At 42.6% G+C, this 70644-nt stretch overlaps 2 protein-coding genes across 2 annotated transcripts; both read left to right on the top strand.

The window, feature by feature from the left end:
- Positions 1-54476: 54476 nt before the first annotated feature.
- LOC125326218 (C-C motif chemokine 5-like) lies at positions 54477-55490 on the top strand. The gene is made up of 3 exons (XM_048304258.1): positions 54477-54691; positions 54929-55037; positions 55224-55490. Exons 1-3 carry the CDS (start codon positions 54583-54585, stop codon positions 55315-55317), a joined length of 312 nt encoding a protein of 103 aa, XP_048160215.1. The 5' UTR covers positions 54477-54582; the 3' UTR covers positions 55318-55490.
- Positions 55491-57864: 2374 nt separating this feature from the next.
- LRPAP1 (LDL receptor related protein associated protein 1) lies at positions 57865-70291 on the top strand. Its single transcript, XM_048303521.1, has 8 exons — positions 57865-58074; positions 62177-62321; positions 64920-65044; positions 66394-66514; positions 67422-67580; positions 68094-68176; positions 69075-69251; positions 69568-70291. Exons 1-8 carry the CDS (start codon positions 57895-57897, stop codon positions 69631-69633), a joined length of 1056 nt encoding a protein of 351 aa, XP_048159478.1. The 5' UTR covers positions 57865-57894; the 3' UTR covers positions 69634-70291.
- Positions 70292-70644: the final 353 nt, after the last annotated feature.

Below are 70644 nucleotides of genomic sequence, written 5' to 3'. Positions count from 1 at the left end.
GATATTGATACAAGTACAGAGCCATGGGTAGTTCACCCTAAAACAAGGTCCTCTTGAGGTAAGCATCGGGTCTCTCCATCCTTTTGCATCACCCACCAGGTGCAACCTGGTCCCTGAGCAAAAACAACCCCACGGATGGGTTTGTCTTTGCTCAAGGCAGACTTTACCCAAACAGTTTTTCCAAGCATACCTCTCATGTGCACCACTGGAACCTTATCTCCATCTGTTGTTTGTAGGGGTTCGGATTGGGCAGGGCCTGCTCGGCTGGTGGAACCTCGAGTGTTAACTAACCAGGTGGCTCTTGCTAAATGCACCTCCCAGTTTTTGAAAGTCCCCCCACCCAGTGCCTTCAAGGTGGTTTTAAGCAGTCCATTACACCGCTCAACCTTCCCAGCTGCTGGTGCATGGTAAGGGATGTGGTACACCCACTCTATGCCATGTTCTCTAGCCCAGGTGTTTATAAGGCTGTTCTTGAAATGAGTCCCATTGTCAGACTCGATTCTCTCAGGAGTGCCATGCCTCCAAAGGACTTGCTTTTCCAGGCCCAGGATGGTGTTCCGGGCAGTAGCATGAGGCACAGGGTAGGTCTCCAGCCACCCAGTGGTGGCTTCTACCATTGTGAGCACATAGCGCTTGCCTTGGCGGGTTTGAGGCAGTGTGATGTAATCAATCTGCCAGGCCTCCCCATACTTGTATTTGGACCATCGCCCACCATACCACAGAGGCTTCACCCGCTTGGCCTGCTTGATTGCAGCGCATGTCTCACAGTCATGGATAACCTGGGAGATACTGTCCATGGTTAGATCCACCCCTCGGTCTCGTGCCCACTTATAGGTGGCATCTCTGCCCTGATGGCCTGAGGCATCATGGGCCCATCGAGCTAGGAACAGTTCTCCTTTATGTTGCCAATCCAAGTCTATCTGGGACACCTCTATTTTCGCAGCCTGATCTACCTGTTTGTTGTTACGATGTTCTTCATTAGCCCGGCTCTTGGGGATGTGAGCATCTACATGACGGACCTTCACGGATAGCTTCTCTACCCGAGTGGCAATGTCTTTCCACTCTTCAGCAGCCCAGATTGGTTTTCCTCTGCGCTGCCAGTTTGCCTTCTTCCACCTTTCCAGCCAACCCCACAGAGCATTGGCTACCATCCATGAATCGGTGTAGAGGTAGAGCTTTGGCCACTTCTCTCTTTCAGCTATGTCCAGAGCTAATTGGACAGCTTTGAGCTCAGCAAATTGGCTCGATCCACCTTCTCCTTCAGTGGCCTGTGCAACTTGTCGTGTGGGGCTCCATACAGCGGCTTTCCATTTCCGGCTAGCGCCTACAATTCGGCAGGAACCATCAGTGAAGAGGGCGTATTGTCTTTCACTCTCTGGTAGCTCGTTATATGGTGGGGCTTCTTCGGCACGTGTCACCTGCTCCTCTTCTTCTTCAGAAGATAACCCAAAAGTCTCACCTTCTGGCCAGTTTGTAATTATTTCCAAGATCCCAGGGCGACTTGGGTTTCCAATTCGGGCGCGCTGCGTGATGAGGGCAATCCATTTGCTCCAAGTAGCGTCGGTGGCGTGATGTGTGGAGGGAACCTTTCCTTTGAACATCCACCCCAGCACCAGTAGTCGGGGTGCCAGGAGGAGTTGTGCCTCTGTGCCGATTACTTCTGAGGCAGCCTGGACTCCTTCATAAGCTGCCAGGATTTCCTTCTCAGTGGGAGTGTAGTTGGCTTCAGACCCTCTGTAGCTTCGGCTCCAGAATCCCAGTGGTCGGCCCCGAGTCTCACCAGGCACCTTCTGCCAGAGGCTCCAGGACAGACCATTGTTCCCGGCTGCAGAGTAGAGCACGTTCTTCACCTCTGGTCCTGTCCTGACTGGGCCAAGGGCTACGGCGTGAGCAATTTCCTGTTTGATCTGGGCGAAGGCTTGCTGCTGTTCAGGGCCCCAGTGGAAATCATTCTTCTTGCGGGTAACCAGGTAGAGAGGACTCACGATCTGGCTGTACTCGGGAATGTGCATCCTCCAGAAACCTATAGCACCTAGGAAAGCTTGTGTTTCCTTCTTGTTGGTCGGCGGAGACATTGCTGTGATCTTATTGATGACCTCAGTGGGAATCTGACGTCGTCCATCTTGCCACTTTACTCCCAGGAACTGGATCTCTCGGGCAGGTCCCTTGACCTTGCTCTTCTTGATGGCAAAACCAGCTTGCAGGAGAATTTGAATTATTCTCTCTCCTTTCTCAAACACTTCGGTTGCAGTGTTCCCCCACACAATGATGTCATCAATGTACTGCAGATGTTCTGGAGCCTCACTCTTTTCTAGTGCAGTCTGGATCAGTCCATGACAGATGGTGGGACTGTGCTTCCACCCCTGGGGCAGTCGGTTCCAGGTGTACTGCACGCCCCTCCAGGTGAAGGCAAACTGAGGCCTGCACTCTGCTGCCAGAGGAATGGAGAAGAATGCATTGGCAATGTCAATAGTGGCGTACCACTTTGCTGCTTTGGACTCCAGCTCGTACTGGAGCTCCAACATGTCTGGCACGGCAGCGCTCAACGGTGGAGTCACTTCATTCAGGGCACGATAGTCCACAGTCAATCTCCATTCCCCGTCAGACTTGCGCACAGGCCAGATGGGGCTGTTGAAGGGTGAGTGGGTCTTGTTGACCACCCCTTGACTCTCCAGCTCGCGGATCATCTTGTGGATGGGGATCACAGCATCTCGATTTGTCCGATACTGCCGGCGGTGCACTGTCGAGGTGGCAATTGGCACTCGTTGCTCTTCCACTTTCAGGAGCCCAACTGCAGAAAGATTCTCAGATAGTCCAGGCAGGGTGTTCAATTGCCTAATGCCCTCTGCCTCCACAGCAGCAATCCCAAATGCCCACCTGAGTCCTTTTGGGTCTTTGTAGTAGCCATTCCGGAGGAAGTCTATGCCCAGAATACACGGGGCCTCTGGGCCGGTCACAATCGGATGCTTTTGCCACTCCTTCCCAGTCAGGCTCACCTCAGCTTCCAAAAGGGTCAACTGCTGTGATCCCCCGGTCACCCCAGCGATGGATACAGGTTCTGCCCCCACATGTCCCGATGGCATTAAAGTACACTGTGCCCCAGTATCAACCAATGCATCATATTTTTGTGGCTCTGATGTGCCAGGCCATCGGATCCACACTGTCCAGAAAACTCGGTTCTCCCGTGCCTCTTCCTGGCTAGAGGCAGGGCCCCTCTAGCCCTGGTTATCATTCTTTCCCTGGGCGTACATGCTCGAGGTACCTTCAAGGGGATCCGACATATCATCCTCCCTTCTGTAATACCTGGCAGCTCGGTCACGGGAGGCTGAGGCTACCTTCACCTTAGCGGAACCCCCTCGGTTAGTGCCTCCCTCCTTGAGTTCACGCACCCGCGCTGCCAGGGCAGAGGTGGGTTTCCCATCCCACCTTCTCATGTCTTCCCCATGCTCACACAGGAAAAACCACAGCTCAGCTCGTGGGGTGTACCCTCTCTCTCTAGCAGGGGGACGACGGGCTCTGACTTGGGGGCCTGTGACTCGCACTGGTGCCACACTGACCCTCCTCATCTCCTCCCTCATCTCCTCCCTCATCTCCTCTCTCATTTCCTTCCTCATCTCCTTCATGTCCTCTTTGAGGTCCTGGACCACAGCAGAGACATGAGCTTTCAGCGGGCCATTGATCATGCTGTCATAATGCCTGAGCCTGTTGGCAACAGAGCCCACTGTTTCTCGGGTATTGTCAGCATCAATCGTTGCAATGAAGGTGGTGTATTGCGATGGCCCTAGCCTTGCCAGGTTCCACATCATCTGTCCTGTGCACCTGACCTTATCGGGGTCATTATCATGCTGTCCATCCTTCCCAAAGAGTACCTCTAATATTGCCACCTCTCTTAGCTGTTGGATCCCTTGCTCGAGTGTCTTCCACTGCATTCTATGATGATACTCCTGCATTCTTTCTTTGTGAATGAACCTTTCTCTCACACTCATTAAGAGCCGCTCCCAGAGAGAGAGAGGCCCTGGCTCCCTCACAAATATCTGGTCCACACCTGGGTCCTGGGTCAACGATCCCAGATACCTTGCCTCACCACTATCCAGTTGCACACTTGTGCCCATAAGGTCCCAAACCCGAAGCAGCCAGGTGGTATAAGGCTCACGCCCCCTTCGCACAATGTCGTTTCGCATAGCACGGAGACTGTCGTGCGACAGGGACTCAGTGATGACTTCTGGCTCTGGCTCTCCTGCTGGTTGTGAGGGCCCTGGTTGCCCATCATCATTAACTGGTCGTACTGATTTGGTCTTATACTTCCTCCTTTGCACAGGGGCGACTGCTGCTGGCTGTGGTTGTCCTTGTGGTTCAGCTGAAGCCTGGACGGTTGTAACATCCGTGGGTTCCACTGCTGCACCATCAGACTCACCCTCTTTGGGGCAGGGAGAGGGTTTTTCACTAGCTGAGGAGGTGTATTCCCTTAGCAATTGGCATATCTCCTGGCGCACCTGGCCCATCTCCTGGCACATCTCCTTGCGCACCTGGCCCATCTCCTGGCATATCTCCTGGCGCACCTGACCCATCTCCTGGCATATCCCCTGGCGCACCTGACCCATCTCTTGGCACATCTCCTGCATCCCTTTTGCCAGTACCCCCACCCAGTTTGGGTAGTCCATTTCTGAGGTGGACTGTTGGGCAGTATCAGTCTGTGGGGCGGGATCTCTAGTGTCTGGGGCTGTGGCAGGCTCTGGCTCTGGGGTAGGATCTCTAGTGTCTGGGGCCGTGTCAGGCTCTGGGGCAGGATCAGGCTCTGGGGTAGGAACTCTACTCTCTGGGGCCATGTCAGGTTCTGGGGCAGGATCTCTAGTCTCTGGGGCTGGTGTCCGGGTAGATATCCAAGCCAATCTCAACTTATCCTTGAATGCTAAATAGAGTAGGCCTATCAGCAGCAGATGGTTAGTATTCAGAGGGAATTTAAACCCTTCGAAAATTGATGGGGTGGGCCCAAAGAACTGGTTGAGGGGTTGGGAGAAAACTTCCCCTGGTGTCATTTCCTCACAGAAGGTACCATTGTTAACATAACCCCAAAAACATGTGCTCAGTGTGTGATAGCTGTTTATCCATGTGCCCACATTCCGGAGGAAGTTAAAAACCCATGAATTCCTCACCTTCTCGACCCATAACGCAAGCTGGATAACAGCAATAGTACCCTTAGTCAGAGGACCCATATTCAAGTAAGGAGCTGCAAAGGGGAAGAATATAGCCACGGCTACATGCCACCCAAACCAGGGTAAACTAGACCACATAGTGCTGCCTAACAAGGTTCCAATATCCAGCACACAAAATAAAGTTATCGAGGAACTGTTATTCCTTTTTCACCTCTATCTCTTAATGCCCTCAGGCCCCACGTTGGGTGCCAAGATCTGTCTCGGTTTTGAAAGACAGGTGTCTGCTAAGGAAGGCAGAGGCCTCCCTTGAAGTGGCAGATATAACCCCTTTTCCCTCCAAGTTATTATATTTTGAAATCAAGGGCCTTTAGGCAAGGATGTGGGAAATAGGAATAACAGTTCTTTACTATATATATATATATGTATATAACCAGTCAAACAAAACAACAACAACTATGGCAGTAACAGCAATCACAAACCCAGTGCCAGCCTTCTCGGCTGTCAGGCTATTTCCCCTCGGGTGCAGTTCCGCTCGCAGCCGGCAGGGGCGCTGGCGGCTCCCGGTGAGCAGGGCAGGTGCGATGGTTCCCCCGCGGCTGCAGGGGGCGCTCCGGAGCGAGCTCGGGAAACCCGCGGCTCTGGTGCCCTGGGATCCCGGGAAGGGATGGAACAAAGGCTTCACAAACCGCTGGGCAGCTGATCCCAGGCTCTCAGGAACAGCAGGCTGAAACGGCAGGCTGGAACGGCAGGGACGGACGCAAATCCTGGGTGGCGGGCGAGATGTATCCAGATGGGAAAACGGAGGCCCAGGCAGGCAGGGCGAGCAGGGCTACAGCGTAGCGAAAGCTCGAAGCAGCAGCGGAGCAGGACAGCCACAGCTCGGTCTCCAGCAGGGCAGGGAAAGCGGCTTTTGGGGTCCCGGCGTTGTTTCCAGCAGGAAGAAAGAACGGCCAAAAAGAAAGCAGCAGCAGCTCCTTTCTCTGCAGCTTCTCTCTCCGGACGCTCAGAGCGAACTGTCCCCACACCCAGGTGTAGACAAAAGAGTAGCCAGGCCCGCCCCACTCCCCTTTTTGTCTTTCTTAAGTACAGCTATTTGTCCCCTAGCAACATGCATATGGGAGAAAATTCCTTTAACAGGAAAACCTAAGACTAAACTAAAACCCCAACACAGAAGAAACTGAAAAAGCTGAATATAAAAACACAGCTAGACTGTGAGTCTCTGCTAAGAGGGCACTGCCTATGAAAGGTCCATAATTTTCAAGTCTTACAGCAATATAGGGGAAAGTTCATGTTGAAACAAAATAGCTTCCATATCCATATCCACACAGGTTTAGGAAGGTTGCCAGGATGCTCATGTGTTATAGAGTAGTAAAATTCTTTCTGAAGGAGGAAATGCAGCTGTTCTTAGAATATGTTAGACCTAAAGTTCCGGAAAAGAAATTACACTGTTACATCTCCATGGACACAAGAACAGAAGAAGATCACATCATTAAATTGTTGTTTAGTTTTTAAGTTGTTGGGCAGGAATGAAACCAGTGACATCCACTTTAAATTAAAAATTGAACTGAGTGCATTTAGACAAGCATATCTGAATCTCCTAGAAAAAGAAATTATAGGAAATTATATTAATGACTTGTAGATGACAGCTTTATGGTGTATCAGATATTTAGCAACATCACTGCTGCCTACCATAATCTTTTTCTGCATACAAGTCACGAGTGACTGTCAGGAATGATCCTCCGGTGAAAGAATGCTATTGCCCTATTCTGTGAAAAGAGGTTAATATTTCTGAACAGTAATTCCAAAAAGCACAATATGAAAATACTATGGCTATACATGGTGGGTTATGTAATATCTGCATTTCAGGGTTACCAGAGGGTTTCGTTCCTGGAAGTCAATGCCAAAGAAATTATTTTGCTACTTATTCATGGTGCACTGTCTACAACATAAGTAAGGTGAACATCAGTGTTAGGGAAATAATACTCTGTTGTTTACCAGGGGGAAGGCCTCCTTGTCTTAGAGGAAATTGGAATTGTATAATCTTTTGCAGTCCTCATTGAACACAATTTTGGCTTCAGACCTTTCTGACTTCACAATACTAATCTACGTTAGCATATTAATCACCAATTTCTACATATGAAGCAATACCTCAACACACCATTTGTTCTTGTAATTCAATCATAAGAAAATTGTACATTCAAATATGTAAACTAACAGATATAAAATGTAAGCTAACATTTTGAAACTCACTTCTACATTACAAAAGACCAAGTCCCAGGTTTAGGTGGTGCCCAGGCCACATGTTATCCCCTCAGGTCTCCTGATGCTGTGGGTCTCCAGATAATTTGAAAATGCAGCCTCACTTGTTCAAATATGCAGCCAAACTGAGTGGAATAAATAGCAACAGTTTATTGTCCAGTGAGTTTCAGACACAAGGTCAGGTCTCAGGAACTGATAACTCCTCAAACTGAGTATGTACATTTCTAGCACCTCCCCAGCTGATGGTTACACAAGAGAATAGATATTTGCACTTGTTCAGCTCCCCAGCACAGTATGTCAACAGGGATTATACCTGTAGATGGTACAATCCTATAGTAACCATATTTGAAATAAATAAATAAGATCTTTATCCACCAATTAATCATTTGAAGACTCCAATGTAAAACAAGTCTCAGATGGCCTCTCTTACGTCTTACAGGATTGTCTGTGAATGGACACATCAAAGCAATGACCCAAAGCAGTTAATCATTAATGTCATTGCCTTGCTAGAACACAGTGCACCTGCCAAGCTGCACTGTTCATTTTGGTCTTAATGTCTTGTGAGAAAAAGCCTTTTGCCCTGTCAGAGGCAGATACATATTCTTACATATCCAACTCTATCAACTGCTTTACTTAGAGGCACATTACTAATCCAAAACCTGAAAGCTGTAATAGAACGACATTTAGAGAATGGTATCTGAAAGAGAAAATCATTCACACTTGATTATTTTGCTCAAAAGACCACAGGTTTAGAGGATGATCCTAACTGTGTTGTAAATTAAACAGCTGCTGTGATCTGATTGAAATGGCTCAAGTGATTTAACCAATCACTAAAGCTGTTTATTAGAATTACAAAACAACAAAGAAAATCTTTGGATGGTGACATGCCATCATATTTTAAAATATTCAGCATGGCCAAGAGGCCAGGACGCTGTGTATGCTGTCCCTCTCCTAAGGTATCAGGCATACATGTTGGTATTGTAGAACACCTATTCAGAAAACATCTAATTTGTTTGAATCAGCCATGAAGACCCCCTCTTGTTTCACAAATGAGTTTTTCAGTTCAGTCAAATAAAAAGCATTTGTGAAATGTTCATTTAAAAGAACAATATTCCTCTTCCCATCACAGTGACAAGTAGAGGAATTAGAAATGAACAAGAGATTACTTGGTAAAACATCCCCAATTTGTGAAGCCCCCCAAGATACTTCAAATATGATTTAGTACTCGCCTATAAAATGTGCTCATTTTAACACCTTTCTTCATTTTGCAGTATAATTTATTATTCTGTTCACATTTGAACTAACACATGAAATATTTTACAGTTTTTTATTCTTCCTACAAGGCACAAGGACTGCTTTTTCTATCACTTCCTCATAGGTGACTCTACTGGTAGCTAAGGAGACACTCCTGATTTTTGTCCAGCAATACAAAAATATGTCAGAATCAGACTCATAATTTCCTCAGTATTATTAGATTTATGCTCTCCTTGGTTTTATGAATATTTCTACTAGGCTTATATCCATTATTGCTTTATATCTATTATTGCTACAATATCATCTTTGAAGGAAGACAAATAGAAAGGAATTGAGCAATGCCCTGTTTGGCCATTCACATAAAGCTTTAATAACTTTTCCAGGTTTTTGCTTAATAATTCCATTAAGAGCATAGTTTCTTGGATGCAGGCTGCTTCTAGAAAACAAAGTTAAAGTTTATTACAACATGAAATAAAGATGTACTTTCTGCTGTTATACAGGGAACATAAAATATTTAACATTTTTTTCCACTCTAAGTTGTAAGGCATTTTGCTAATCTGCTGCAATTTTGTGGTAATTTTAAAAGGTCAGAGACCTCCTTATAAACTAGATAATATGGTGCACTGCAACCCTTCCACCAAACAATGCAATGCAGGGCTCTCTGAAGTCAAGTGGATCAATTCTTGGTTCTACAAAACATTTGGGGCTCTCCATAATGAGCACTACTTTTCTTTATCACTTTGATTTTCTTATTTCCTACTCCATTTTAATGGCACAGCCAGGGAGATAGATAGTCAATGCAGAATCTCTCTCTAATACTAAATAGAAAGAATTTGTCATTTCAGTGAACAGTTGCACCTTGTTATTTCTGTGCTGAGGGAGAAACAACAACTTCTCCATATGGCCAGAGTAGCTCTTATATAGAGATTTCCTAAGAGAGCTTTGTCTTTATTACTGGGATTGCATTGCCTATGAGGTTTTTTTTGTCTGCTGGTTTCATGCCAAGAGCTTTAAAGCCAGAGTGAAATATCACACAGGAAAAAAAAATGTATCTAACATCCCTTCGTCTGTACAATACGGGTATTTTGATTAAATAATAAGGTAATTTAGAGGTGTATGATAAAATATAAAGTGAGGCCTAATAGGTGAGTTATTAGGCCACTTTTACAATGTCCTTGTACCATGTGCTGTGCATCTGCAGAGTTGCTCTGAAATCCTGACTGCAAATGCTACATGAGCAGGTACTGATGCCATGATGATTTTTTGGTTTTCTTTTATACCCCTTCTATACCTTTTTACAGCTTTTGTATTCTTAATGGTTTTTAGCCTACATTCTTAGATGTATTTTGTCAAGCTAGGAGACTAAACATCTTAGAAAGCTCATAGTTAGGGATCAGAAATCCCCAGACACCAAGGTCCTCTCCAGAACACATTCTGTAAACTAAGATAAAGCCATCCAGGGGAAGGTTCCTTGGGGAAGGGGTCTCACTCAAGCCTCTCATTGGGGAATCTTTGACAGATATGTTAATTAGTAAGACCTATAATGTTATACCAGATCTTTGGTGGGTGTGCATTGCGGTGTGCATTTAGGCGCATTCCACCTGGATGTGTGCACCTAAAGATCCTTAAAATAAACAGAGGTAAAATCCCTTTTTCCCTTCTAACTGTGTTTGATTCTTGATTTTAAGACCAGGAAAAGGCATCAGTACCAGGCCACACGACAACCAGAGCTGCAGCTTCCTCACCAGCACTTCTTTGGGCAGACCAAAAGAGAGGCTTTCTGGAAGCTAGAGCTCTCTCCTTGCAAACCTGACACCCCCTCTGATCTGTCAGGAATCCCCTTGCGGCTCACTTGGCTATAGCATGGGGCATTGGATGGTGCAATCAGTTCCCAATCTTGGCACCACCAAGGTATTGCACAGGTGCCCCTCATCTGATGCAAGGCTGGGTTTATCCAGGTCTTCTGAAAGAGAGGGAACATGTGGGACAGAAACTGGGGCCCCTTAAAAAAAGGCACTCGGAGAAGGGTTGTGGGCCTGGTGAGCAAAAAATTCTGGGCACTTTCCAGACCAAGTCCTGCTCCTGCTGAGAACAGGAATGACAGCAAGAACAGCCCTTGGGAATCACACTGATCCTGCTTTGCTAAACCAACACTTTAACTTCCCAGCCCTACTTGTGTCATTAACACTGTCTGAACAGGATAAATGTTAATTGAAACAATTCTGTTCCATTATGGATCTTTCTTTGTCTATTACTCATTTAATTCAATTCAGAAATTTTTCTACATTATTTAAAGGGCACCTGTCTACAGCTTAAGAGTGAATAATGCAGTTAGACAACTGTAGAACAATCTGAATTGATTGGAAAATGGATGAAAGCTGTTATATTTAATAGAAATCATTTTCTTTCTGATCTGGCATGTATATGTCACTACGCAATTGATTAATATTTACAGTAAATCATCTTGCACCTGGTAGCTGTGGCGATGTGTTGGGATTCTTCTTTTCTAGATCTTCAATGAAAAAGGGAAAGATGGTCACAGCTGCAGTAACATAGAGCCAAAATGTTAGATGAGGAATGAGAGATGCAAACACCTCTGCTACAGATGGATGGAGCCAACAGGGTCATCAGGAGAGATGGCAGCCTCTATCTACCAGTGGTGCTAACTTCAGTGGGTTTCAGGAATAAAGAGTTGAGGGGTATTCATGAAAGTTCCCTTGGAATCACTTAATTAGGAGAGGTTTAAATTACTTAAATCACCAGCAAGTAATTGCAAGTGATGAGTGGAGCACCATGTTAGAAATGCAGCTGGGGAAACTACTGGGATGGCAAACATATGACAAGCCTTTGCAAAAAAATTTTATATGGGTAAGAAAAGCCTCTGTGAAAAAAACCTTATGTTTTCTGCAAATAGAGCTGCAAGTAACTTATAGGGGATGGACAAACCAAAGCAAGGCTGTCACCACACTGTTGTTCACCACAGATAATTTTCCAAGGTCCAGGAAGGATCATAAGGTTTGGTTTGCTGGAAAGAAATGAGTTTGTAGATTATGTTAATGTAAATTAATGTAAGTTATAAATTAATTTGTGGGCACTTCTCTGAAATGGCAGAAAGAAATGCAGTGGCTGCATTTCATCAACAAAAAATTGCTTAACCTTATTAACTAGCAGATAAGAGAGGCAATGAGCCACACAAAAAAATAAGTTTAGGGATTACATGCTTTTACAGTCAAACATCTTGCTAATTGAAAGAAAAAACGTGGTTCATGCAGAAAGAGCAAACTCGCCTACATCAGTGGCATGAAAGCAAGAATGTGGGGGAATTCACATACCTATTTCCTGACATTTTGCTTACTGCAAAATTCTTGGTGCCACAGAAGGTAATGACATTTTAAAATACCTCAAATTCAACAACAAAGCTGAAAGCAAATGCTATTCAGCAGCTTCTAGAAACAGCTGAATGAGACGTTTTGTGGGTGATGTGGAACTTCTGTCCCTCTGGATCTGTTTATTAATCTGAAATAGAAATTGCAGAACTGAATGAATGCTACAGAAATAAGTTCCTGGTCAAGGTGGATATAAAAGACTGCCATTTCCTTTAGCAGCCTTGCCACAAGGCACTAAATGAATTTTCTCTGGATGCCTGTTTCTGCATTTATCTGCCCCAAATTTTCTAGGTATTCTAGGACTGAGAAATGAAGTTAGTACTGAAAAAAAGTGAACACTGAGTCTATGCTCTTATAGGCTCTAGAGACATAAAACTTTTATACTAAACTTTTATACTAAAAAATGTATTTCTTTTAACTAGGAACAGGGGAGAAAAAGATTTAGATATTGTTGATAATCTCAAACATACAGTAAGAAAATCAGAAACCACTTACTAGCTGCCTCTGGGGAGAGTCCAATATGCAGCAAACCATTTGGTATTGAAATCAAGGCAAATGATATGTTCATATTCAATCCATAAACAGAAAATTAGTTCCTGCTTACTGTGACTTACTTTGCTTCTTTTTATAATGATTTGACCTGGCCAGTTAGGAGACTTAAGTCTCTAGATTTTAGTTGGTCCAGTATGACTCACGTTAAATTTTCATTATTAGAGCAAGTTTACATGTTGATACTGACAATTCTGGCCCACCAGGCCAAGCATTTTCAACTTAAGACCTTCTTGCTGAAGGCATTGCTGCAGCAAAAAAATAAGTATCACACAATGATTATGAACTTGAAGAAAAATATGTGTCATGATATTCCCTTGTGAAAATGGGAGATTTTAAAAATATAGATTAATAAGAAAAAAATAAGTGATGCTGGAATCTGATATTTCATTGCTTTTCTCCAACCAATCCACATGGCAGTGGAAGGTCATTTTGAGTGTCACATGGTCTTCCACTGACTGTAGGGCTTCACAAACTGCTGTGTTAACATATAGTCAGTAGATGCAGTAGATACCTTCCAGAACAGTGATAGCATTTATCCCTGTGGGAAATATGTTCCCAAATGCAAACAGCAATTTTCTCAGCTGGTAAGAAAAAGCAGGTTAACATCTCCACTCTCGTCTTACTGTGTAGCTGAGGAATGAAGTTTTGATCTGTGTTTGCATTTGCAACCTAGCTAACTTCCATAGTAAAAAGCACACATGCACTATTACATAATTCCAGAAGCCCACAGTTTGTGGAACAGTTGTATATATAGAAATAATATAACTTAAATACACAGCAAATGCTTCAGCACCACTCACTAGCCACTATATTATTTTAGGGTGTCTCAATATCTTACTGGCAACATCATAACTTACTTAATTGGAGTCCTGGAAATAATTTTGCCTTGAGTACATTAGGAAGAACACAAGGCTCATGAAGAAGATGAGGGTCCCTGTTAGATGAGCATACAGAGAATTCCCAATCAATGCTGGAAAAAACCCAAAGACAAGATCATGAGGTTTCATTAAAAGAATTGCTCTAAGAGGTTCTGTTCCAACTCTTGTCCTAGATTATATCAGCATATGTAAGTGTAAAATACCGCAGCTATAAAAATTTTACACTGAATTTGGTGTAAATAATACCATAATCTAATAACATCATGTAGTGAGTTTTTTGCTATAGTATGTGAAATATCCTAAGTTATCAGTACTAGAATCTCACAACCCTCCTCTCTTCTGATGGTCTTGATGCCCTCCCTGTTACATTTGCCAGTTTTCCTGCTGGGAATATATTTGATGTCTAAGTTTTATGACTTTCTTGATACCATTTTATACTTACGTTTACTAATTGTTTAAGAACTGACCTATGAAAAGCAAATAATATTTTGCTCCATTAGTGATTAGTTCCAACAATCAGGTAGCAGCAGACTCACCTCTACTGTTTCAAGTCCCTGATTTCTGTATTTCAAAATTATTTTTATTAGCACTAATGCTTATGATGAAAAAGACAGCCAGGCTCCAAGTCAGGTTTTTTAAAAAGAGCAGGTCCTTACAGTAGTGTTTGAAGTCATTCACTATATATTTAGATCACAATGTACAATACCCCTCATGCAAATGACAGACCATGACCAGGTTAGACATAATAAGCCTATTCTTGGAACACTTTATCAGAAGTGAATTTCTATGTAGATGTCCTTGGAAAAGGTTACTATTGCTAACAAAAGATAGGCTTCAAGAGGCTTTTGCTTACCTCTTGGACCTCAGCCTATTTACAGCTGTGGAGAACCAGAACTACAGCACTTTATTACCATCATTAGGAAAGAATTCTGCTTCTTGTTTGCTGTACCTGCCCCTCCTTCCCAGGAAATTATGCCTTACATACATACACACTTTGATGCTATTTTTGCATCTTTCCTCTTCTCTGCAGATCTCTTTCCCTAAACTGCGATCCTACTTCAGATGTGAGTTATCTTTGTCATCATATCCAAGCCCCCCAGCCATCGTTTTCATTCTGGATGCAATAATTAAAAAGAAATATAATCAATCAGGCTCAGTAGCAAGTTTATTAAAAAAAACAGTACACAATTTTACATGTCATCAAGCTCTGCTCAACACTTTCCAAAATCTCTGCTGTGTAAAGTCTTCCCTGTCTGAGAACCTTTGTATTCTTAGTAACAGCACAATGACATGCTCCAGGGAAAACAGCCTCTGGTGCTCAAAGGAAAGTAACTGCTAAAGGAAGAAGTCATTGATGGATGGGGCTTTTCTCCCATGTTTCAATTACCCAGAGAATTGGAACAGGCCTAGATTAACCTGCACACCTATAATAACACTGCAGCTAATGATCCAAGCCCAGGGAGATGGCAAATTCCATGCTTCATTGACTTAAGCACTCACAGCAGCAGCTTCCTATTCTGCAGAAGAGGAATAAAGTCCTAGATAGTCCCTCCCCCTCCCCTGGCTCCCTCTGATCCTGTCTCATAAAATAAGTTGTTGCTTTGTAGAAACCTTTGTGCAACAGTGAAGGCACCTGAAAAGAAACTTGACAGTGAGGTCTGTGGAGACTCCCTCTCTCTGATAATTGCCACAGCGCAATGTGTGTTGGAAGAGGATTTTCCAGACCACAGGGAAGGATGCTGAGCATTGTTCATGTGCTGTTCCTCCCCCAGCCTATGGTACAGACACTGCTGACTGCACCCCTTTGCACACCAGGATCAAAGGAAGGATCATCCTTGTTCACACTCACCTTGAAGTAATGAAGATAAAAACATGAAATAGGAGGGTAATTTAACACCTGGAAGCAAAATCTGCTAAAAAAAAAATTGATGCTCTACATTTAACAAAATTTTGTCATCATTGGAAGTCTCAGAAAAGACATGAAGAGTCAGTGACTCTGCACTACCTCTGAGACTGCTGGAAGCAACGAATGACATTGCAAAAGAAATCTTATGTGAACTAAAACAGGAATAAAAATGTATCACAGACCATGCATGCAAATATATTTTAATTTTGCAATGTTTTATCTAGGAGAAAGGCAGTGGGGAGTATCATCTACAAAACAAAAGCAGAAAAATAATTATAATAAAAGCCAACCAGGAGAAATTTATCTTCTGAAATGTTTTCTCTTTCACTTCGATGAAAGCTTTCTCCTGGTGAAAAGGTCCCACAGCGTGGAGTGTGACTATTTTAAGTACCTGCAGTGTTAGGAGTTGAAACTTGTGACATTTGGGGGGATGGCGGGGAAAGGGAAAGGAGGAAGGGAAAGAGAGGAAGGACAGGAAGAAAGCGACCTTACTCTTCTTGCACCTAAAGTTTTGTTCCAAATGAAATGCAGCCACTTTGCTGCAGGGAGTGACCTCAAAGGACAGGAGTAGCTGAACTGCACCATCAGTAGTTTCCTGGGTGGACAAGTCACTGAGGCAAAGAGTGGCTGCAGTTCCTGTCACAGTTTTTCTAATCACCTTTGCGAAGTGCTTTGCACTCAAAAAACACTGGATAAAATATGTCTTTGCTATTATTTTTAGTTAGCTGCCTGAGGCTGAGTGCAAATGTGGCCTAAGCTCAGCAGCCATGACTTTAAACCCTCATCATGTCTTCAATTGCTTATCCCTACCTTAGTATACATTAGAGAGCCCACCTGAAGATTTCTATTCCCACATTAGACAGCTTCCATGAACATAGGACTGAAGGTAGGAAGGAACAGCAGCACATGAGATATACAGTACATCACAGGCACAGACACAGATCTGCATAACAAAGAGCTTTGTGCCTCTTATGAAAGGGAATTATATGAAGCTCACACAATTTTAACCATCCCAGCTCTAACATTTCTTTTAAAGCCTACATGTCAGTTTGGATAAATGGCTTTGGAGAAGTAGGAATCTTGTGAGTCTCAGCACTTCTTTCTGGGGGTGGTAGGCTGTGAGACATTGCTATGCTACAACACAGTAAAGAATGTGCACTTCTTCACAGCTATGAAACAGAAAATATATTGCATTCAAATATGATTTTCCTACAAGATTAGCAGACTTACTTATTAGACAATGGGACGCTTCAGTGTGCATTTCAATAGGATAAGAATCTAATATTGGTGAGTGTTGGGGAGAAAAGATTTATTTGCAAAAGAATTTTAAAAAGGAGAATTTAGAAATTGTCAGACCATTAGTCAATCTTTTCCAGCATCGTTGGCCTGAAAGGAGCTCATTTCTGAGCCTTCAGATTAAATACCAGAATATATCTACAGCATGATATACCTAGATGTTATACCCTGATGATATACATAGTATTTTCTCTCCCAATGTCCTCTGAGCACAGTTTTCTAATTAAAGCCACTTCACCCTCTCAACTATGTATTTACTCAAAGAACTGTGTTCTATGGCTTCTATCTTACCTATCCATATCCCAGAGCATGCTTACCAGTACGTCTACTTGGCAGCTGTGTGTACATTTCAAAATTAATATCAAAAACCAAATAGCTAAGGCAGGAGAATGTGTGTGTAAAACTAAATAAGAAGAATTAAGAACCAACAGGACATTGTGACAGACTTTAAATTTTGCTATAATATATTTTATAGTACAAAAACCACCTAGAATCAAATCCAAGAAGACAATGGAGACTTAATCTGTTTAGCTACCAGACCTAAGTATCAAAGCCAATAATTTTAAGGCTAAAGAAAATACTTTTACTTACATGAATTGTTCTAGGACCACTTTGTTCACTAGTTAAAATAAATAAATAAAGATAGACAAATAAAAAACATACTCTATTTCTTGCTTGAAATCCTCTGGTTTCAGCCTGGATCTTGCTATACTTTGCAAGATTGAAGAGCTAGCTACAATTGGAGCACTGCTCATGCTAATTAAGGCTTTAGCCTTCTGGACAAAATGAGAAGTCTGAACTTCTGGGTCCTTTCACAGGCAGCTGTTGCGAACCAATATATTGTGAAGGGATAAGGTGAAGTTAGAATCATAAAATCATATAATATCCTGAGCTGGAAGGGACCCACAAGGATTAACCAAGTTCAACTCCCTACCCTGCTCAGGACACCCCAAGGATCACATCATGTGCCTGAGAGCATTGTTGAAATGCTTCCTGAACTCAGACAGGCTTGGGGCTGTGACCACTGCCCTGGGCAGCCTGTTCCAGTGCCCAGACACAATGTAGACAGCTGATTTCTGACGATCATTATTGAGAGGTTTTCTAAGGAAACAACAGCTGCTCCTTTCATCACTCTTCCTGTACCGTGTGTGGTACAGCACACACAGACCCAGTTCACTGATGTGGCTGTGGCTGCAGAGCTCTGTTCTGTCCCATTCCCACTAAAGCTGGCTCTGACCTGTTTCCTAACTGAGGCTGATGGGCCCTTGCTCCCCCATAAACTGCTGACGCATCACTACAGCAAAACCCTTGCTTGACAAGGGTGTGATATAATCATACCAGACAAGTCAAGCACATCAACCCAATGTTCAGAAGCACCTGAAAAAAAAGCCCCAGGAATGTCAGTCTTTGTCACCTCTGTGCATAACACACATCACAGGAAAGGGGCACCTTGATTTCTTAGCAGCCATAGAACCATGCATCACACCACTTCTTCCAGCTTATACACAAAGCACACCTTTATTGAAAATATATATCAGTGTGCCACATTAGACCCTGATTCATCTCTCACTGACATCAACAGAAAGAGTGTTTTGGGTCTGATAGAACACACAAAAGTATTCAGGTTTGTGCACTTTGACGTGGAGTCACATTCATTTGAGTGATATTCATCCAAGCTAACATTGCACTTGGTCACTTTGCCAAAAACTAAAATCTGGAACAAGAACTTCTGTGAGGAGCTGAAAGCCATAACAAATGTAAAGGAAAGCAATCTATAATAGGAAGTAGAATTCTGAAGCCTCATAACAAAAACAGTGCTAAGCCATTTAAGATGGTTTTTCCTTCTAGCAGTATTTCCATTCCTTTCAAAACTGTTCAGCTGTAAATAAATGAAACTTTTTTTAAGTGATGTTTCCATCTACTTTTAAAAGGCGTGCTAAATTTCTAGATATAAAAATTTATTTTTAAATAACTTCTGGAATACACAGTTTTTCAAACAGGCAACTTCCCTGATACTTGTGTATGCAGTGATTCTCATACATCAGGCTCTGCCCTGAACTGGATTACTGAGCACTGTTATAGAACAAATAAATAAGAACAGCAGCTTACTTCACATATCTCTGTACGTGTTTTCACTTTAGATACATAACTATATAAATCATGGCTTTATGGCTCTTGTAGAGAGAGGATTAACTGGAAAATTGAAATCCTACTCTGGGCACTAGAACACTCACACATTTTCTTTTGGTGTCCGAGCCCCTTCTGGGAACTGATGCAATCTCATTACAATTCCATAAAGCTTCAGAGTTTTTATAAAGCATCAAAATTGCTGTTAAGCAATTCCAGCACTTCCTTGTATTTCACACCATTTGTGACACTTCACAGAGTATCTGGTCCCCAATAATGCATCCACAGGAGAGGAGCGGCAGTGTTTGTGCCACAGGCTTGTACAAATATTTTGCATCTTCCTTAGAGGGAAAAACGTGGTTACATCTCTGCAGGGGATCAGAGCCAAAACTGCAGTGATCAATGTCACAATCAGAACAAACATATGAGGCTGTCACACCTCAGGCACAGAGAAAGCACTTTTAGATCAGAATAAAGTTAAACTTCCCATTTTCTCCATATATAACACCGTATCTCCTACAGTAAAGTCATTAACAGGGCAGCAGTGCCGACTCTATGAAAATAATTTCTAAAATCAACCACCATTTTCTGCCCTGACACTTCCACTTTTGACTAGAATCTTCTGAGTCTCTCAATTGCTCTAATTCAAAAGAGGAATGAGACAATTTTACCTTGTTATGGTCACAGTAATTTTATTTTCAGAAAACTGTTGTTTCTGGAATAATGTTTCTGAGGTCTTGCGAGAAAGCATAACATCTCAAAGTTTAAATATTTATATATCAAAATATTTTTCTGGTTATGTTTGTCTCTGACAGTTGCCATTCAGTACATTTGTTCTGTGCATTTGGGATAATGAATATTGTGCTACTCCTTGAATTTTGCACTATTATCTCAGAAACTCCAGCATCATGAAGTGTTTCTCTGTTGCAGTGGGGATCCTGCAACACGCATATATCAAACCAGGAGTCCCGTGGAAAGGAAATATATATGGACAGACAGATTCTTGATAGCTGTTTCAGAGAGATGTTTATTTCTCCAGCCGCATGGCCGGGGCTCTGCTGAGGAACTGTCCCAGTCACGGGACCAAGGGTCCTTCTGCCCGCGCAGGGAACACAAACCAACCAATGGGAACGAGGCTGAGCAGGGACAGGGGAACCCCGTGCCTGTGCCCTCAGGGCCCCTCTCCCAGGGCTACACGGCAGGGGAGGGACCCCAACACCTCACCCGTTTTATTTTAATAAAAGGAGAATGAAAACAACTGGATAAACATAACAAGAACAGTTTCAAAACAAAACAAGCCACCCTCCTGAGTCTTTAAATGTCCAAACAGATTCTCTGGAACATCTTAGGGCTGACAGAAGGGAGACAGAATTCTCTGAGCATGCTTTGTGGGGAAACTGAGGCAGGAGAGGGTTTAACTTCTTCCCTCCCCCTTTTCATCCCCCACTCGGCATTGGAAAGGGATTTTTGGGGAAACAATTGGCAAAAGCATGGTTTTGTGAGGGAAACCATGGATGAAAAAACGGATTGGGAATACACTGGGGGTAATAGGACGTAGGGTAAAAGGGAAAGGTGGGATTAGGAAAGGGAGACTGTAGGGGGGGCTTACAATGGAGATACTGTCTAACATGACTACGATTTTTTGCATATATACTGCCTTTTACAGGAACACCATCAGGCCCAGTGACCTGCGATGCTTGTAACCCTTTTCTCCCTAGTACAATATTAAATTCCACCACCTCTCCATCTCCCAAGCTTGGGATGCATTTTTCAGGGTTATTCTTTTTAATAGCAGTTCTATGCACGAATATGTCTTGCTGGTTGTCACACCTTGTTATAAAACCATAATTTTGCTTAACATTATACCATTTTACTATCCCTAAGGTCTTAGTTGCTATGATCTTTTCCTTTTTCCGAGTGGCTGCTGTTTTCTGTCTCGCTGCGTCTTTGCTCTCTCCTTCGGTCGCTCCCGTGTTGGAATTGTCGGGGCTGCTGGTGCCTGCGCGCTCTTCCCGGGGTCGCGTTCGGGGCTGCGCGGGCCGGGCCGGGCCGTGCCGCTCAGTTCTCCGTGCGTCGCCTCCTCTGGTCGCAGCTTCGCTGCCGATGTCGGGCGCTGCACCCACGTCTCGGCCGGGCCCCCGAGCGATGACTCCCCCGCGCCCCGCTCCAGCGCGTGTCTCGGCTGGGCGCGGCTCCGCTCCATCGCCATCGCCGCCAGCCGCTGCCCGCGCGCCGCCCCTCTCGGTCGGGCGTTCCCGGGGCTCGCTCCACCACGCACTGCACAGGACCGGGTGGGCACCGCCGGGTCCCGCCGCTCCCGCCGCTCCTCGCTCCGCCACCGACACTGCGGCTCGCGTGGCTCCGCCCGCGCGCGGGAACTGCCTCGCTGCTGCTCGCAGGGCGCTCGGTGCACGTGGCCTGGGCCGCACGGTCCCTGCGCCACGCTTCCCTTCACCAGGACACAGCTGACATTGCTCAACAGTCTCAGTAACTAAATAATATTCACGAAAATATTCTTCCATCGGCATATATTTTGACTCCAGTATTAACTGTGTCCAAACGGTTTTCCAAAAGCCCTTGGTAAGAATTAAATCCCAAGAAACATAGAAAAAGTTCTTAAACAACCATGCCAGGAAGTGTTTCAGTTCTTTTTGAGCTTGAATCAAGCTAAAATTTACAAATCGTTGTTCAAGAATCATTTTAAGTTTAAGATAAATGTCCATATGCGGCTCTGAGAGCCAAGAGTCTTCCCACGGTTCCTCCATAGTTTAGATATGGAATAGCAAAGCAAAACCAAGAAGAGGAATCCAAAGTTTCCAGGGTTTACTCACACAAATCAGTCGCTTAGGGATCGGGGATCGTTCTGCTCACAAATCTCCACCATTTGTTGCAGTGGGGATCCTGCAACACGCATATATCAAACCAGGAGTCCCGTGGAAAGGAAATATATATGGACAGACAGATTCTTGATAGCTGTTTCAGAGAGATGTTTATTTCTCCAGCCGCATGGCCGGGGCTCTGCTGAGGAACTGTCCCAGTCACGGGACCAAGGGTCCTTCTGCCCGCGCAGGGAACACAAACCAACCAATGGGAACGAGGCTGAGCAGGGACAGGAAACCCCGTGCCTGTGCCCTCAGGGCCCCTCTCCCAGGGCTACACGGCAGGGGAGGGACCCCAACATTTCTCAGTTCCAGTGCTTGCTTCCAGGACAATTTATTGTGGGCAAAGTTCCTGGAATGAAGTGCCCATCTCTTTATGTCAATGAGAAAGTTGACATTGTCTTCAACAAGCCCAGAATTTCATTCTTATCTCCTCTGAAGAAAAAATATTGGTTGCACCTCGCAAAAATTCAGTGCACTGGTCTGACTTTAGGAACCAATGTGGCATTGGGTGACATCAAAGATCCATGTGGCCTAATATTCTTCACAAAACACTAGAACCAAAATTCAGTACAGGAATGCTTTATCCTGATTTTCTGTCATCTAACATTGTCCTCTTCGGGAAATTCCCGGGGTCTATGTTCTTTTCTGCGTATTTAGTTACTCTAAGCTCTTTTCCATTAAATTGTCTGTTACAGTGGCTACTGTAACACACGTATCAAACAAGGAGGCCCATGGAAAAGAAATATATATGGACCAATTCTTGATAGATGTTTCAGAGAGATGTTTATTTCTCCAGCCGCATGGCCGGGATCTGCCGAGGAACTGCTGCAATCACGGGACCCGAGGGTCCTTGCAACCAATGGGGAACGAGGCTGACCAGGGGCTAGGGAAACCCCGTGTCTCCCCCCAGGGCCCCTCTCCCAGGACTACGTGATGCCTTTTCCTGGTCTTAAAATCAAGAACCAAACACGGTTGGAAAGGGAAAAGGGATTTTACCTTGGTATTTATTTTAAGGATCCTTAGGTGCACATGTCCAGGTCATATGCATCGAAATGCGCCCCACCAAATGCACCCCCCAAAAGATCGGGTATAACATTATAGGTTTTACTAATTAGCATATCAAAGATTCCCCAATGAGAGGCTCGAGTGAGCCCCCCTCCCCAAGGAGCCTTCCCCTGGATGGTTCTATCTTAGTTTACAGAATGTGTTCTGGAGAGGACCTTGGGGTCTCGGGCACACTGATCCCTAGCTACAAAGCTTCTAAAATGTTTAGTCTCTTAGTTTGACAAACAAGTCCAAGAACGTAGGCAAAAAGCACTAAGAATAAAGAAGTTGTAAAAAAGGTATAACAGGGGTATAAAAGAAAAGGCAAAAAATCTTCATGGCATCAATGGCAGGGGGGAAGGGACCCCAACATTTCACCCGTTTATTTTTAACAAAAAGAGATTTAAAACTTAACATTGAAAACAAGGACAGTTTCAAAACAAAACAAGCCACCCTCCTGAATCTTTGAATGTCCAAACAGATTCTCCAGAACATCTTAAGGCTGACAGAAGGGAGACAGGACTCTCCAGGCATGCTTTGTGGGGAAACTGAGGCAGGAGAGGGTTTAATTTCTTCCCTCCCCCTTTTCATCCCCCCCTCGGCATCAGAGAGGAGTTGTAGGGAAAGGGAATTGTATGGGGAAGCCATGGGGTGAAAAACGGATTAGGAATAAACTGGGGATGGGGTAAATTTAGGAAAGGGTTCATATTGGGTATAGGGTAAAAGAGGAAAGTAGGTTGTGGGTAGGGAAGTTGCTGGGATGGATATTGTTTATAATTTTGTGCATAACGGCTGCCTTTGACTGGAATACCCCCAGGCCCAGTAACATTTGCTGCTTGTAAACCCTTCTTTCCTTGCACTATACCAAATTGTACAACTTCCCCATCTCCTACACTTTGCAGGTAATTTTTAGGGTTATTCCTTTTAATGGCAGTTCTATGGATGACTAAATCTTCCCCTGTATCATCTCGTGTTATAAATCCATAGTTGTTTTTTGCATTGTACCATTTCACAGTTCCTGTGATTTTCGTTGCTACAACTTCTCCTATCACGTGCTTGCGTGTCTGTCGTGGCTGCTTGTCCCAAGTAGTTGCTGCCTTGCCAACTCCAATGTTTCAGCTGGGGCCTCGCATTGCGGCTGCTCCGCGCCTTCCGAGCGGTGCTGCTCCGGGCTCTGCGCGACCCCACGTCCACATCTCGGCTGAGCCCCTGAGCGGCGGCCCCCCCGCACCCTGCTCCAGCGTGTGTTTTGGCTGGGCGCGGCTCTGCTCCGCCGCCACCGCCGCCAGCTGACGCCCACACTCCACCCCTCTCGGTCAGGCGTTCACAGGGCTCGCTCCACCATGCACTGCGCGGGGCCGGGCAGGCACCGCCGGGTCGCCTCGCTCCCACCGCGCCTCGCTCCGCCACCGACACTGCAGCTCGCGTGGCTCCACCCGCGCGCAGGAACTGTCTCGCTGCTGCTCGGAGAGGGCTCGGTCCACGTGGCCTGGGTCTCACGGACTCTGAGGCACTCTTCCCTTCATCAAGACACAGCTGACATTGTTCAACAGTCTCGGTAATTAAATAATATTCACGAAAATATTCTTCCATCGGCATATATTTTGACTCAAAAATTAACTGTGTCCAAACGGTCTTCCAAAAGTCTTTGGTAAGAATTAAATCCCAAGAAATATAGAAAAAGTTCTTAAACAACCATGCCAGGAAGTGTTTCAGTTCTTTTTGAGCTTGAATTAAGCTAAAATTTACAAATCGTTGTTCAAGAATCTTTTCAAGTTTAAGATAAATGTCCATATGCAGATCTGAGAGCCAAGAGTCTTCCACGGTTCCTCCATGATCCAGAGAGAATATCCAAACCAGGGCGAGAAGAGAGAGATCTAGAGTGGTTTTTACTCACGAATTTTCTGTCCTTAGGGATCAGTGTCTTGCCAGCATTTCCCCACCATTCGTTACAGGGCAGATACTGCAACACGCATATCAATCAACGAGGCCCATGGAAAAGAAATATATATGGACCGACTCTTGATAGATGTTTCAGAGAGATGTTTATTTCTCCAGCCGCATGGCTGGAGCTTTCTCTAGCCCCTGGTCAGCCTCGTTCCCCATTGGTTGTTTTGTGTTCCCCTGCACGGGCAAGGACCCTCGGGTCCCATGACTGCCACAGTTCCTTGGCAGAGCTCCAGCCATGCAGCTGGAGAAATAAACATCTCTCTGAAACATCTATCAAGAGTCGGTCCATATATATTTCTTTTCCACGGGCCTCGTTGATTGATATGCGTGTTGCAGTATCTGCACTGTACCAATTGTCCAGTCTCTCTCTGAGCCCATGATAAATTCCCTTGAATCCAGCAGCCACAATGTCCTGACAAGTGTGTTTCCAAGTCTACAATCAAACATGCAATGTACTGCTTCCTTCTGTCTGAACTGTGGTTCCCATAATTTTTTTCAACACTCCTACCTCTTTATTTATATAGAGAGACAGGGAGAAGTCCCTATCTTTTTCTCCAAGCTTGCTGTAATTTTGTGGCTCTCACCCCAAGGGTTTCTGGTCTCTTCCAGGCAGAAGATTTACCAGTTACACAACTCTTCCATGTATAGAAGCCATTTCACATTTTTGATCCCTGGTTGCCTTCCCTGAACCTTATTATGCCAAACCCTGACCTTCCCACCAAGTGGTGACACCAATTTGGGGTCCATTAGGGGAATTTCACACAACTTTTTCCTACACTCCTCAACTCATCTACCCTGAATTCTATCTGACACTCTGTTGACTGATCATTCAGACCTGTTCCTTCCACCATGGCTCCCAGACAGGTGTCACTTTTACTACCATGAATAACCTACTCCCTCTGCACACTTTGTATTGCTCATGTCCTTGTACGGATGACATGAAAAAGAATCCCCAGTAGCAACCCGGTGGGAATGCATCAAGGACAAAGTTTGCTTTGGCTATGGGTTTTAATATATACTGTGAACATCAAAAGGCAAGATTTCCCCTAGTAATTCCATGCACTTGACTCTGTTTGCCTCCTTCCACCATAAAGGCAAACATGCCATTGGGTAAATGCCAGAGAGGAGTGTTATATATAACATATGAAACAAGAAAACATGAAAGGACTGGGCTGATTGTGCATAGAGAAGACAAGAGAGAAAATTTAATGGTCTTCCAGCTTGTCAAAGATTGGAATGAAAATGAAGACAACAGACCATTATTCATGTCCACTGAGGATAGGACAGAGAGTAATGAGCACAAATTGCTGTAAAGAAGAAAATGCTTAATTATCCAGGATAATTAAAAATCTGAAAAGACTTCCTGGAAAACTGGGCTTGACACTACTGAGGGTTCTTAAAAAAAAGCTCAAGTATCTGCTAGAAAATACTGCAGCTGTATTTTTCGTCTCAGCTTAGGGCAGTAGATGGAATGGGGTTAAATAAGCAGGTTTGTCTGAGCTCATCATCTTGCCAGTGAGGAAACAAGACAATTTAAATTTAAAAGCATTTAAATTTCCATGCTTAAGAGAAGGATTTAGGCCACCTGTGAACATGATCTGATTTTCAGAAGGGCTGAACTTCTTCAACTCTTACTAGATACAAACAACATGTAGATACTCAGAGTCTTTGACACATTGGACTTTTCTCTTGCTTTGACAACTAGCTAAACTGGACTCTACCTTCAGCTACACAGGAATTAACCATTTCTTCACTAATAATGTTCAAACAGGCAATTAATTTTACCTGTGAGATGGAAACATAGGAATATTTCATTTTTTGGCTTATGTGGTTGTCTTGGGGTGATTTTATGATAATACTGTATTCCTCTATCATCTGCTTTATGTCCAGAAATGGGTCCCATAGCTTTAAGCTGGGTCTGAGAGATGGGGGGAATCCGGGGGAATCCTTCAGCATGCGGTTTGTGTTCACTCCCCCAGGCTGCTCAGCCTTGCAGCAGGGAGAGAGCAGGGAGAGAGCTACTTTCTTTGCTTTTAGCTAGCTTGTTAGCTGATGCAAGAAGTTTTCCCAAGACTGCATACAGCAGTTCTCTGGCGATTTCTATGGCTTCTTCTGGAACTGTTCGGCTTAGCTTCAGTCTGAGAACCAGATCATCAGACCCTGTGGACAGGTGGGGAGGCCGCGGGACACCACATCCCAACCTCGGACCTCAGGAGAAAGCTGAGCCAGCTATAGACAGAACTCTGAATCCACCAGCTTTCTCCACAGCAAGGAGGTTTAATATCTAACATTATTCATTTTTTCCCGTGCCCTGCAGACACTCTGTTAAATAAACAGGGTTTTACATTTTCATCCAAGAAATACCTTTTGTATTAGTGAAGGAGGGAGTAACAAAGCCTGTCTTCTTTAGAGGAGATGTTCATTCCAGAGCGTTTTCCTCCAAAACTTGTCTCAAACCAAGACAGTGGTGTCTGGGGCTAAGGAAAAAAGAGTGTTTTACACACCTTAGCTTCTGAGTCTGAAGGGGGTTGTGATGACTATGTTTTGTAGAGGTGTTTTTGTTACTTTTCTCATTCTGCTTGAACTCTAGAGCTTAAAGTCCCTTAAGAAGAGAAGATAGCCTTCTTTTTTATTGATCGGTAGCTTCTGTGGTGTGGGGAAGCAGACGGAAAGGATATCTCTGCCTTTGTGGGTGTATGACATAAGTGATGCCAAATGGAAAACACAGAGATCATGCTGAATGCTAACTAAAAAAGGACTGAAAACTCTGTACCTCCCAAGCACTTGTCAGTACAAAGACAGGAAAATACAATTATTTCTGTTTTGAATATCCTAGACAAATGCAGACACTCGACCTGGATATTTGTATGTTTATGGGATAGTGATGAGTGAAAAAATAGCTGCAAATTTTAGACATTGCAGAGTATCTCTCCAATATGCACAGGATACCACAAGATGCATGTGGTTCCTCTCAGAGATTGGGATTCAATGCAAGGAAGCAAATAGTTGGAAGTTTTTAACACCTGCATTTGAACACCTGCAGTTTCAGGGGTGAGGTAGACCTTTTAGATGAGAAGTTCTGATGAGGAGGGAGGAAAAAACGTGCAGTCACAAGCAGAGTCAAATATCCAGACCGTGCAAACTGGAACAATGCCACTGAAGTCAATCAAGCTCTGACAACTTGCAAAAGCCAAAGTGCTACTCTAGAATATTGTCTGAGCACAATCGTTATGTATTGTGCTGTCTCCCTTTATCAAAGCAGAAATTGCTCACAGATGCAGAAAATTTATTACCTCTGAAACAAACACACTTCCATCAGCTTTGAGAAGATTTTGGACAAATGTATGTTCTAAAGCTGTGAGAATCCATCAGGCTGTTTCTGAATCAGTACTATTTTTTGGTAAATTAAAACTTCTGACAGGTATTAATGAAAGTCTGCAACATTCCTCTGCTTCAGCAAGCAACTGGATGGTCCGAGAGCTATAATACAATTAAAGCATGTGAAATGAAACCTGTCTTCCAGTTCATCTGTCAGTTACTGAAGCAGAATAAAAAAGGTCTAAGCTCCTGAAAATGAACATGCCATAGATACAGTTATGCAAATGAAAGTCTACCTTTTGGGAAAGACAGGTTAATCCTTCTGTTGACTTCAACCGTTAAACTGAAAAGCTATCTTGAATTTTTTCCCCCTTTCACTACAGCTGGAAGTTGTGGATATGATAGAAGGCAGGGTCCCTGACAAGATTTTAATCTCTCTCATAAATGTAATTGTGTTGACATAATATGTTCAGATTTCTGCAAAGCATTTCACTGGATGCCATTCAACAGGCTGATTTTAAAATTTTGGCACTATCTACAAATTAATGTTGTCTTTATCAAACTGATTAAAAACATCCAAATTATGGTTAATGAAGTCACCAACATATAAGAATATTTGCAGGATGGAGAAAAAAAAATTTAAAAATAATCCTGGACAACATTATTGCACATTGTTACAAAATGTTACAAGTGGAAAATTGGTATTATGTTTGGAAGTGGCAGATTTTTGTCAGACACTAAGCCAAAGCAATTAACAATTATAAAAAAATAACTCACTATTGATGCCGAAATGGCTTTTATTTAATGACAAGAAAAAGGTACTCCTCCTCTGAAAGACCAGAAAAGACCTTTGAGAAATCAACTTCTAAATTTCTGCATAAGGCAGGCTGACAAAATTCTCTGGTTTCAATTATTACTGATACAAGGTGCTTCAGAAAAACTGCATTGCCTTGCAATTGCCAGTGATTGCTCCATACACTTCATAAATTGATCTACTGACTAGTTGTCCTCAGTTGTTTTAGTAAAAAAAACCCCGTACTCCCTCAAAATGCAGCAACGATCCTCATATCTAGACTAAATGGAATTACATCCAAACCTCCAGCCTCCAGTCTGGCAGCATTATTTGCCTGCTCAACAGGGGAGCCCTGGATCGGTCAGTGGTGTCAAGCAGAGGTGTGGAATAAGCACGAGGCCGTGCAGAGCAGCCTCTGTGACTTTCAGAACAGGAGTTCCTTGCACTCTTGCTGCCCTCTGCAAGGCAAAATAAATGGGAAGGGATGACTCCTATGCTGTGGAACTACTGCACATTGTTTCTTGAGAGGATGGAGTCACATTACAGGGAAAAATCCTTCATTTTACCTTCCCCTAGCGGCAGAACCCAGAACACATGGCCAGGAAGTACAGAGCTCTCGTGGTAATAATTTGTTTTGCCACTTACACAGGCATGCTTTTTTCTTTGCTTGTTGCACAGGCAGAAGAACTAAAGGACTGAGGATATGACAGTCAAAATATATGCCTGCTCTTAACAGAGGAACATGTGCCAAAACAGTATAAGTTTTTTACTTCTCTAAATGATATTAATAACTCCTCTAAAAGCATTGTGTAACCCACTAAAATCCAAAATCTGAACACTCATCTCAGAGAAGAAATGCCTGTTGTAAGACATCCTTTTAGGATAAGGAAATAACAAATACCTGATAATTAAATACATTAACAGTAGAGAAATGCTCACTGAGAACTTATTGACTGAGCCTCAAGATGGCAAAACCAGCATACAAAAGTGAAAGGCTCAAAAGCCTAGGAGAGAGACCAAACATAGTTAGGTTAATAACTATTGACGGGGTGAAGAATTCGGTATTGAACAGAGATTTTCTAGGTTTTTAACCCAGCTTGTCAGAACTGACAACAATTATATTACTAGACAGCATTATCTCATGAAATGTCTGTTGTTGTGTTTGAACTTCACTCATCTGACTTTTCTCTTCTACATTGACACTGTACCGTGCCGTAAATCAAGTCCCTCCTGATGGGAGAGAATTTGCTGAAAGTCCTTGCAAGGAGTTTCAAAGATAAACCGAGACTTTTCCTTGAGTTTCAATGCTTCCAGATAGTTGTTTATTAAATCTTACCAGAGGAACAGAGCCACTAGCATGACCCAGGTACAGCATAAAGCACAGAAAAGCAGGAGTGAGCTTAATTATCAAGATTTACACAGCCTTTTAAAGACATTTTAACCAATAGTTACTAAAAACGTACATTATTTTCACTTTCCTACCAATTATTCAGTAATATGACTAGGAACTGCGGAATTTACTATTCAATCATTCCAAACTACTTTTACTGCAGAATATGGAGTAGTAGAAGAAGGAGAAGAAGGTTTAGAGAACAACAACAATCCTCCATTTTGGTATTTTTTACTCTTATTTCTTTATTACAAAGAGAAGCCCAAAACCTCTAAATTTTTCACCCTGTGACAATCTTACATAGTAGTCTATCACCTAATTCACACCACTGTATTTTCTAGTTCTTGTCTGACTGTTGGTAATTTTTTCCAAGGTTTGAAGCTAAAACAGTGCTGTTCAGGGGGGTAAGAACCCTTAAAAACAGGCAGAGAAATATTCCGTGGCAACCCAGGCACTCTGGGTTCCTACATACATAACAACAAAAAGGGATATTTATTTAAAACTCCAAATAAAATTTTGTTCTTTGTGATACCAAGTTAGAAGAAATAAATTACATTCTTTTAAACTATCATATTTGCATAATTATTAATGGACATACGTAAACACTCTGCATTTTTTTAAATGGCTAAAAGCAGCCATAAAACAATGTACATGCATTAAAGCATAATACTGAAAATTACATTTAACATTTCAACCATAAAATAATCCTTGAACTCAATGCAGAAGATCTACAGTGATCTAATGTGCCAACATTGTGAATTTTCTCTTTTGAAATCTTTAAACATTCTCCAGAGGTCAAAGTCTTTAGCATGAATCGTGAGTATATTTACATCAATAAAGCTGGTTATCTACAAGACAGTACAGTCTAAAGCCTTATGAGGAGTTCAGATATTCCAGAGACCTCATTTATTGACTGGTTAAATAGCAATAAAAATTATGTAATGCTTGTTGCCTCTCTGCAATTGTGATGTACTTAGACTTGCACAGGTTGGTTTCCAAAGCTCTTATGAATTTCACAGGCCCCATTTCTGTGAGTTGTAAACTACTGCCTGAGCTCATTTTTGGCATGTTGTTCTGAAATGCTGATAATTTGGCTGGGACAGATACAATGAATGGTAAAATGGATGAATTACCAGAAAGGCAATTGCTTTTAACAGATTAATGGGCATGCCTAATATTTTTGTAAACTTAATGCTTCTCAATGCATATAAAGTGTCAGCAACCTATTTTTGCCAAAAATTTTTTCAGTTTTCCCTGAAACCCATTATGGTAGTCGATTCAGCCTTGCTGTTGAAACTTTTTTGTAAGAACAGGAGATATTAACACACACTCAAGTCTCTCCTTAGGGGTCTTGTTTCAGACATAGAAAGGCAGAGGTGATAAAACAGCAGAGAGAAAAACATGCCACAAAATGTTTGCAATTGCCCATTTGGTCAGTAGCTCACACAGCTATTAGACACTATCTTGAAACCTTTAAGGCCTTTTGTAGTTGTTGTTTCATACATCTGCCAAACAGCCTTTTGGTCAGGTGAGAAGCAAAATTACTTCAGGTATGTTCCAGTCAAGAGGTTGAAAATTGTATTTTTGAAGCATCAAAGGAAAAGCAATACATTCACACATCTCATTTTCAACACCATCAAATCCTCATCAATATCGTGTTCTCAAAGGTGTCTTTATGGCATTTCTTTCTTATTCAAGAAAGCCTCCCTATACATTTTCAATACATCAGTATGTTTTCTGTTCCCCCCCCCCCCAACTAAATTCAAACAAGTTTCACACTTAGAGAGAAGGGAGCTTTTTTTGGATTTGCTGTGCTTGATTGAGAAACCACTCTTCTCTCAAAACTTCTGCTGCTACCACCCTTCAAATCTTAAAAATCCCGAAATTCCATGGCAAACAGAGAACTACCACTTTTGTGTGCTGACCACTCTGATGTCATGCCACTTACTAAAAAGCCCACTGATGAGAACTCACAATCTGCGAGGAGACAAAAAAAATAATTCTCAATAAGCAGAATTTTTGATGGCTTTCAGTCAAACTCCTTATTCCAGCACTTCCATAACAATCTAAGTATTCACACTGGTGTGTTTCTTCTGGTAGCAGTCACTTTGAAAGAAGGGCATTGAAACGGGGTACTTGTGTATAAAAAAAATATTGCTGTAAAGAGGCATTCTTAAAAAAGGTGGGAGAAGAAATAGGACAGCACTTAGATGTATAACTGGTATACAAGTAGTTGTGAAAGGCTGTGATCAGCTTGGAGGTATTAAAACAATCTTAAAATTGAAGCTTCCGTATCATACCGTGTTTGTGCTCAGCAGCTGGGAGTCATTTAGGGTGAGCTTGGTGATACCAATCTTTTTGAATATGTTTGTTGAAAGAAGCAGCTAAGCAAATGTATCCTTTTTGAATATAAAATTGATGAGGGAGACAACTAAACACACCTGCTATGAAGGCATGTGGAACAAGCATTATGGGATGGGAAGTATAGTTAGGATTTAGGGCATCTCACTATCTTCCCAGCTTGGAGAGAATAAGATGCTGGGTACATGAGCTCTTCCTTGAAATAACCTTTAGAAAAACGGGCTATATTTCCCCATGTTCTGAGCACTCGACTGATAATATTTACAAAAAGCTTTGAGACTGTTAAACTGCAGAGGAAATTTTAATGCAGCTTAGGGACTAACCTTCCTTTAGCCCTTCTTTGTGAGGATCCAGAAGTGCTGCATAAGTGCTCATGAGTTATACTCATCAACCCTTATGAAAATAATTCAGGATTAGGCCAGTTTTGAAGATGAGGAAAAGACAAAGGTTAGGTTTGGTTTATATTTCACTAATACTGGTGTAAAATGAGTTTAACAGGAATACAATGCCATTCATGTAACCAGGATGGCTCTCTATCGATGTTGTTACACAAGCCAACATTAACACAAAATCACAAGCACGGTGGAAACAATGAAACATTTAGGCCTGGATTTCTTCCCCCTAATTTCAGAAAGAAGGCTTCTCAAATTAGCTGGCCAAAATTAGTTACAATTCATTGTGTAAGACATGCAAACAAAAATTTGCTTTTCCTTTGTGTCTTAGGCTGAAAAATCTGGTTTTTATCTACATGAAACCAACCTGCTATGCTCACTATTCTTGTTTTTTATTTTTAATTCTACCTGAGCCTGCTCATACTTTCTCTCCAGTTCTGTTATATAGAAAGGAGCTTGGCTTTTCTAAAAGAGACATCATTTCCTTCTGTACCCAATTTGTGTTAAGACCCCAAATCCGCAGCTGAAACACTTCTAGTTGGCCAAGTAACTAAAAGTAAATAATGCATCCTAACCAACTCTCTCATCCAGAAAAAAAAAAAAAAAAACAACAAAAAACCACAAAAAATACCAACCCTATAAGATGTTGATGTAGGTGAAGACTGGTATCAGTGTAGTATCTTTATTGGTACATCACACTGTCATTTTGTCCAAAGATTAATATTGCAGGTTTCTTATAGACTGAAAATGCATATCTGGTGACCTGCTTGACCAGACAAACTGCACCCTTTCCTACAACAATTCATCAGAACTAGAGCTTCAGATTTTTTTAGTCGGGGCTGAAGTAAAAAGCAGACTTTTGCTATCAGGGTTGCACAGCTGTGGGACAATATCATATCTGAAAACTGAAGGAGAAACAAATTCAGAACTAGTAAAGACCTGAGGATTTCAAAAGCATTGCCCATCAACTCTGCTGGAGCTCTTTCTTTGAGAAGTATTATTAGCAAACCGAGTATAAACTGATGCAAATCATTCCATGAAACCCCTTGCAAGACATGAACCATCAGATGTGGCTGTAAAATCTGCAATTGCAATTTAGGTTGAAGGGTTCTTTGATTGTAATTAAACTCTAATTCCAACACAGGAAAGACGAATTGTCATGTTCTCCACATGGTATTTAATTTTCAGATGCTGTTCTTTCACCTTTTTCCTCTGGAGGAAAGACTCTGGAGTACAAATTATCAAAAGAGAGCTATAATTTTGGATCTGACATAAAAAAATATGGGTGACTCATAGACACTATGCATCTGTTATCACAACCCTAAATACATGATTATCTGGTAGATTGAACTTAGAGTTTCTAGAAGAGAAAGGTGCAGTTTCTCCTTTGAATTACATTTTAAGTTTGGTAAATAATAACAGGCACAGTTTTTCAGGTTATTACTGCAATCAAAGTAAAGCATAAAGCATTTGGCAAGTGGCAGGTGTCTTTTAAAGAATAAAGATGATGTGGGGGTGAGAGCTAAGACCCAGGAACTTCACAATAGGATAGAAAATAGATCTGATCTTTCAGTAAAGCATTGAGTATGGTGCAAAGCATGTAACACTGCCTTAAAAGTGAGATTCAGAAATCGAGGCAAATTTTCTAAGGTAAATAAGGAATTGGAATGTTGACGGGGATGGCAGTAGCCTACTTTTTAGAGTTTTTAAAGCATCAGTCTGGGACTGATGTTAGCTAGTGCTTTGACTAATTACATAAACCAAAAGAAAGTTAAGTCAATGAAGTTTAATGATGACACAAAATTTAAAGAAAATATATGAGTACATCAGACGTTAAGAACAGTGTGACTTTGAGGAAACAAGCAAAATACAAATTTCACACAAAATACAAATTTAAATTCACCAAATATGATTTTGTGGACAATGAAAAAATTTACAAAATTTTCTGACCTGCAAACATATCCTGAAACTAGCTAGGTATATGTACTTGGCAGGTATTCATGGAAGTAAAACCATTTTTTAATATCCTAGTAATATTATTGATATAATTTAATATATATATGCTCTGAAGCAGTAACAGAGCTTCATACACACTTGGTGGTTAACATGTTGATCTAGTTTTGTAACAGGAAATGGTAACTTCAGCATTTATGTCACAGTTTATATCTATTTTTTAACTCATTTGCTTTGGAAATAAGACAGATAATATCATCTGTCTTCCCTAGTGAACTGTAGCACTATTGGTCATTTTTCTGGCCAAAAAGAAAGAAGAGTTGACATTTCAAAGAGGATTATGTTCTTACTGTCATCACAAAAAAATAGATGGCCAGAAAGAGAACAGAGTTTCTTGAAGTATGATCTCACACAGAAAATCTGCAAGGCAGACAGACCTCATAAAATCTCCAGCTGTAGGAAAAGCTTTATGAAGCACTTGCTACCAAAGGACCTAAGACTCCAGTCCTGGAGAAACATCCCTCATCTTGCAAAAGATATGGTAAATATGTTAAAACACAAGAACACCTACAAAATCAGTGTATCAGTCATGCAAAGTTGCCACCAAGAGGTGAGTGCTGGTGCTCGTTCCTGATGAAATGGATAGACTTGTGAAGCATTTGGCTGTGTGAAACATTTAGGAAATTATGATTTGATCCTTACTTGGAAGAGGGCATTTCAATGTGTTAGTGCCTCCCAGGGAAACAGTAAGAGCAGACTGAGAACTGTGTGTCATATAGCAACATGTTCACTGCTGTGCCTATTTGTATTCTGTGTGTTTATGTGCTTTGCATGCTCCTTTCTCCTAAACATTTAAAGTTAGAGACCTGCCTGGGGCTCTTCTTTTCATCCTACATGGCACTGAAAACAAAATATGGCAGGGAGGGTAGGAGAATGCCTAAATTTTCTGTTATTTAGTCTAATATTTGCACTGCTGATTTACAGTGTTTGTATAAGGACCTCATAGCTACCATAAATTATATGATGCTGTGGGATTTATTTTTAGTTATTTTTAGTTGTAAATGGTACAAAGCTAAGAAAAAGGGTTTTGTAAAGTATATTCTGATATCTGAATAGAGAGGAACCAATTAAAGAAACAGTTTAATGGATATCTTAATTTTGTAAGTGAAAGGGATGGACAGGAAGGGTCAGTATCAGCTTTTACAGCCCAGAAAATACCAAAAATAATGAGCCAAGTAAATATGTGAGTATTTTCTAAGCATCCAAACAGTTTTTAAAGTTACAGGAGAAGTGACTACCCAAACCAGAGACTAGGGTTACCAGGTAGATTTTCAGTAAAGCTAAACCCAGCCACAGAAGGATGCAACCTCTGTTAACTCACTGGTCTGACTGTCAGAGTATCCCCCTAAGCTATACAGAATTCGTCTTGCTTACCCACTCCTGTATGAAGGTACCTTTAACACACAACTCACTTAAAATTTCTTCAGAGGGGCTTAAAATTTCTTTAGGGACAGGACTGGGACATAGGTAAATGTCTCTATGTTTGCTGCCCCCAGTAGCAATACAAATATCCAACAGGTATTTGTCAGATTCCACTGTGCAACTGCATTCCTTATAAGAATCAGTTTCCACCAAAAATTTTTGGCTTGCCAAAGAAACAAACTCCTTAATTCTGACCTGATAAACTCCCCAAAGGATTCGTAGTTGCTATTTTTCTGTTCCAGTTGCTTCCTTGTTCAGCACAAATGCAATGAACAGCCATCAGGCTGCCAAAAATCCTTCATCACCCTGAGTCCTATCTCTCAGGCCCCTCGGTATCAGCCACCCTGGGATTAACGATTAGCCCACAACAGAGTAGCTGAACTTTAATTCTCTTGTTCATGTGAATAAAGCCCCTGAGTCCATGATTAAATCAACCTGGTTTTCAGACACTCAGGAGCTCTGAAGCACATTTTATAACCAGCTAAGCAAACTACACAAAGCTTTAATTTGCAGTTAAAGCCTCTGCAATGGGGAGTTTCTGTTCCATGGGGGAGACTGAATTGCTCGCTATCCCATCTTCACTTGCCAATGTCAATATTTCCTTCGGTTTAGAACCAACTGCAGCTCTAACAAATTCCACAAATCTGCTGAACATCCCATGTGTGACTCCAAGGCTAGAGATAATTATACATTTCCTTTTTCTATAATAAAACAACATTTATTTTAAAAGATAATTCTGATGTTTTAAACACACAGGGAGATTTTTCTGTATTTTTGGTGAATTCATGCTCAGGCACATTCTTGCAAAATATTACATCACTAGTTGTGTCTTTGTACTTTATAAGGGTCTATACAAACAAACCATAAAGACAAACCTGAAACTTGAAAGATATGGAGTTATTTGCCTGTGGCTATAAACATCTTCCACTGTGAAAATTTTTCTGCTTAAGATGATCCAAAAGTTCATTAATCACAAAAACAACATCTTTACTTCTTTAAATGTTAGTCTTTTAACTGGAGAATTAAGCAACACCACCTGTTCTTAGATAGATTTGTAAAATGAGGCAGGCAGAAACTGCTATATTTGCAATACAAAATAAGAGGATGTTTCCAGATGTTAAACCATATTCTTGGTTCCTGTTCTTTGTATTAATATCTTTGTTTCCTTTACTGTTATGTTTAACTGCAAATTATTATGTTATACTGTAAATTTCTACTACAGACAAATCTTTCTAGGAGATAATTAAAGTGCAACAAGAGAGTGCAAACAATTAATTGGCTTTATTAGCCTGTATATAATTCAGCACTTTGTAGTTTGGGGTTTTTTACTTACAGGGAGCACACAAAGTATCTGTGTACCTGCTTCTGCATGGTCCTAAACTAATTGGGCAATGTCTCACAAACTGTGTAATTGGCTGAACATTCCTAGCCTTCTGATTTTAATCAGGGACACATGGTGCATAGCAATAGTCTACTTCATTACGCCTCAAGAAGATCCAGGCTACTGTCCATTTTCAATTAAATTGTATTTAATAAAAAAAAGCAACTTGACCTTTTGGAATACCACATAATAGGTTTAAAAACTTAAGCAGCTTTGGTTTTTTCCCCTGGAATAGATAACTAACAAATAGAAATAAGCACCCCTTATTGCAGTATGTCACCAAGGATCAGCTTTGGATCCACTGGCTATGTCTTGCGATGATAATAACACCTGAAAAAAAATCAACTGCAAAAGAGTACAGATTTGTGTGTCTCTATAGCCTTGGAGCTTCCTGTTAGCATTTGTTTACTAGCAGAACATAGAAGCGACAAAAGAAAAAGAATGGGTGTGATCAAACAGCAGAACATTGAGAAGGCTCCCAAAAGGCTCACCCTTTTACCTGACAACAGTATGCAAGAGGGAAATGATGAAAAGCCTTTCTAAAGGTAATGAGCAGATCACTGCCAGAGCTGGCAACAGAACATGCATCTTTTAAGTGGTCAATGCTATTTATTTCTCCTTAATTCCAACTCTGATTGAAATATCTATTATTTTAAGACTCTCATGACGTCCCTGAAAAGCAATGAAACAGCCAAAAAGATTTTAACATCAGCATAATTTTCCTCTACTTTAGATTACAGGGATTATTTTTGTTTACCTGTGGTGACAGCAGTTGTCAGCCAGTATAGTTCTGCACATGGTCCAAAAGGAGAACGGAATTAGTAGCAAGCCATTAGATAGCTCCTAAGCAGTGCTCAGGAACTTTTAGCTGCTACATGAGATTTCATAAGACTGTATAGAAGACAGGAGAAGCTTTTACTGGAATATATCAGCAGTTCTGGGAAAGCTGAGAGAAAAAAAAAATCATGTCCCTCCAGCATGTGCTGGCCGTGTTGTTGAAAACCTCTCAGGTCTCTTAAGTTGATGGATTGTGTTGAACAGCTGGCTCACTAAAGTGCACTATTCTTTGTAACAATAAATATCAGTAATTCATGTGCCCCAACATTTAGGAATAATACTTTTCTCCAGATTGAATGTCACTGTGGCCTTGTGTAAGCGAAGTGACAAAGCACTACCATATTTCGAGAGCTCAGAAACAATCCCATAGGGAGTATGCTTGTTCATCACCAAATGAGATGAAAGCATAAAACAAAACCAAATATAACAACAAAACTCTGAAAATAACATAAAACTAAGTACACTAAGTACAATAGCCTAAACAAATGGTACACAGCATCTCTGCAGACTGAGGTCAGAGGTGATTTTAGTTTATGTAATTGATTATTAGAGACTTTAAGTGTCCTTGACCTATATCAATAGAACTATTCCCTCATCTAAAAGTATAAATGGGCACCTACCACTCTCCAGCTAGGAATTCATCTGGCAGAAGCAAGAAAACTACCCTTATTTCAGGTATAAATAATTTTTTCCTTAATGACAGGTTCTTCAGTGAAAGTCAATCCACTCTTTTTGGAAGTACACTTCCTTCAAACAGTCCCCCACATGTAGACAAAAAGCTACTAAGGAAAAAAGGAACAAAATTAAACCTTTTAAAAGAGTATATTGTGGACACTAAGGAATATTTATAGAGCATCCTCCTGGGCCCTGGATAATCAGAAGCCTAGCTTCAAATATTCTAACTTAGGTATTTGGAAATACAATTCTATTTTGTTGCTGACAGAGGAACATTTGGACTCTTGGATAAAGTTAGCTTTTGTGAATGCTAATTCTCCTGTCCCACCTACCTTCGAAACACAGACCTTTAAAACCCTGGTGTGGATAGTTTTCCGAGTTTAAACCAAAAATATTTGTGGATAGTTCAGCTGGACTGCCAAAGGCATCAGGAGGAACAAGACAAGCTATTCTTTGTCATTCTTCTCAAGTATTCTCTCATGAGCAAAAAAAACAGATGTATCCAGACGCCATATAGCAGCCACCTGACACTAATTACATCCAGGATAGATAGAAGATGCAATTCATAAGTGAAGGTAATTAGGGATTTCAAAGACTTACCAGATAATATAGTGAGGTTTTGTCACTAGAAGTCTTGAAACAAAACATAATGTCATTTTAAAATCTGTGTTTCTTCTCTCAATAAGAATCTATGCTGGAATTATGGAGTTCAGTTCCCAGTCTGGCTTGTACAGGAGGTCAAATGAGACAAATAATGGTCTCTTCTAGCCTCTAAATCAGTGAATAAAGAAAGAGCAAATATCTCCATGACTAGACAAAACAATAGGTCGATCATAATAAAAATGAAGGATCAAAAGAATGAAAAAGTTGGGTTTGCCTACTAACATTCAGAAGTGTGACAAAAATAAGCATTTGAAGTAATAATCATTGTAAATTATTTAAAAAGCAAAAGAAAAATATAAACAACAATAAAGCCAAAAACTTCTACCAACACTTGGCCATCTGCTTCAACCCCAGGAAGGGCATTGCTTTCTGTGTGTTTTATTGTTTTGTTTGATTTGTCCTAAAGGTCACAAAGCAAGTTTACCTTCTCTTCTGCACAAGGCCATTGGACACCTTAATAGATTTTATTATAAGGGCCATTTCTCTGACATTCAGTTGACATTTGACTGTTCATGACTTCTCCTGAAGTGACAGAAAATATGTGCAAATCTACTTAGGAATACATGATGTGTTGTAGAGGGCAGGAAAAAATTTCAGATGGAAGCAACATCAGAATCATCTTTGACATGACTGTTTTCACATGTTTTAAGTGTTACAAAACACAAGACTGAAAGAAGCACTACTCTAACTCTTCTTCAATACTCAAGACAGTAAATCAATAATGGGATTTTTAATGTAGTGGTTTGACCAGAAAAGTGACTATGGAGCAAAGTGAGAAAGGGATTTACCTAAATACATTCAAAAGTGCACAACAGACTTGGGTGACTGGCTCCACTTGTTTTATCTTCACTGCACATACAAATTAAGTGATAGGTAAAATGAAACAAAAGGAGTCCTACCTAAGTGTTTAATTGCAAAACGTATACTTCCCCCAGAAAAAACAACTTACTGGAAAAACTTCATCACATCATGATTTGTACATCATTGCCTACCCTTTGCTGAAGAAACATTGGTTGTCACTCACCTGAAGGAATTCTTCTCCTTTTCAGAGCACTTGAGGATACCAACTCCCAAAATTACTCAGTAGTTTGGAAGATGATAATTGACAGTTTGGGCCACAAGCCCTGCAAAGGACTTGCCATTTTCCTTGGATTCCTGGCTTCCTTACCAAGTAAATCACCTTGAAACTCTCAGATTTCTTTCAATTCACCTTAAACAAATCTAAAAATAAAAGCCATAAAATTTATTTCTGCAAAGCAAAACATTATGTTCTCAATTATGATACTTAAAACACACTTTAAAATGTAAAGCATAAAATAAATAAATTAATATTTGAGACAAACCTGACGTAAATGTTCTTCCTTCCCTTAGACACATTCAGTGGAAGTTTAGCACCTTCTAAAGAAAGCTAAAGACAAGAGTTTCAGCACTCACAGATCCATCAGAAGCAGTCTGCGAACTACAAACTGAGAAACATCACTTGGAAGAATTGTCTTTTAGAAGGGGACCTCTTTGAGCCTTTATTCAGGAATAGAAGTTAAAAGGGCAGTAGCTCAGTAGCATTCATTCTCTGAAACATTTTTATTTCCAGATGACCTAGAAGCTAGCAATCTATCCTTCATAAATATGCATTTTTAACTTTTAATATTACTTTAATTTTCTTGAAGACTATTCTTGTCATACTAATAACACTGATGACAGAGCCGGCCCTCAGAAAGCTCCCTGTTCTCTATTAGTTCAGGGAGTACAGCTGTCTCCAAACTCAAGGGATACCCAGACTGCACAAATTACTTTCATATTAATGTTTAAGTACTTGAAGAATGCTAAGTGATGTATTAACTACTCAAACATACTCACATGTCTAACTCTGTCAAACACCATTCTCAAACTAAACTCTTAGTCTTTGCAAACCAAGTATTCCCCTCCCTTTAAAACTTAAATCCACTGATCTCAAAGCACTCCTAGCAGATTAATCTTCATAAAGAACACAGTGGAGCTTTCATTTTCTCTCACAAGACCAAACAGTGCTATTTCCTATTCTTCTAAGAGCCACAAAATGCACACTCAACTCAATCATCTCCTCTGGGGAATTAAAACCCACAACACTTACTTCTCTGGAGAATCTTCTAACTAATGAGATTTATCTGACCAGCTAAGAGCAAGGGCATGAATCAACAAAGAGCAAGGACATAAATCAATAGCCTAATAAGTTAGGACTCCTGCTCCTGTGCCTGGATTCTAGTAAATAAGAACACGCCCTCAGCCTCTGGGGGAAAACACAAAAATTTCTGAAGTTAAAAAGAAAAATAAAATCCACCTTTCCCAGCTGAATACTCCTACCAGTATTAGTGAGAGTCACACACCCTGAGATTCTCACCATTATCAGTTAAAATTTTCCTTACTTCAGTTTGAAACAGCTGAGGAAACAAGGGACAAAGAACCCTCCAACAACACTACGGGGGCTGCCATGGTCACTGTCGTACTCCTTGTGCCACCTCCTGCTTCTGGCTTCCTGCTGAGGTGGTGGAAGGGAGGACAGCATAAACCAGTACCAATCTGAAGCACGGATGCAGAAGCAGTAGTTCCTTAGATGTCATCACAGCTCTCAGTTTCTGTGCTGCAACTTGCTCTTCTGGAAAGGCGGATTGGGAGAACCAACGGCTCAGCCCCTGCAAACATAGCTAAAGGCATAAACCTACTTCCTGATCAATACAACTTTGATGATTGTTAACTATGATCAATCCCATTCTCCCCTCAGGTACCTGTTGACAAACCAGATTTTCAGAGAATATAGCTTGCCAAATTTATTACGGAACAGTATTGCCCTCCTGTGGCCAAAGACTATTCCAAAGAAACGACTCCTATGAGGGTTCCTCTGTATTTATTTACTTGTTTGTTTGTTTCTCATGCACAGCCTCCAACCCACCCTTCTGAAAGGAACTGACAGCTGGGAGACTCATCTGCAAGCCCCTCCAAACCCTAGACCCAAAGCTGGTTTGGGCATATTAAGGCATAGCAGCTGAACAGAAAAGTAGGCAGTAGACATGATCCCAGTCCCTCTGGCTCCTCACATTTCTCCTGACAATGCTCTTAACATCAGAAATTATTATTATCTGTATTCATCTTCAGTGGTGATGTTTGATAGTGACAGCATTTCTTTCTGTGAACCACCATTAATCGGTCCTCTTCTACCTTAGATTTACTGCCTTTTTAATAATCCAAAAGTAGAATGTGCCCACTCTCAGAGTAAGAGACAATCCTCTATTCCTCCCCTAGGAGAAAGCATGGACCTTTCAGACCTCACCCAAATCCATGTCAGTAAACCAATTTTCTCTGATTTAAAAGTCTTTTGGAGCAGGTCCTGAGTGAATTAGCAAACATAATGTATGAGTTTGCAGACACACAGCAATAACAGAGGCTACCATAGGACTGACACACAGCTCCCCACGGGAAACCCAAGTGCCCAGGCAACAGAATTGATGTACAAAGCAGATGAGATCATCCCACCCTTGAATACATAAAATTCTCTCAGAAATCCCCATAACTTAGCCAAACAGTACAGCTTAACCAACAAAATTACAACTTTTTCTTGGGCGAAATACTTGGAGATAATAAAAACCTCTTAAATATTGATCAGTCACACATCCTGAGAAAACACTGTTGCAATAAAGGATTTATATAAATGACAGGGAAAATGTAGCTTAAAGCAGTCTAAATTCTTCACCATTATGTCAAAGTGTTGTTGAAAACCAAGATACAGTTTCTGTGGAGATTAACTGCACTTTACATATTTCATGGAATGTGCTTGGCCACATCTATTGTACCTGCCAACAGTCAGTTAATATGACTCAGCTTTTCTGCCCAGCTGACAAAGGCTGAAGAAATAAGCATGATCAGCTCCATCTTCCTTTTCTGATTGCCAGCCACACAGTACAATAATGATTTACCTTTCCTTCCCACAATATATGTGTCTTTAATCAAGTCTGATTTTAATTTATACATATGTTCCAGCATTTTCTACACTGGATTTTTGTGTTGCTACATTCAAGTCAAAGAAACCAGTCACAAATAATCCATATAGCCAGAGAAAGCCAGGGAATGCAACCGTGCTCAAAATACACAAATATACTGTAAGTCGTTTCTGGAAAACACACAGCCCTAAACAAGGGACAAATAGGAATGCTGGGCCACAACAAACTTCCTTGGACATAGCCATAGTTTTTCAATGCACTGGAATGCAGCTAACAATGCTCACTCCAAAACACAATTTTGTTCCAGTTAAAATAAAAAATCCCTTCTGTTTCAGGTAAGTACTGACAGCAAATTTTACTTGCTGTCTAATTTCTGAGCAATTAATTTTAATTATCATCTCAAGAGAAACAGTATCTGCTTAGCATTAGGTTCCAGAAGGGCCTGTAGAATGTGATGAAAAATGAGGACTTCATACCCAGCTGAGTACCCAGCGAGGGCAGGACAAGGAATAATTCTCAATCTCTTGGAAGGTTCTGAAAAGGTTTTTTTACCCGTGTTTCCATTCCAAGAACATTTTGTACAGACCGAGCATATAGAACTGCAGTCTGGAAGGAAGGAGAATCTTTGAAAAGGTTTTATCCACAAGATGACAGTGAATACAGCTCACTTGCTCATGAATTCTGTGTAATCCATGTTAAGAGTCACAGGCTTGCTAGCATTTGATTTAACTGGGCAGAGCACCCATGTCTTCTGGATGGAGGTACAAAAAACATCATTTTTCCAGTTCAAGCTACATTGCAGTGTTTCAGCAAGGACGTGCACTGGACACATCTTTCAGCAATGTGTCCTGTAGCACAAGTGAAGAAGGACATCAGATTTCTTCTGGGAACCCTGGAGACATCATCCATTTCCTTTTGTGTACGTACTTCCTAACCCCATGGCAATGAGCATTTGGATGTTGCTACCCAATCCCGAGTGCAGTAAATTTTTTGATTGTTCATTTTAATTTTTTCTGATCAGTTTTTATTTTGGATGCTATCTAGGAAAAACAAATAAAAATCATTAAGAGGCTCATATTTAGATTTCCATTTATTTGTATTTTTGGATGGTAAATTTGTCATCTGTAGTGCTCAATATTAGTTATGCCACATTTAACACTCTCCAGAATCATTCTTTTCATTTAACCACTTTTCCCAAGAAAACAATTTTCTTGACAATTACACTGATTTCTTTTCTTATGGTAGCCCATCTTGCAGAAGCAACAGAATCCAACTGAAAAAGTGGGGATAACAGGATGCCACCAGCTAGTGCTGGCTTTGCTGACTGTCTTCTTGCTTTTTGAGCCAGGCTATAGCAAAGAAAGTCAGTTCATCACACCTCCCATAGCACACATTCACCATTTCTCTTCTATTTGCAAGCTCAGCACTTCTTGCTGTTTTGTAAAACCCTACCTGCTCTCCTTTGCAGCACGTCTACCTGGATAGTGCGTACTTCAAGCAAGGAACGAGTCTTTTCTTCTGGCTCATAAGTCCTTTTTCAGGCTGTTGTACACAGGAACTTAAAAATCCATGAGAATTGCTCTCATTCATGAGAATGGTGTGACCTCATCTCCCTCTACAATTATTGTCCTTTGGAGTTCATTACTCTTGACCAGATGTTCAGCCACTGCTACTCAAGCTTTTTACATTTGAATCCCTCATAGCCAGTAAGGATAACAAAATATCCTGAAATCAGTGTTTGGCTGGTGAAGTCCTCCTAACTCCACTGCAGTCTCTCCCTCCTTGAAGAATTCTCTGTGATGCCCACTAGGAAGCACTAACATCTCAGACATAGCAAGGGATGTAGATTTTTTTCCTAGCTCTGAAATCCTCCCTTTGAACCTACTATAGGAAGAGTAGTTATTTCAGCTGAACTGGAAGAACCCATCTGCCTATCTGGCTCCATTTTCTACAGCTCTCATGACCCTTCTGCCTAAATAGCTAAAAATTCAGGAACAGTAATGAGAATGAAAACTACTCTTTTTACATTCTCAAGTGTTCATGCCAGAGCTTGTAATACTCTAAAATGCCAAGCCACTGCTGAAGGTTGCTCACCAAACAGTAAATTCCCCATATAACAGTAACTTGAATAATATTGCTGCTCTCTTCAAGAGTTCTGATAACAAACACACCCAAAAATAGAGGTGCTTCTGTATGTCTCAACAGATATAAAAAAAGATACTGAGCTACATCTGAATAATGCAAACTGTGACATACAACTCTTCCTTGCACATCTAGGAAAGGAGAGACAGGAGTTTTGAAAGGTACAGGTGTTTGGTAAAGCTTGAAAACTATATACACAGTGGAAAAGGAATGCGAGAAAAATAATGTACCTATTATGAATATAAACTTAGAAAGCTGTGATGTCAACACTAAAGGAAAAAATGAAGGGAGCATATGAAGGTATGTAAACAAGGAATAGCATGAGCCAAGTGAGATGGGAAGAGGAAGAAGAAAGTAAGCAAGGCAGAGAAGCCAGAGGCAGAAATGATTCAAGGCAGCAGGACACACATGTACACTTGCTGAAGACCTCCTACTGTCACAGCTCACCATGACAATCAGCACTGCAGAAGCCACTGGCATTGCTGTACTACATTTTTGAGGAGAAATGGGGATCAAGCTGAAGTGCAACCATACTTTGAAGGAGCCCTTAACTAAATTCCTGACAAAAAGGACACATTTGCTCTGACAGAAAGCTGATGTAAAGGAGCACATCTGTCAGGTTTGCTTCTATACTGCGCTGTCAAATTCCAGAAAGGATGATTCAGGAAAAATGGAGTACAATCAATTATCTATAATAGGATGATGAGAGAAAAATAAAGCACTTAAGTATATGGTTTTCAAGGAGATGGCACTTGGCATTCTTCAGAATACTTTTTGTTGTTTCATGTTCTGTTCCACTGAACTGCTCTTGCATTTTTATTGAACTAGACCCAACCATGAGTTCCACTGATGGGTTTCATCCCAGAGAGGAGCAGCATTTCACAGGCAGGTGAGATACCCGTTAGCAATTTGTTTATTTTTCATTCATTGTTTATTTCACACTAATAATCTACAGCTCAAATTCTATTCAAAAATTACCTATATACTTACTATTAAAAATGAAAGTAGTCTCACAACAGTAGAGTTCATGGATTATAAAACATTAGTACCAGAACTATAAATCAAAGATGGTTCTGGGATTCTGAGTTCTTGAGAAACCACCTCTCATTTCAAATCTTGAACATATTCAGTACCTAAACTCCATCTCACTGAAACAAGTCAAGATTCCTACAAAATCCTTATTCCCTCCAAACTTATGAAAAAAGAAAGAGCCTTTACAAGTATGAATGGAGAATTGGATAGAAAGGAAAGATGGATTCACCCCTGCAACCAAAAGTCATCTAGAGCTGCAGTCAGGAGCACTAAAACAAAGAGCCAAGAATTCCAGTGAGTTCTTTGTTTCTTCTCAAAACAGTTCATGGTTCACTTGAATCAGCTGCAAAGATCATTTCTGAAAGGGCAGAATTAATAAGTTGGTTCTCATACACTTATCTTCAGCATCAGCCCTAAACAATTTAGCTGAGGAAGTAATTTCAGGAGGAAAACAGCAGTAGTAAGCAGTTGTAACTTCTGAAAATTAACTACTCTAGAGGGATGTTTTGTAATAATATTATACCAACACTTGCTTTTTTCTCTCACTAAAATTAAATGCATAGAGGAAATGATCCACTTTGTGAGAATACATATTTTAAAATAAATTCCAAACTGGTTAGTTCTCTTTGACATTCCAGTAATTCACATTAAAGACATAGGTAAGAAGGAAATAATAAAGTAATAATAAAATAATAAAAAAATATTAAAAATATAATAGTATATATTATATAGTATATAAATTATATAAATTATATATTATATAATAGTATATATCATATAGTGTATATAAAGTAATAAAAAATAATTTTAAAAGAAATAAAGAAGTAATAAAAAGCATTTCCCCAGTTCATCTTTTTGGCATGTTATGCAATTCATTTTCTTTAGTCTGACATTGTTTAACTTTCTGCTTGAATGCATCGAATTAAATCCAAGGAAAATAAAGAAGCTATTTCAGAAAAAGAAAAAGGTTACATAGATTAACTTAATTTAAAGGCACAAAAAAAAGGTCTCATTCACACTACAACAGAGTAGTTTTCCTACTGTTCAGACTTGGAACAAAGCAGACCTAAAACTTCTGATGCTGGAAAAGGATACATTCTCTGAGTTTGCTTGGACAGGGAGGTGAGAGTGACCCATGCAGAGAATCATAGAGACAGGAGCTGTGATGCAGCCTGCTTCTGTGAGCTGAAAATGGGAGTTTTCCCAGAGAAGACAGGTTTACAGTAATGTATCAGGTACAGCTGTCAGCCTCTGGGCCATTGAGGGATGAGTGTGTAAAGTGCTTTTAAGACAACTGCGACTTTCCATCGCAGTGAGCTATTGCAGATGCCTTAAGGGAATATCAGAGGAATCCAGGTCCTTTTAGCCCTGCTGAAGTAGTCAAAATTGATGTCTAAAAGCTGATTCTGACCTTAGTCTGAGATTTACAGAACAGCACACAATGAAAGAGCAGGCTTAATCCCTTGACACACAGGATTGTGTCTGATGAGAAAGCTCGGCTCAGTTAGTCCAGATACATATCTCTAACTGTCTTGTCCTGGAAAACTTAAAGCACATCTGAATAAATTCTCTCAAATTTAAGGTGAATTAGAGTACAAGGAACTACATATCTCTCTAAAAAATCAATATATAAGATCCACAAAGATGCTTTCTCTCCTACTACTAAAAGACATTAAAAGAAGAAATAGGTTCGCTCCTTGTTTATAAAATCATACTGAGAGATGGATGCCAGGCACAGAGAATGTTTTGTGTCACCAACAAAGTAAAGACAACCAGGCATCTCCAAAGCCATCTTGATTTGTAAAATTCCTGTGCTATCAATTCCTAACATAAACCCAGGAGAGTTTGTCAAGAATGAACCTGGTTCTGTATAGGGCCAAAAAGCCTTCAAACTATTGATACCTAATCCAAAATATAAAAAAAACCTGCTGACACAAGTAGAGACAGTAGGAGTTCACACAGTGTTAAGGTACCTTTGTGGCTCTTCATAAGACCAGGCTGTAGCTGGCTGCTGAGAGAGTTCAGTTTGTTCAGCCTGGAGAACAAAAGGCTTTCAGGAGACTTTAGAGCCGTTTCCAGTGCCTAGAGAGGTCCTACAAGAGAGCTGGAGAGGGACTCTTAATCAAGAGTGTAGTGATAGGTAAAATTGCTACTTCCTCCTTTTTTTCTCTTGTGCCAGCCTTGCCCAAATTTTACTCAGGGCTCTTGTTATGGAGCTACATGTGCCAGCCTGGTTCTTGGCAGGTTTAGGCTCTGGCCAGTCCATGCCAGGAACCAAATGGAATCTGAAAGTCACAGCACAGTGGCTGGTGCTTCCCTTTCTGTGGTTTCCTTGCTTTCACCAGCTCAGCAAATCTGGGTACTCCTGACAATGTCCTTGTTATGATGCACTCATTTTCTTTCCATTTCCCTGTTATGATGCTCTTATTTTCTTACAATTTCCCCATCTGAGGCCCATCTATGTGATCCCAGAATTGCTGAGTCCTCCCAGAAGCCAGGTATGCTCTCCCTTCCCAGAAGAGAGCCCCATTCCCATTGATGAGACTCCCAAGTCCATGTGGAAGCTGGGAGTGAGTGCTGCCCAAGGAGCAGGTAGGATCCTCCTGTGCACCTCTCCCTGACCAAAATGAAGCATCAGGTCCCCAAGGAGGAAGGTGAGTGTAGAACATCCCCCTGAGCACCTGCAAGAGCGTATCTTAGCTGGTGTCCAGCCTTGGAAGCAGAGGCCCTTGAACTGTGGAAGGTGCTCTGGCCTCTCCCTCATCCTGCTCCTGGTATTACCCCCACTGGCACTGCAGCATGGTTCTGGGGGTGATGCTGCTGCCATCTCCCAGCACTGTCCAGGCTGTTCCAGTGAGCTGACAGCAGGTCATTGTGCCAGCAGGACAGGCTCAGTATCCACACGAATGGATTGGGGCTGACACTCCATGGCCCCCAGCCCCACACCTCCAACAGCCCCTGGCACATACCCTCTTTTCCCCTCTCGCAGTACCAGGCCAGCGAGCTGAGCCAGACAGGGACCAATGAAGAGGGATTCTACAACTTTTCCCCAATAATCAGCAGGAGCTGATGCAGTTGGCATAGAAGGTGAGTTTGGGGGTCCCCATGCCCCCTGTCTGGCAGTGCACAGGCCAGCAACCCACCAGGGATGCGCTGGCAGCCAGCTACGAATCACCCACCAGACCAAAAAGGCAGAAATTAGGTATTTAGAGAGGGTACATGATTTTATCAGTGGTCTGGAGTCACCAGCCAGGCAGCCCACCAGCAGTGCTGGGCAAGGGGTAGCCAGGCTCCCCAGGGGAGTGTGGCACTGACACCGGCTGCCTCTGTGCCATCCCCTCAGCAGCTGTACCTGCCAGCTGGGTGGCACTGGACACACCACTACAGCAAAATTCTTGCTTGACAAAGGTAAGATATAATCAATTCCTAAAGACCCCAACAGTGCACACCCAGAAAGCAAGCTACAAAACTTGCTACTTCCTCCTTCTTTTCCTGTGTCTGGCCTTGTTCTGATTTTCCTCAGAGCTCTGGTTAGCGAACTTCATGCCCCACCTCAGTCAACAGGTCATTGCAGCAGCAGCAGCAGAGTTCATGTCACAGGGATTTGGGCTCTGGCCATTTTCTCCAGACACTCAAATGGAATCTGAAAGTTGCAGATCTGTGGCTTCGCCTTCTGTGGTTTCCTTGATCTCTCCAGCTCAGCAAAACTGGAAAATCCTGGTGTAATTTCCCTGTTATGATGCACTCATTTTCTCTCCTTGAATCTCTGGCAGACTAGAAGGAGGGCAGCATCAGCAGGGGCTGAGCATTGAGCAGAGGAGATGCCTGCAGTCATCTCAGCTCCAGGCCTGCTCATGTCCCCACCATGGTCCCCATGCCCCTTCTCCAGCACTGCATAGGCCAGTAAACTCACCAGGGATGTTCTGTCAGCCAGCTGCAAGTAACCCACCATATCTTCATTTATGCAAAAAAGCTCATTTCTGCAAAAATTCAGGGTATCTTGAGAGGGCATGTGGCTTTATCAGTGTTCCAGTTTCACCAGCCAGGCAGCTCACCTGGGCAAGGGCTAACTGGGCTCCCTGGGTGAGTGTGCCACTGACAACCAGCTGCCTCTGTACCATCTCACAGGGGCTACACCTGCCAGATGGGGACACCTCAGACACCTGCCAGGGCCAGCAATGTCTCAAAACTTCCACTTTCCCTGTGATAGCAAGTAATGCTGCATCTCCCAGGGGAGATCAAGTGACTACAGCCACCCCACAGAGACAGGGCCAGTGAGGAGGAGGGCTGGGGCTGAGCTGTCACCTCTGCGCTACAGGTCCTTCTGCTGGAAGCACCAACTGGTGCAGCAGTGTGGGCAGTGCAGTGGGACCAGACTCGCCACTTCATCTGCCAGGAGGCAGTGATGAGGAGCGCTGCTACGATACCCTGGTCTGTCCCACCTGTACCAGCAATTGGTTCCTCCACCACTGCATCCAGGCAGGCAGGAGTGCTCCCAGCCCCTGACATCACCCTTGTTCTCATTCCATTGCCCAATTCCAGGGCAATCATAGAATGATTTGTTTGGAAGGGATCTTAAAGACCATTTCATTACAATCCCCCTGCCATGGGCAGGGACATATTCCACTAGGCCAGGTTGCTCAGGCCCCCATCCGACCTGGCCTTGGACACTTCCAGGGATGGGGCATCCACTTCTCTGGGCAACCTGTGCCAGTGTCTCACCACCCTCACAATAAAAAATTTCCTCCTAATATCTAATCTAGACCTATCCTCTTTCAGTTGAAAGCCACTTCCCCTTGTCTTAGTACTCAATATCCTTGCCTAAAGTTCCTCTCCAGCTCTCTTGTGGGCCCCCTTTAGGTACCGTAAGGTGATTGAAAGTCTCTCCAGAGCCTTTTCTTCTGGAGGCTTAACAACCCCAATTCTCTTAGCTTGTCTCCACAGCAGAGGTGTTCCAGCCCTTGGATCATCTCTGTGACCTCCTCTGGACTCACTTCAACAGGTCTACACCTTTCCTGTGTGGGAGACCCCATAGACACAATACTCCACATGGGAGCCTTCCAACCCTCTCTGGTCTGCAAAGCAGCAAAGTGGTTTTGAAAGGGCTCCTCAGGGTTTGGGGGAAGTCTCTTCCTCCTGCAGGTCCTTGCCCTTGCAAGTTTCCATTTTTCCACACTGATCACCCTCACTTCTGTGTGTGTCATCAGGGGAGTTTCTGGCTGTTTGGATGCAGACTGTGGGTCCACTACAGACTGTGCTTGGAACCACGTTTCTAACTTCTTCTCTGCTTCTGTGATGGTACTCAGCCTTCTCACCACCTCCTGCAGCTCAGCCACCTGCTGCAGGAGGTCCTCCAACTGGGCACACCTACACACCTCCTGCAGGCAGGTCTGGCACTTGCTGCAGTCTGAGGTCTGCACTGCAGGCTCTCCCCTCATCAGTTCTGTCTGGGTGGAGGCATCAACCACCCCCAGGGTAGATGATGCAGGTCCCCAGTCAGAGCTGCAGCCTTTGGTCTCAGATGAACACCCACCATTCTGCTTTGGGGTTCAGGTAGGATGAGTGCCCCCAACCTGTGCAGACAGTCACAAAACATGTCTGGTTTCTGGGCTATGTGGATTTCAAGTCTCTCTGTTCAGAGGAATGCCCCATCTTCAAAGAGGTGCCCTTCCACTCCGCAGGGCTGCCTTTTGTGGTCGTGGGGTGGCTGCCATGACTCCTGGCCCACCTACACCTCAGCCACTCTTTGAGTCACCAGGTCCTGGTAGGCTACTGCACTTCCCTGCAGTTTCCCTGGCTCAGGACCCCCCAACTCCCCACTCTCTTGTGGGATGGGTCTTCTCCAAAGGTGTTCACCTAGCAAAAAATCATTACATTTCTGTTTATTTTCTTGTGAATACATGAATCAAAAGAGGTCCTGGCATGTAGATCTTGCTTCAGCTAGAGGCTGACTAGGCAGGTGTCCTTCTAGTGCTACTTTGGTATCAATCCTGCAGCAGCAGGTAAGAAGCATGTCCCAGGCTAACACTCTTGATAATCCCTTGCATGCTGTATCCCAGATACCTTTCCTTCAGTATAAAAGGTGTCCAGTATGAGACTAGAGAAACACTGGGTAAAACTGCTGTGCCAGCTGCACAAAGGTTATAGTTGGGTTAATTTCAAAAGACTGTTCTTTTATAACCAGAAGACTTGCTTTGTCACTTGTATATTATTTTTCATTCTGTCCTAATTGTAAGATTCCTTTCTCACATAATGGTCAGTTTCTGTGCCTAAAGGATAACAGACATAGGCTCCATCTGGTCAGCAGTAAGAACTCAGATTACCTGAAACAACTTCTTTTCCCTTACAGATCCAGCAGGAAAAGGCCAAATAAAGAGAGGGGGCAATTCCCAATTCCAGAAGGCAATTCCCAAATGTCCCCACCAGTGCACACTCAGGAAACAAGCTACAAAACTTGCTACTTCCTCCTTTTTTCTCCTTTTTCTGGTTTTGCCCTGAATTTCCTCCAGCTTCTGGTTAGGGATCTTTGTGCCCCAGCCTGTATCTTGGCCGGTGGGTTCTCTGCAGCAGTAGCAGGGTTGGTGTCACCAGGATTTGGACAATCCCTGTCAAGCACTCAAATAGAACCTGAATGTCACAGCCCCATGGCCTGTACTCAACCTTCTGTGGTTTTCTTGACTTCTCCAGCTCAGCAAAAATAGGAAATCCTGGCATAATTTCCCTGGTATGATGCACTCATTTTGTCTCCTTGAAACTTTGGGACAATAGGAGGGAAGGAGCAGCAGCGACTGAGCATTGGGCAAAGGAAAACCCTGCAGCTACCCCAGCTCCAGCCTTGCTTGTGTTGCCTCAGCCCCTGAAGAACCATAAAGTTCACAGAATCAAATTGTAAGATCATTTATGTTGGAAAAGACCTTTAAGATCATCAAGTCCAACCATTAACCCAGCATGACAAAGTCCACCATTAAACTATGCCCCTAAGCACCACATCTACATGTTTTTAAATGTCTTTAGGGATGGTGACTGCACCGCTTCCCTGGGCAGCCTGTTCCAGTGCTTGACAACCCTTTCAGAGAAGAAAGTTTTCATAACATGCTCTGGTTCAATGTGAAGCCATTTTGTCTCGTCCTGTCACTTGTTACCTGAGAGAAGAGAGCAACCTCCACCTCACTACAGCCACCTTTCGAGTAGTTGCAGACAACAATAAGGCCTCCCATGAGCCTCCTCTTCTCCCATCAAGCTCCCTCAGCTGCTCCTCGGAAGACTTGTTCTCTCTGAAACTGAAAATCGCAGCCCTGTGGCTGGCACTTCCCCTTCTGCGGTTTCTTTGCCTTACATAATTTTCCTGGTATGATACACTCATTTTCTTTCTTGAAACCCTGTACCCTGGCAGTGGCATGGGTATAAAAGGAGGTCAGCAGCAGCAGGGGCTACCGTGCAGAGGAGAGCCCTACAGACACCCCAGCTCCAGCCTCACTCGTGGCTCCCTCAGCCCTCCCGGCACCATGAGGGTCCTTGCAGTCACCCTGGCTGTTCTGCTCCTTGTGGCCATCTGCTCCCTGGCTGAGGCTGATCTCAGAATCTCCAGGCGTGCCACAATTTCACAGATGCAAGGTAGGTTCCTCTTCCCTGGGAGAGAGCCCCATCCCCATTGACTAGACCCTCATGTCCACGGAGAAGGCTGGGAGCAGATGGTCATCACCAGTGCAGGGACTAAGCCTTAGAGATGAAGGTTTTCAGGGGGTGTCCCCAGAGGACACAGCACAGGTGATGGCAAATTCCCTGGGAACCACAGGCAGAGCCTCTGCCGCAGTGTGGGGTCTCACTGGGCCCATCTCTCTGCCTTCACAGAAACCAACCTCATCTCCTGCTGCCACGCCTACATTTCACACCCCCTTCGACGCAGCATGATCCGCTCTGCCTACATGACCAGCAACAGCTGCCCAAAGCCAGCCGTGGTGTAAGTACTCAACATTGCCAGGGTCCAGGGTGCACCAGCCAGGGCAGCACCCCAAGGGTGTCCAAGGTTGTCCAGGATGGGGAAGGGCATGGACAGGGACACCTAGGGTGCTACCAGCAGGACCTAGTGCAGGCACCCTGATGCCCTGGCCGATGCCTGCCTCAACACTGCTCTTTTCCCCAACAGCCTGGTCACTAGGAAAGGGACGGAGGTGTGCGCAAACCCCGAGGCTCGCTGGGTGCAAGAATACCTGAAGCACTTGGAGCAGCCAGAGAACTGACTCTTCCCTGCTGCTGCCCCAGGGGAATAGGCTTGGACCCTAGCACCAGACACGCAATAAGAGTGCTTGAGCTGCATCCTTCTCCACCAGGAAAATTTATTACACCTGGCATACACTTGTTAAACTAAATTTTGCTTGCTTAAATGCCTGAATAAAGTGTTTGGCTTGTCAAACCCTTTCTGTCTCTCTGAAGTCTCTGATGGAGCCCCAACATGACAAAAGGGACCCATGGCGAGCCTCCTGCCCTCCCCACTCCCTGGTTTCATTGCTACCCACTGTGCAGGGTGGCCCCATGACAGCTCCCACAGTACTTCCCTCTCCCCAGCCTGGACTCAACTCCTGCTTCCCAGCATGAACCAGACGTACCTGTGGGGTGACACAGCATCTCATCCGTTTCTCGGGGCCCTCCCCACGCAGCACATGTGGAGCCCAGTAACAAACCCCCTGGGGCAGGCAGCCCTGCTGGGCATCTGCCAGCAGCTCATTGACGTATTTTACCTCAACACTAGAGGATCAGGACAGTCTTTGACTACCTGACATCCCCACACCTAGCCCTCTCCTACACTACAGCCCCCTGCAACGGTGGAGCTGAGGTCTTGGTGCTCCTGGTTGCTGCTGGTCCCACATACACACTCTGTGCCACAGTGCTGCCAGAGGAGCAGGCAGGAGCAGGCAGGAGCAGGCAGGAGCAGGCAGCATTGTCCCCACCACTCCCCACCACTGACACCACCTCTGTCCTCACACCATTGCCCTGGATGGGCACTGGAGAATGAATCCAACAAGCCAACATAAGCGAACTAATGGTGATGCAACCCCTCTCTGTTTCTAAAAATTTCCAGTGTAGCTCAAAAACTCAGGCAAACAAATGCATAAAACCATGCACAAGTACACTCAATACTAGAAGAAGAGTGGGCACCTGTTAGATTTTATGTGACACAGAAGTTGAATTTATTTGCAGAGAGCCTGAAAACTCAATCAGTACTTCAAATAACAGACAAGATAAAAGCACTTATTCCAAAATGACTCAGGAATACATATATATACACTGTAATAATAAGACTAAAAGAAGCTCTAAATCCTAAAACTGATGTGTAGAGATGCACAAGATTTGGGCAAGGCTGATGAGCTTCTTTAGCATCATGAGTTTGCTGTACTTCAATGCTCGCTTCAACTACTCTTCAATGCAATGTATATAGCAATGCTTTTCCCCACTTCTGCAATTCAGTCTTATAGCAACAGCTTCTAGGCTAATAACATTGAAAATCTCTGACTTAGGACAATGTGAAAAACACAATACTTTTATATTGTTTACAAGGCAAAAATGAGAGTCCAGTAAAAATCCTCCCTGGGGCATTGTTTTCAGAAATCTCATTATAGTTTCAGCAATCTATTTGTTCTTACAGGGCTGCCTTAAAATGCATGAAGGCTTGGTGTTGACAGTAGTACAGAGCTACACTTTAATTTGCTCAAGGTCACACATGACATCTGAGGTGAATTTATGAATTTTTGCCTCCACCAGTTAGTCCCAGGAAAGTAATCCCAGCACCGCCTTGCTAAACGAACTCAACACAAAACTGTCCATCTATGCTGAAAAAACTGTACTACACAAGCTTTGAAGTGTGAAAAAGAGGATCCATCAAGACAAGTGAAGGAACCACTTTCTTCATTGACTTCCCTTCAGAATACCCACATGGAGTGTGCTGCACATCTCCTGCACTTCTTTCATAGCAGCATTATATTTTAGCAAATTAAACTGGGGACGATAAATACCAACCCTGGATTAAATACTGTGCATTTTCATAGCATCACGGGGTTTTTTCTTAACACAGTTTGACTTAATTCCCTCCCAGAATTGCCTATTGACCACTGCACTTCTGGGCTGGCTCCTTGAGGACAACGCACTGAGGTGGGAGGTTGGCACCATCAGGACCGGCTCTCCTGCCCAAGAGCTGCACGCTGAGTACACACCACCGAACCCAGAGCCATTCCCACCTTCACCCCTCGAGAACAACCCAATCTACGTGTTCCTGCATTTCCGACAATCCTCCTCCTCCTCACATCACCACCCATCCCTCTGTGCTGTCCCGGGTAGAGGTGTTCTCTGCCACCGCCAAGGGAGCAACTGGGGAACCGGTCCCCATTCTTGCCTTCCGCCCTCCTCGAGCTGCCTTTTTTCTGTGTACTCCTGGACATTGTGCTAATATCTGAAAACTTTGTTTGATTAAAGTAGTAGTGTTCGAACCCACCGCGTCCTTTTTTCTCGCACAGCTGACCTCAACACCTCGCTAAGGGACACACCGAGGGTTGGCTGCGGTTACTACAGACGGGAGGGAAAAACAACTCACAAAACATGCAACGTTCAGCATATTTTGTGAAGCAAGCACTGAGGAGAATGGCACGAAGAGAAACAACTCAAATCTAATTCTTCTCACGCTCCCCAGAGCTCAAACTATTCGCTGGATTTTCGACGGTAGGCAGACTTGCCTCCGGTTTTCCAGCACCGATTTCCCCTCCCCGACCACCAGGCCGCGGGGCCCGCACGGCATCGCGGGAGTTGTAGTTCCCGCACGGCGCGACATGGCGGCTTTGCGGGTGCTGCCTGCCCTCGCCGCCGCTCTGTTCTTGGCTGCCGCTGGCCAGACCAGCAAGTACTCCCGGGAGGCCAACGAGGCGCTGGCGGCCGCCGGCAGCAAGCGGCGGGAGGCCGGAGAGTTCCGGGTGGTGAGGCTGAACCAGGTCTGGGAGAAGGCGCAGCGGGTGAGTGAGGCGGTGCGGGGCCAGGGCAGTTCTCGGAGGGGCCGCGGGGTCGGGCCCGGCCGCTTCGGACACTCATTCCCCGTCAGGGAGATGGGAAGGAGCGGGAGCCTGTGTCTGAGGAGAGACCGAAGCTGTCCGGCCCCGGCTCGGGGCTGCGGCGGCTTTTCTCCGGTTCTCGGGCATGGCTGTCCCCGACCGTCACGCAGCGAGGGACTCGCTCAGCCCCGCGCCGTGCGGCTGTCCCGGCGGCGGAGAGCAACCTTCTCCCGGGAGAGGGGATGTGTGTCTGAGTCCTGGGAAGTGTTGACCTGCCCGTGGTAAAATACTGCAGCTAAACCACCTGCCCAGGAAGTGGGAGAGAGAGGGAAGCCCCTCTCGGGCCATCTGCGGCTGGCTCCAGTGCTCGCTGGTTGTTGTTCAGGATTGTGATGCTTTCATCTGTCTGAAGGCGGTGGCCTCGGTTCCTGCTCGGCACAGGGCAGGAGTTCACAGCACAGGAGAAGATGAAACCCTCCATCCCTGTGGTTGTGTCACTTTCATTCACATCAAGCGATGTAAACAAATGCAGGGGGACCAGCAAATGGATATCACCTTTCCCAGATGAGAGCCTTAATTTTAACAGTGATACTTGAGTTTCTCTCACACTGGACTACAAAAAATATTTAATTAAAGTGAAAATACAGTCAAATTATTTCATTACAGTGGAAATATGTACTTAGAACTAAACAGAACAGCTCCAACGGGAGAAGAAGACTGCACTGCACATATCCCCTGAATATTGTGGATTACGAGAATTAGGGTCATGACTGGCGAAGGTTCAGTTCTTTCAGGCAAAGAAATATAGTTAATATTAATTTTGGATCTTCTGTATCCTGAACAGCCTGAGCTATTGAATTGGAGGCAGGGTATCCCTGGGTTCAGCCAAAAACTAGGATCCTACCATAGTGCTGCATTCCAATGTGCAAAAAGAAGGTATCAAAAATACTCCTTTCCTCAATGGGAGAAGGATAGAATGGAGCATAGGACAGTGTATGCTAATGAAACTCCAGCTGTGGATGGACAGCTGAAAAAGAAACACCACCGAGACTAGAAATAATCTATAATGATAGCAATATCACTTACCTCTCACCTTTCCAATTACAGTCTTTTCTTATTTTCATGCCTGGATCTTTTGGAATTAAAATTTGAGATGCTTTACATCATCTATGTTAAGATGCTAAAATACAAAATGGAGTTAACTCTATCAGTAAAAAACTACAGTTTAGTACATTCTATATGTGTGAGCTAGATTCTGGAGATGCAAAACCTACTTGAACTAAATTGGCCACCATCTAAATTTCACTTTCAAGTACAACTGTCACCCAGCTTGTGTTTTATAAAGTGATTTTTCAGTATGTCTGGGCAATATATTAAATAAGAGGAAAACTGTGCCTGTGTGTTACACCTGCATTCAAATACTTCCATGTGTCAATGCTGAACTCTTCATTCCTTTATTTTGGTAGTGGTAGAGATAGTACTGAAAGTGGAGAACTTCTTTGTTTTGGCATAAAAGTCAGATATCGCAATTAAGCATTGCAACACACAGCTGGAGAGTAGTCCTCAAAAAAGCCCCAGAATGTTACTTAGTGGAACCAGGAGCTGGCAAGCCAGACTTGCTTCTTGTTTCCCTGAGGGTGGGAGAGAGGGCTTGATCTTTCTCCAGAATCTCTTTTCATAAATAGTAAATTTGTAGTAAAGAGCTCTTTCTTCTTGGAGGCAAGAGTGTAAGTAAGGATGTTGCAGATAATAATTGCAGCCAGCCCAACAGCAAATGATGAAAATGTTATAATGTTCGACAAATTTCCAGCACTCATTCCCATGATTGCCAGGTACCCATCTTGGTTATTAATGTCCAGGCAGCATAAGGAATGAGTGTAAGGAACTTGTTGCTTGGTTATTTAATAACTTAGCTTTTCACATCTGCTTCTAGTAAGTTATTCCAACATGTGAGTGATGTTAGTAAAGTGATGAGGAGTCTTACCCATTGACAGTTTTCACCTGGTATACTTAGGGTCCTACATGAGATGACCTTAAAGGCAGCAGTTCTTGAACTGAATACTTTAAATTAACTTACATATTTACTCTATGTTACATAAATGGGACAGGCAAGGGGCTTCCAAAAGGTTTCAAAGGATTTATAATGCCTACAGGGACAGTTACTTCCATTTCATACTAAATTATAATGAGAATCAGAAAAATATTTCTCTAATTGAGAGAAGTTTGAATAGAATCTTGTTTTCTCTTAAGGAGCAGTGGGCTTAATGTAGTTCCTTAGTTTTTATAAGACTTTAACATGTTTGATTGATGATGACTCCAAACTTTATGTTTAGAAGTTCTGATATTCTTTTCTAGACCTTCTAGAAAACAGAAAGCTGTACATATTCATGAGATTGCGCTAACTGCAGAGAGACTCTAACATAAACTGCACTGTGTAATCTTTTATACAGTACTGTGTCTCTGATAACAAGGTCACACATATAAAAGATTTTTTTTCCCTGTACTTGCTCAGCCCAACTACATGTGAAGTCCACGCTACTTGAATGCTGGCTAATATGAGAGTACAGAACTACCGAGATGCTTGGCCATTTCCTTCACAATTTGTAGAAAACCTTTCACTCACTCTTGAAGCTTCAGGGCACAATTCTTGTGAGGAAAATGCTGATACTTGGTACCGCTGCAGCAGTGACACTTGGGCTGTCCAGGTCATGCTGCACCAGAAAAGCAAATAAGGATATGATTAAGGTTTTTCTTTTACTTTAGCACATAACTAAAAACCATAAATAAAGTGGTTCCTTCTAAGTGCCTTGTTTCTATCAAGGAGTTCCCCAAAAGTAGATGGTAAAGAAGACAACAGGGACACTCCTTTGCTTTAGTATTAGAGGGATCAGAAGTTTTAATGTGTTCTATAAGTATTATATTTACCTGTGATTCTAACTACTCTAGGTTTTAGTAATTTCAGTAAGCCAAGTGCAAAATGCAGGAAAAAAAAAAAACTAGTTTAAACAAAATAATTATATGCAGTGGCACAAGATGAATTAATATGACAACCTAAGCTGGAAGCAGAAACAATAATGTGGATAGTTTCCTGAATTCCTGTCAATAGGAGGTGTATTAGCTCAAAGTAATGACACTTTTCCTAGTTAATTTAAAATAACCTACTGACACACAAAGGAATGGCTGAATCTTTTCAGTATCATCCTGATGTTTAAAAACAATACTGAGTTCTGAGTCTGTATTTATTAAACATACTGCTTCCTCACTGAAAATGAGAATTTTTGTAATCTGTAAGCTGGTTTTAATGATTAAAAAACACCTTCAGTACATAAACTTGTCCTAGGACTGACGAGCCCAGGTGGCTTCGAGCTGGTTCTGAGCTCACAGGAGCTGGGTGCACAGTGGTTGGGGGGGTTTTATCACCTCTCCTCTGTGGGCTTGTCCTTCCCTCACCTTGTGATTGTTGATATGTACAGACACAGACAAAAGTAGTTCTGAAGTATTAAGATGATTTATTACATTTCTTTGTTTTAAACTGAATAACTAAGATGTCTAAAATCTGGAAGTTCAGGATCAAGTCACAGCAGTGCTGCTTAGCCAACTGCCTGTTAGTCATTGTGTGTGTTCCTGTTTTCTCTGTAGTTCACAAAATTTCAGGCTGACCTAGCATTCATTTGAACTCTATTTTTTTTATTTTCCTGTCTTCAGCCTCAGTGTCTTACCTTTTTTGTTCTATTATGTCAGACAGAAGTACCTCTAGGTTTTGTATGTTTTAATGCACATAAACCATGTTAAGAAATGATCTGAGAATTTTTTTTATTTTGATCATAGTAAAAATTGCTGATGAAGTTACCCTTTGGCCTGCAAGGCAATAAAGTTTTTCAACTCACTATAACTATATGGTTGGAAGATGGTCCACAAGAAAGCACATGTGATGGCAATGGCATTGTTGCTTGAGAAGAATTGCTGCACCATACTGGTTCTTACGTATCTGTACTGGTTTCTGAGGTAACTGAAGTCAGAGGGGACTCCACATAACTAAATACAAACTTTTCTCTGTTCTTGTTAGCTCCATCTCTCTGCTGTCAAACTGGCAGAGTTGCACAGTGATCTAAAAATACAAGAAAAGGATGAGCTAAGCTGGAAAAAATTGAAGGCTGAAGGGCTGGATGAAGATGGAGAGAAGGAGGCCAAGCTCAGACGCAACTTACATGGTAAGGTGTATCTTGGAAAGAAGGAGTTTAAACTTTGTATCAGACACAGGCATGGTTAGACACCTGTGTTTGTGTTTGAACCATTAAATAACAGGTTGTCTTTCTGGACACCAAGCACACACAAGTTCTTTGGAGGTGAGCAGGGAGCTGCAGGAGCCTAAAGATTCCTTTGCTCCCAGTAATTTCAGAGGAGGTTGTTGCAGTGGGGATCCTGCAACACGCATATATCAAACCAGGAGTCCCGTGGAAAGGAAATATATACGGACAGACAGATTCTTGATAGCTGTTTCAGAGATGTTTATTTCTCCAGCCGCATGGCCGGGGCTCTGCTGAGGAACTGTTCCAGTCACGGGACCAAGGGTCCTTCTGCCCGCGCAGGGAACACAAACCAACCAATGGGAACGAGGCTGAGCAGGGGCAGGGAAGCCCCGTGTCTGTGCCCTCAGGGCCCCTCTCCCAGGGCTACACGGCAGGGGAGGGACCCCAACACCTCACCCGTTTTATTTTAATAAAAGGAGAATGAAAACAACTGGATAAACATAACAAGAACAGTTTCAAAACAAAACAAGCCACCCTCCTGAGTCTTTAAATGTCCAAACAGATTCTCTGGAACATCTTAGGGCTGACAGAAGGGAGACAGAATTCTCTGAGCATGCTTTGTGGGGAAACTGAGGCAGGAGAGGGTTTAACTTCTTCCCTCCCCCTTTTCATCCCCCACTCGGCATTGGAAAGGGATTTTTGGGGAAACAATTGGCAAAAGCATGGTTTTGTGAGGGAAACCATGGGTGAAAAAACGGATTGGGAATACACTGGGGGTAATAGGACATAGGGTAAAAGGGAAAGGTGGGATTAGGAAAGGGAAACTGTAGGGGGGGCTTACAATGGAGATACTGTCTAACATGACTACGATTTTTTGCATATATACTGCCTTTTACAGGAACACCATCAGGCCCAGTGACCTGCGATGCTTGTAACCCTTTTCTCCCTAGTACAATATTAAATTCCACCACCTCTCCATCTCCCAAGCTTGGGATCCATTTTTCAGGGTTATTCTTTTTAATAGCAGTTCTATGCACAAATATGTCTTGCTGGTTGTCATACCTTGTTATAAAACCATAATTTTGCTTAACATTATACCATTCTACTATCCCTAAGGTCTTAGTTGCTATGATCTTTTCCTTTTTCCGAGTGGCTGCTGTTTTCTGTCTCGCTGCGTCTTTGCTCTCTCCTTCGGTCGCTCCCGTGTTGGAATTGTCGGGGCTGCTGGTGCCTGCGCGCTCTTCCCGGGGTCGCGTTCGGGGCCGCGCGGGCCGGGCTGGGCCGTGCCGCTCAGTTCTCCGTGCGTCGCCTCCTCTGGTCGCAGCTTCGCTGCCGCTGCCGGGCGCTGCACCCACGTCTCGGCCGGGCCCCCGAGCGATGACTCCCCCGCGCCCCGCTCCAGCGCGCGTCTCGGCTGGGCGCGGCTCCGTTCCGCCGCCACCGCCGCCAGCCGCCGCCCGCGCGCCGCCCCTCTCGGTCGGGCGTTCACGGGGCTCGCTCCACCATGCACTGCACAGGACCGGGCAGGCACCGCCGGGTCCCGCCGCTCCCCGCTCCGCCACCGACACTGCGGCTCGCGTGGCTCCGCCCGCGCGCGGGAACTGCCTCGCTGCTGCTCTCAGAGCGCTCGGTGCACGTGGCCTGGGCCGCACGGTCCCTGCGCCACGCTTCCCTTCACCAGGACACAGCTGACATTGCTCAACAGTCTCGGTAACTAAATAATATTCACGAAAATATTCTTCCATCGGCATATATTTTGACTCCAGTATTAACTGTGTCCAAACGGTTTTCCAAAAGCCCTTGGTAAGAATTAAATCCCAAGAAACATAGAAAAAGTTCTTAAACAACCATGCCAGGAAGTGTTTCAGTTCTTTTTGAGCTTGAATCAAGCTAAAATTCACAAATCGTTGTTCAAGAATCATTTTTAGTTTAAGATAAATGTCCATATGCGGCTCTGAGAGCCAAGAGTCTTCCCACGGTTCCTCCATAGTTTAGATATGGAATAGCAAAGCAAAACCAAGAAGAGGAATCCAAAGTTTCCAGGGTTTACTCACACAAATCAGTCGCTTAGGGATCGGGGATCGTTCTGCTCACAAATCTCCACCATTTGTTGCAGTGGGGATCCTGCAACACGCATATATCAAACCAGGAGTCCCGTGGAAAGGAAATATATACGGACAGACAGATTCTTGATAGCTGTTTCAGAGATGTTTATTTCTCCAGCCGCATGGCCGGGGCTCTGCTGAGGAACTGTTCCAGTCACGGGACCAAGGGTCCTTCTGCCCGCGCAGGGAACACAAACCAACCAATGGGAACGAGGCTGAGCAGGGACAGGGGAACCCCGTGTCTGTGCCCTCAGGGCCCCTCTCCCAGGGCTACACGGCAGGGGAGGGACCCCAACAGGAGGTCATTAAACCTTGACCTCTGTGTCTTGAACTGTTGGCTTTTCCTCCATGAACTGCAAAGTCCAGCTTTGCAAGTCACAGATGTAGCCCATCTCTCACCTTCCATACATCCATAGTTGGTTCTCATGTTTCTGTAACTTCTGTTCCCTTGCAGTCATTATGACAAAATACGGAATGAATGAAAAGAAGGATTCTCAGCTAGTTGATACCAACTATATTAAAGATGGCACAGAAAGTGACACACTAGATGATCCAAGACTGGAAAAATTATGGAGCAAGGTGAGTAAGGTTTCCAGGAACTGCATGTAAGAAATCCCTATTTCTTTGTTGAACTCTTAGCTGTGTCTTCTGAGAGCAACCAGACGTGGAAATTAATTAATACTGTTTTGTTAAGCACTGACTACGCTGCCATGCTTTGTAGCTCGCATCTTTGTGCCCTGAGGGTATGCCACCTGCATCCAGATCATCCAGATGTGGCAGGTTGTCTTTGCCAAATAAAACATCCACATCAGTCTGAAGAGTGGAGCCTGGATCCACTGACGTCAAACAGTATTTCATCACATTTCCCTAAAATCATGGCTTCCCTTAGTGTGACTGTTACACTGTGTGGTAGTGTATCTATGGTGTTTTTCTCAGTTTTCTTATTGTTGTTTATGGACTTTTTAAAAAAGATGCATTTAAAATAGAACCACTTTGTAGACTGCCTAAAAGTGAAATGTATTGTGGGGAAGGGTTTTAAATAAAGGCTCTCCCAACCTAGTATTCAAGTGAAAATTTCCAGGATTTGCATTCATGCAAATAAAAAGTGGAAGATGTACTGTCAGTTTAGGCAGCTAAAACTGGCAAAGTCATAATCCTCTAATCCTCAGAAATTAAGCAATTCAAGTTTTAAGAAGCAGCTAGTCAGGTAAATCTAAAGAATTCTCCCACGAGTCTACTGCAGTGGTAGTAAAGCAGAAAAAGGATTTGCTGGATTAAAAAATACTACTGTAACTAAATACAGATCTGGCAAGGAACATGATGTCCTGTGCTTTGGGGAACAGTGAAGTACAGCCCTAAGCACAAAAAAACAGTTGCGTCTGAGAAGGTATCAAAAACATTCACTTTTGATCAGGCATTGCAGCAAGTACGCCACCAGATTTGTGGGTAGTGCCCCAGCTGTGTGAGCAGTACTTCCTTAATTGTTACAGAATGAGTGCATAGTAGTGATAAAATCTTCACTTGCCACTAGAGTAAGATGAAGTAAAGATTGTGTTTAATATCAGGCTGCATCCCTCATGCACATGGTTCCCTTAGAGTTGTCTATGGAGCTCCATGGCCCTTATTTCTGTATTAAATTGTGTCCCACAGAATAGAAATGCCAGACACTTTTCACTGGGTAGTCCATAACAAGTCCATCTTTATAAGTCTGAAACAAACTTCCTTTTGACGTAATTAAAGACATCTTATCCATCAACATCTAAATCCTGACTACATACAAATATTAAGAGAATTAAAAGAAAAGATCTAAGGAAAAGCTGCACTTAGTAATTTTCTAAATGTGGCGAGAAGTGGGAAGACGTTTTGGCAGTTGAGGGCACTCAGAAGCACTTGGCCTGGAAAGCGTAATAAGCTCATGTTTCTTTCAGGCCAAGACCTCTGGGAAGTTCTCTGATGAGGAGCTAGATAAGCTCTGGCGAGAATTTAAGCATCACAAAGAAAAGATTCGTGAATACAATATTCTGCTGGAGACTGTGAGCAGAACAGAAGGTACCTGAACATTTCTCTGATGTTTCAAGATCAGTACAGCTCTTTTCTCTGCCCATTGCTTCTATCGCTTCCAAGTTTCTTTGAAACTCCTGACATTTCTGTCGGAACTGCTTTCAGATACTTCCTGGGTTTGGTTCTGCATTAGCTGCCAAAGTTCTTGCCAGCTAATGAAAATGTTGCCATTTCACTTTTCTGATTCTGCCTGCATTTCAAGCAGGGGAGATGCCATCAGATTAACAATGATGGCCATTGTTCTTTACAGGCCATTGTACTTTACATTGTACTTTACAGGAAATTATGCAGGAAGCATAAATCCACTGCTGCAAAATGTGGTTCTCAAGTCTGCAGAACATGCATGTTTTCTCTCACCAGCTGGGAGTAAATATTGTAGCACCAAGCCTGAGGTTTATTAAAGCATCAAGGATCTGAACCCAGCTTGCTGTACTAATCTGAGCTAAAACTGTTAGAGCTGAAGAATTCTAAATTCTGATAGTTTGATGTTTGCATTACATAGTCCAAGCTGGAAGCTGCTGAAAATCATTTCACCATCAGATGTCCTGGTTCATGAAATGTCCAGGGAAGAATTCATTAAACATCCTTATCCCATTTTTGTGGGATATTACTAACCTGGGAAAATAAGAACATTTCCTTACTAAAATCTGGTGGCCAGTAGGGGTTATAAGGCATTTCTGTACCATCACCCTCCAGAGCACTGAGGGACGTTGATCTGAATATTGACCTGCAAAAGGAATTACTTCCTAAAGTCTGGTTTTGATGCTTTATTTGCACTCAACTTAAATCCTAAGAATTTAACATCTTTTATTCACCTCACATTTGGGGGATTTCTGGAGTTTTTGACCTATCAAGATTTGGCCCACAATCAATAACACTTATTGTTCTTCAACAGATATCCACAAAAATGTTATCAATCCATCTGAAGAGAACCTGGTGAAAGAGGAAATCTTGCACAACAAACACAGAGAACTCAAGGAGAAGTTAAGAAGCATCAATCAGGGGTTTGAGCGTTTGCGTAAAGTCAGTCACCAGGGATATGACACAACCAGTGGTATGATACAGGGGAGTGGTGCTTATTTGGGATTCATTTCATTTAAAAAAAATTAAAATCAGTGGACAAGTAATAAGGTGTAGTCAGTTTTGCAATGCATAGTGTACCACAGTGGGCTGAAGAGATGCAGCCACCCAGTTTTATTTAGAACCAAACACTGGAAGCCTAATGAAAGGATATAATCAGTGTGTTAAGAGGATAGTTCTGTCTTCCATGCCCACATGAGAAGGGATTTTACACCTTCACCTCCAGGAGGCCGAGTAAATGAGACAACATGCAGGGCAAGCAATGCTATTATCCAGTTCCTAGGGTTTGGGGGTTTTTTTTGCTTTTAAAAACCTACTTGTTTTATCTAGTACTAGTACCTAATTTTATCCAGTATTTGGATGTGTCTCCCTTTTTGTCTAAATAGGTCTATTAGTAATGCAGTGCTTAATATCTCTGTGCTTAATAGCAATATGTATGTGAGAAAGCATCTTCATCTTTTTCATTTCATTATATGTGTTTGTTTAGAATTTGAGGAACCAAGAGTGATTGATTTGTGGGACATGGCCAAATCAGCCAATTTCACTGAGAAAGAACTTGAGTCTTTTCGGGTAAGTAGAATTCCAGTGACTTCTCTTGCAGAAAGATATTTTGCCATATAAAGAAACACTCAATGTTACTCTGATTGCAGCCACTTCTGTATTACCATCTAGACACTGTAAAAAAGTCATGCTGCCTTTTTAATACTTCAGATATATAAACATGTGTATAACTAGTCATATGCTGGTTCTGTTATAATCAGCAGAATGAAAATTCTGAATCTTCTCAAAACAAGTGTTGCATATTTTAAATCTGTGAAAGATCAGGGACTGCTGCTTTGTTTCCAATGCACCAGATTTACCCCTCTTACCCAATGTCCTAATTATGTCCTTGGGAAGCAGGGTAATCTGTATAACCAGCAATTTCCCTCTCGTGCCCATCTCTTGTACTGTCACCTTCCCATGCTGGAGCTGTGTTGAGCTGACCCAAAACTACTGTGATAAAGACTTCTTTTCAAGGAAATAGTATAGAAATTCATTCCTGTGTGGTTCATACCACTTTTATTCAATTCAAGTTGTATAGAGAAAACATTTGATTTTTTTTTTATCTGACTCTGCCTGTTTATCAGATTTTAAAAAGAGGCTTCTTTTAAAATTTTTCACCCTCCCCTCAGTTCACTGTGCTTATGCCTAAATTTTTACTTGGTGTTCACTGCTGTCATCTTGTAGCATCTCACAGCCACCCACAGTCTCCTTTTCAGGACTCCACAGTGGGTCGTTTTCAGCAACTGCTTTCAAAATCAGGAGTCTGGTGGTGATCGCAATGGATTGTCCAGACATTCTTAAGAAGCAGGGAACTGAAAAAGTTTTCTGTGCCTGACTTAGTAAAATACCATTAAGAGTGTCTTGGCAAGAGAAAGGAAGCCTTGGAAAGAAGCTCGTGTGAAGCTGTGTGTATTTGTTGTCTTAGGAGGAGCTGAAACATTTCGAAGCAAAAATTGAAAAGCACCATCATTACCAGAAACAATTAGAGATTTCACACCAGAAACTGAAGCACGTAGAGGGAGCTGGAGACAAGGATCATCTGAACAGAAACAAAGAGAAATATGCCATGCTGCAAGAAAAGACAAAAGAACTAGGATATAAGGTCTGTATAAATCCAGTGTTACATACATGTTGAAAGTTTAACTCAGTAGCAGAGGGGATGTAGATTATCCAGTGCTGATTTTTCATGCAAGCTGAACGATTTCCAGAAGAGGACTCCAAGGCACATCTGTTCTCCATGTTTAGTACAGCATACACATAATTGTTTTTTATAGACCTAATTCTGAAAGTCCTGAAGTCTTCCTGCTCTCTGCTCTTTCTGTTGTCACAAATACTCATAGTAAAATCTGAATATATTACTATATTGATAATTTATTGTCTTCCTGAAATTTGTTTCATGTGTTTTGTTTTCCTGATAGGTAAAGAAGCACTTGCAAGACTTATCCAGCAGAATCTCTCAAGGTCTTCAACACAATGAACTATAAAAATTTGTTCTACTTCATGGGATCAATTTATTAACACAAAGCAGTTAGTGTGGTTTTTTGAACAGGGCTTACCAAGGAGTCCTTCTGAAATAGTAGGGATTGAACAGATGTGTCCTGTAAGAAATTTTTTTGTCTACTTAATTACCAATTTTGTATTTGCTCTATAAAATTAAATGACTAGATTAAATATTTAGGTTGCATGTCTTGGATCATATAAATCTTACATCTGAATCAAGTAGCAGCCTTTGAAATAATCAGTCATGTCGAAAGGAAAAAATATGTGAACTCTCAAAGGATTCCTGCTAGTAAAAAAATACTAATCTTATAGTCAGGTAATGTATTCTGATCAATGAAAGCAAACACTGAGGTACAGGAAGTTGAAACAGAGGCCTGAAAAGTCTTTATTTCAATGCCTGGCCTATTAAATTTCCTACTTAAGGTAATAAAAATATTTTTACTGATTTTGATTAGTGGCTCAGAGCTGCACTGCTGCACTGTATATGAATCTTTCATGTGAGAGGGGGAGGAAGAGTAAGGAGGGAACAAGTACTGAGGTCAATTTGCACAGTTTAGTTATTGACTAACACGTGTGTACAATTATCTTTTTCATGGTTGCTTTGGTTTTGCTACACCTGGTCAGTAAAAAATCAAAACAAGATTCTGGTGAGGCTTTTCTTTTACCTTCCCTTTCATACAGTGAGAAGCAACCAGACTGGTTTTTTGAGCATGTTGCTAATTCCTGTAATGTTCATTAACACATTAGTTTTTAAGAGAGGAGGGGTAGTTTTGCACCACAAGAATGTGCTTCTGTGTTCTGAGTAGGCAGAAGGCTTTCTAAAGCAGCTTCTCGCTGAGCACATATTCCAGTGCAATCTCCAGTAAAGGCTATTATCACTTCCCCTTTCAAGACCAGATTTTTCTGGTCAGAACTTTGGCGAACATCAGAAACCTGGGTTGAAATTGTCTATAATAACAATGCTGACCCTTTATTGCAAATGAAAGTTTCAAATG

Source organism: Corvus hawaiiensis, chromosome 5, assembly GCF_020740725.1.
Source record: "Corvus hawaiiensis isolate bCorHaw1 chromosome 5, bCorHaw1.pri.cur, whole genome shotgun sequence".
NCBI classification, from domain to species: domain Eukaryota; kingdom Metazoa; phylum Chordata; class Aves; order Passeriformes; family Corvidae; genus Corvus; species Corvus hawaiiensis.
Note: the sequence above shows the minus strand (reverse complement) of the source record. Positions and strands in the feature narration are given on the sequence as shown.

Bases quoted from the DNA above. Each gene is read 5' to 3' on its own strand.
- LRPAP1 (XM_048303521.1), top strand. From the start codon at position 57,895: ATGGCGGCTTTGCGGGTGCTGCCTGCCCTCGCCGCCGCTCTGTTCTTG. The intron at 65,045-66,393 runs GTGAGTAAGGTT...TGTTTCTTTCAG, and splicing joins TGGAAAAATTATGGAGCAAG to GCCAAGACCTCTGGGAAGTT. The intron at 68,177-69,074 runs GTAAGTAGAATT...TTGTTGTCTTAG, and splicing joins AAGAACTTGAGTCTTTTCGG to GAGGAGCTGAAACATTTCGA.
- LOC125326218 (XM_048304258.1), top strand. From the start codon at position 54,583: ATGAGGGTCCTTGCAGTCACCCTGGCTGTTCTGCTCCTTGTGGCCATC. The intron at 54,692-54,928 runs GTAGGTTCCTCT...CTGCCTTCACAG, and splicing joins CACAATTTCACAGATGCAAG to AAACCAACCTCATCTCCTGC. The intron at 55,038-55,223 runs GTAAGTACTCAA...TTTCCCCAACAG, and splicing joins TGCCCAAAGCCAGCCGTGGT to CCTGGTCACTAGGAAAGGGA.